Source organism: Megascapheus bottae, chromosome 1, assembly GCF_031878675.1.
Source record: "Megascapheus bottae isolate mThoBot1 chromosome 1, mThoBot2.hap1, whole genome shotgun sequence".
Classification (NCBI taxonomy): domain Eukaryota; kingdom Metazoa; phylum Chordata; class Mammalia; order Rodentia; family Geomyidae; genus Megascapheus; species Megascapheus bottae.
The window spans coordinates 4,100,343-4,172,431 of record NC_143509.1 but is presented as its reverse complement, the minus strand read 5'-3'; the positions used below and the strand labels follow the sequence as shown (position 1 = coordinate 4,172,431).

The 72,089-nt window shown below is 41.9% G+C and overlaps 4 protein-coding genes and 2 pseudogenes across 4 annotated transcripts; 4 read left to right on the top strand and 2 right to left on the bottom strand.

Moving 5' to 3' along the window:
* Nucleotides 1-3,010: 3,010 nt before the first annotated feature.
* Nucleotides 3,011-3,958, bottom strand: LOC150068053 (olfactory receptor 7E178-like; the record flags this gene model as incomplete). The annotated part of the gene is made up of 1 exon (XM_090329145.1): nucleotides 3,011-3,958. A coding segment is annotated over one exon (948 nt), but the record flags the coding sequence as incomplete, so codon positions are not given.
* Nucleotides 3,959-11,538: 7,580 nt separating this feature from the next.
* Nucleotides 11,539-12,513, bottom strand: LOC150068052 (olfactory receptor 7E178-like). Its single transcript, XM_090336672.1, has one exon. The coding sequence runs from the start codon at nucleotides 12,394-12,396 to the stop codon at nucleotides 11,539-11,541; it is 858 nt and encodes a 285-aa protein (XP_090192798.1). The 5' UTR covers nucleotides 12,397-12,513.
* A 28,190-nt stretch (nucleotides 12,514-40,703) lies between these two features.
* LOC150068051 (L-lactate dehydrogenase A chain pseudogene) lies at nucleotides 40,704-41,546 on the top strand (annotated as a pseudogene).
* An 8,960-nt stretch (nucleotides 41,547-50,506) lies between these two features.
* On the top strand, nucleotides 50,507-51,487 carry LOC150068050 (L-lactate dehydrogenase A chain pseudogene; annotated as a pseudogene).
* Nucleotides 51,488-55,356: 3,869 nt separating this feature from the next.
* Nucleotides 55,357-56,304, top strand: LOC150068049 (olfactory receptor 7D4-like). Its single transcript, XM_090336542.1, has one exon. The coding sequence runs from the start codon at nucleotides 55,357-55,359 to the stop codon at nucleotides 56,302-56,304; it is 948 nt and encodes a 315-aa protein (XP_090192668.1).
* A 12,483-nt stretch (nucleotides 56,305-68,787) lies between these two features.
* LOC150068048 (olfactory receptor 7D4-like) lies at nucleotides 68,788-69,693 on the top strand. The gene has a single exon (XM_090336424.1). It carries the CDS (start codon nucleotides 68,788-68,790, stop codon nucleotides 69,691-69,693), a length of 906 nt encoding a protein of 301 aa, XP_090192550.1.
* The last annotated feature ends 2,396 nt before the right edge of the window (nucleotides 69,694-72,089 follow it).

Below are 72,089 nucleotides of genomic sequence, written 5' to 3'. Positions count from 1 at the left end.
GACATAGCTAGTAAATTAATTAGGGAGCCTACAGAGTGGGAGAAGATCTTCACCAACCAAACAATGGACAAAGGCCTCATATCTAAAATATATCAACAACTCAAAAAATTGAATCACTCCAAAACTAACCTCCAAAGTAACAACCATCCCATTAAAAAATGGGCCAAAGACTTAGAGAGTCTTCTCTGAAGAAGAAACAAAAATGGCCTATAGACACATGAAGAAATGCTCAACATCTCTGGTCATAAAAGAAATGCAAATCAAAACAACTCTAAGATTCCACCTCACTCCAGCTAGAATGGCCAGGATTAGGAAAACAATTGACAACAGATGCTGGAGGGGATGTGGCCAGGAGGGATCACTACTACACTGTTGGTGGGAGTGCAAACTCGTTCAACCACTATGGAAAGCAGTGTGGCAGTGCCTCAAAAGGCTAAACATAGAACTCCCCTATGACCCAGCAATTCCACTACTTGGCATTTACCCAACCATCCAGAAACAAGGACATACTAAATCCACTAGCACAACAATGTTCACTGCTGCACTATTCACCATAGCAAAGATATGGAAGCAACCCAGATGTCTCTCAGTTGATGAGTGGATCGACACGTTGTATTTGTACACAATGGAATTCTATGCTGCTGTCAGAAAGAATGACATCGCCCCATTTATTAGGAAATGGAAAGACTTAGAAAAAGTCATATTAAGTGAAGTAAGGCAGACTCAAGGGTACTTAGGCTCAATGGTTTCCCTCATTGGTCATAATCAGTAGAAACCTTGGGCTCTACTAGCAGAGATCTGCAATAGAGCAAAATCTTGATACATAAGGCCATATAATGTGAAGCTATTTGAAAGGGCCTCCAGGATATTGAAACAAAAGCCATATAATGAATGATTGTTGTACTTAATGTACTATGTTGTCTCTCATATGAGAGACATGAGATATGTTGTATCTCACTTTGTTATCTGATATATTGAATTTATTTGTATTTGGATATTTGAAATTTGATAGGGAAGGGGGGAAAACCAAGATGGGTGGGGGGAGTGGGGGGGAGGGAAATGGGTACCAAGACATGTGAAAGGGTATCAATGTATGTAAATTAATGCACCTTCTATCTGGCAAATATCATGTAACCCTTTTGCTAATTACAGTAAAAAAAAAAAAAGAAAATGATGCTTAAAAATATAAGAGTAAAAATTTAGTTAGGCGCCTGTGTTTCACACCTCTAATTCTAGCTACTCGGGAGGCTGAGATCTCAAGATCATTATCTGAAGCCGGGCTAGACATCTCTCAGTGTAAATCAAGATACCATGAAAATATTACAGGGAGAGGTAGGGAAAGCACTAGGATTCTTAGGCACAGGTCAAAGCTTGTTAAGAAAAGATCCAGTATGACAAGAAACCAAAGATTGCATCAAAGTGAAGAGTTTTTGCGTGGCCAACATGGCTAACAAGATATATAGGAAGCACACAGAATAGGAGATTTTTACCAGCTATGCTTCAGACAAGAAGGGTCTCATATCTAACATTTACCTAGTGCTCAAAAAATTAAACCCTCAAAAAAATCTTCAAATAAACAACTACCAATTTAATAAGGAGGTAAAAGAATTAAAAAGAGGCCCGGAGTTTGTCCTAGTGTTAAAATGCTTGCCTAATATGCACAAAGACACAGATTTGATTCCTCAGTGCCACATACATGGAAAAAGCCAGAAGTGGTGCTGTGGCTCAAGTGGTAGAGCTCTAGCTTTGAGAAAGCCCAAAGTCAGTGCCCAAGGCCCCGAGGGCAAAGGCCAGGTCTGGCAAAAAATAAAGAATTAAAGAGAGACTTCTCAGAAGAAGTAAGAATGGCCAATAGACACATGAAGAAATGTTCAACATCTCTTGCCATAAAAGAAATGCAAATAAAGACAACATTGAGATTCCACCTCACCCTAGTTAGATGGTTATTATCAAGAAATAACAATAACAGATTCTGGTGGGAATGTAACCAAAATGAAACTGTGCTACACAGTTGGTGGGGATGTAAACTTGTTCAACCACTCTAGACAGCAGTATGGAGGTTCCTCAAAATAATATGACCCAGCAGTCCTACTCCTGGTCATCTATCCAACTGGCCACATACAAATCCACCCTAAGGCTACCAGGGCAACCATACTGGTTCCAACATTGTTTGCCATAGCCAAGATATGGAATCAACCCAGATGCCCTTCAATGGAGAAATGGATCAAGAAAATATGGTGTTTATATATACGCAGTGGCATTCTATGCTTCCATCAGAAAGAATGACTTTGTGCCATTCATAATAAAATGGAAAGGCTTGTAACAAATTATATTAAGTGAAGTAAGCCAGATCCAGTGAAACATGGGTTGCATGGTTTCCACCATTTTTAATCATTAAAATGTGCCTATAAGTCTACAAGTAAACACACTGGATGATAAAAGACAAAGACACATTTGAACATGATAAATTTACAGGACTATACACATTCACACAGTGAAACTAAAGAAGGATATTCTTAGGAGAGGATCTCAAAGGCTCAATAGCTCTGTGCATACGGTCATATAAAATATTTATAGACATGAACTCCAAGAAATGGAGACGAAAGGGGTTTTTTGTCTTTGTTTTCTATCTGTTGCTATTTTTGTTTTCTGTGCCTTTTGTCTTGCTTATAAGTTTACCTGTTTGCAAAGGGTAAGCAGGAAGCACTAAAATGGTATGACAAAAGATGAACTAATTCAGCAGTGATACTCACTACACACTATGCTGAAAATGAACTCTACAACTTGTGGAGGGTAAGGAGGAAAGGGAAGGGTTTACGTTGTCCAAAAAGAAACGTGTTCATTACCTGACTTACCTAACTGTAACCTCTCCATACATGACCTTTACAATAACAATTTTTTAAACATGAACGACATGGTCAGCGACGGGAGATGTTTGTTGTTGTTGTTTTCTGAGTCTCAATGTGGGCTTGCTGCTTTCTCCAGAAGGAAGACTCTGATCCCACTGAGATTAGACTTTCCTCAGCAGTCTCCCTATGGCCCGTTTGATGTCCCTGTTCCTGAGGCTGTAAATGAAGGGGTTCAGCATGGGCGTGACCACTGTGTATGCCACAGAAGCCACTGCCCCCATCCTGGGACACACTGACACCGCTGAACTGAGGTACACCCCAAGTCCTGTGCCATAAAACAAGCACACCACACACAGGTGAGACCCACAGGTGGAGAAAGCTTTCCACCTCCCACATGGCGATGACACACTGAGTATGGAAGAAACTATTCTAGAGTAGGAAAAAAGGACTCCCGAAATAGGGAGGAAACCAGACATGGCACCCACAAAATACATGACAAGGTCATCGGTGAAGGGGTCAGAGCAGGCAAGGCTGAGGAGCTGGGAAGGATCACAGAAGAAATGAGAAATGGCCACACTCCTGAAGAAAGTGAGCTGTAAGACCATAGAGTTATGTAACTGGGACACCAGCAGGCTGATGACAACAGACACCACAACCAGTGAGCCACAACGTCGAGGGTCCATCATGACCTTGTAATGCAGGGGGTGACAGATGGCCACAAAGCGGTCATAAGCCATGACGGTCAGAAGCAGACTGTCCAGACAACCAAAAAGCATAAAAAAGGACATCTGAGTCAGGCACCCACTAGAGGAGATGGCTCTGCTGTGACTCCATGTGTCCACCAGCATCTTGGGGACCGTGGTGGAGGTGAAGCCAATGTCAGCCAAGGAGAGGATGGAGAGGAAGAAGTACATGGGGGTGTGGAGGTGGGGGTCAGAGGTGACAGCCAGGATGATGAGCAGATTTCCGAGCACGGTGATCAGGTACATGGACAGGAAGAGCCCAAAGAGGACGGGCTGTAGCTCAGTGTCATCTGAGAGGCCCAGGAGATGAAACTCAGTGACTGGAGTTAGGTTGTGGGCATCTATGTTGCCTGGGCACCTTTTGAAAATGAAAAAAATGTGTCAAAAGAAATAAATGTAAGTATACCAGAGTGTGACACTAAAACTACATTCAGATTAAATCAATCCAACAGGGAAGTTCTCAAGGGAGAGGAAAATCTCGTCCAAAATATTAATTTCTGACAAATCCCATCGTCCGTCATTTGTTCTTTCATGCACTCCATTTATTTTAGAGATACACCCAAGTGATGTGTATTTGAGCAATCCAGGTAAAACTTTGAGTACAATAAAATATCTAGTGACTCCCACCTATAATCCCAGCTACTCAGGGGACTGGCATCTGAGTATCATTGTTCCAAGCCAGTTGGACAGAAAAGTCCATGAGACTCTTATCTCCAAATAACCAGCAAAAGGCCAAAAATGGAGATCTGACTCAAGTAGTAGAGTGCCAGCCTTGAGTACAAAAGCTAAAGAACAATGTCCAGAATGCTCAGAATTCAAGTCCCAGGACCGGAAAAATAAAACTAAATACAATAGAAATAAATGACTTCAACACAGTGTTTTCATCATTGGGTAGACCACTAAATAAAATAAAATCACAAAGATAACTCAAAGAGTTAAACAGCACCATAGATAAAATAAGCTTAACAGATAGATACCTCCACAGTACTCTATTAGCCTCCTGAGTAGCTCAGATTGTAGGGGTGAGTCACCAGCCCTTCTCAGTGACCCGTTGAACTTTCTGTAAGTTAGATCACATTTCAGGCCATAAAGCAAGTCTTAACAAATACCAAAGTGAAAGAAAAGAATTCTCTATATCTTCAAGGATCCTAAAGGGGAAAAAATGAGAAATTAATTGAAATATACAGACACATGGATAGCATGACAAAGTTTTGCATGATCTCTGGGCCGATGAAGAAATCAGAGAGGAAATTGAAAATGATTTCATATCAAATGAAAATGATCCAGGCACCAGTGGCGATGGAGGGCCACTGGGGGAAAGAGGGTGGAAGACTCTGCATTTGGGACACAGCTTTTAGCTAGCTGCTCCATCTTTGCATCTTTTTTTTCCAATTTTAAATCAATTTTTATAAATCCTTCAAAGGCAATCCAAGGGCTCGGTTAATCACACCCGTGTGAGAGATGCTTCTCTGGCAGGCATAGCAGGGGGAGCCCTCTGCCAAGTACGCCCATCCCGCTGCAGACCCCAAAGGCTCACTGCTGGCCTCACCAGGGACCAGCTTCCTTCCACTGCAGATGGACCCGATGGACTTGGCATCCCTCAGCCCACCCCGCCCCCTCACACCTCCCTGTCTCCTGATACACTTGATCTCCCAACTTAGTGTCTTCTCCCAAGGCCCAGACTACAACCACATGAAGCCTGCAGCTGCCTGGCCCCTCTCGGCATGAACTCAGTGTGATGGTGCTAGAGCAAGGGCAGGATGGGGGCCTGGGCCTGAGCAGGTGGAGAGGGGCGCAGGCAAGCAGCATACCCACACATGACGTCATGTGTCCACAGGTGACACACACAGAGCTCTGAGAAGCCAGAGAGGCACATGTGTGGTGTATAAACACAGACACGCAGGAATACAGAGGCCACAGGACATGGAGGCAATACACAGACATGGAGACAGTCTCACAAATATAACCTGAAAAGAATGGCTATGTGACACCTCCAAATAGGCACATAGCCACATCCACACAGCATACAGAAAGCCAGATGTGAACCCCAGAGATGGATGGGCACCCCATCCACCCATGCACACATAGGCATAAACACACAGGCAAGGAAGCCCACAGTCAACCCACACATTCCAGGTCTGATGGTCCACCAAGAAGTCTTAATGAAGAGGCTGCGTTACAACTGCTCTACCTCAGACCAGCCAGTCCCTGCCCAAGGGCTGGGCCCAGATCATTTGGTTGCCTCTGGGTCATCCAGCCCCGGCCTGGAGACGTCTGTCAGGGAGAAGACCATGCTAAGAAGGCTGGACACTGTTCCCTGCTGCTTCTTGGCACTTGGCTCCCATCTGAAGCTACATGCCAAGAGAACAAGTGATGCCTGGCAATGACAACCTGCTGATGCCAGGGCCCGTAGGGCCAGAGTTAACCACTGGCAACTGACCAGGGTCTGCCCACCTCCACCTCTGTCTGTATAGACAGGACCATCTGCACACCTCAGGGTTTCGGCTCAGGTGGAACTCATAGCCATGTACCTCTCCAGGAGTTCCCTTCCTGTTACCATCGGTTACTCCTGCAGTGGCCACAGGGGTAAAACTGCAAGCAGCTGACTAGTTCGAGACAGTTTTTTTTGTTTGGTTGAGCTACCCAAATCCAGCCTGCCAGGCTCACCCACAGCACTCACCAGACTATGCCACCATTACCAGGGAGAATGAGAAAGGAACGACCACCCATCCCCTCCGGGATCAGTGGTGCGTGATGGAGAGGAAAGCTCTGTCCTCAGGACCCACAGAATACCAGAATCCTGTGTGGACTCCTGACACAAGCCTCAAGTCTGGATAGAGATGAAGCAAGACAACTGGACTTGAATCAGTAAACTTCAAAACTGGAGAACACAAGCTAGTTATTTACAATCATCTAGGTTTGAGAGCTCAAGGCTGAACACTGATCATCAGGCAAATTAGCTCATGGTATCTCTGTCTCTGAGGACTTGTTAATGTTGATGAAATAGGAACAAAAAAAACCTAGTATTTTTGGTAAGGCTTGAGACCTTTCACTCCTCAAGGGGGCTATGTCACCTGGATTCCTTTCTTCTCACCTTTAAGATATATAAATCTTTATTTTCCTCTTTCTTTGCTCAAATTTATCTTTAAGTAGTTATGCAGAGGAGTTGCCATTTAACAAAACAGCTTATGAATACAATGCATCTTGACCAGTGTCACCCCTGTCAATATTTTCTAATTCCCATGAATCTTAAGAAAAATAAATTGTACACACAAAGGCAAGGTACTCATGCCTCTAATCTCAGAACTTCAAATACTGATGCAGGAGAATGAAAAGTTCAAAGCTTGGCTACCTACCAAGACCCTACCTCAAAAATAATAAAATAGAATCCTGGAGTTTGGCCTAGTGGAAAAGTACTTGCCTAGCATGCACGAAGACCCAGGTTCAATTCCTCAGTACCACATACATAGAAAAGTGGTGCTGTGGCCCAAGTGGTAGAGCAGTAGCCTTGAGGAAAGCCCAAGGACAGTGCTCAGACCCTGAGTTCAGTCCCCAGGACTGGTATAATAATAATAATAATAATAATAATAATAATAATAATAATAATAATAACAATAAATAAAATCCAGCACATTTTTTAAAAAATTGTTAATGACACTAACAGCACACAAATTACATATAAATTTGGAGAGTTAGATATATATGAAGAATCAAACATCATTTTCTATATTCTTAGTAGTTTTATCTCTAAGTAAAATTTCTTTTTCGTGGTTGGGATTTTTTTGTGTATGTGAATGACAGCCCTGGGGATTAAACTTGGGGTCTGGGCACTGTCCCCAGTCTTTTACTCAAGGCTAGTAGTCTACCATGTGAGTTATAGCTCCACTTCTGGATTTTCTGGTGGTAAACTGGGGACAAGAGTCTCACAGACATTCCCACTCTGGCTGGCTTTGAACCACAATTCTGACATCTCAGACTCCTGAATAACTAGATTACAGGTGTGAGCCACCAGTGCCTGAATCACAGTATCATTCTTAAATTTTTGTTTTATCCTATGAAAGTATTTACACACAGGTTTTATATTTCCATACAGTTATATAACCAGTTTAAATGAAATTCACACCCAGCATTACTCTTTCTTTCCCTCCTCCCTTATCCTTCCTTCTAGAATCTTCATGGTTTCAATTGTGTTATTTTCATAGCTACAATCTGTTTCAATACTATTCACATGTGCATGTATATAGCATCTGCATGTGCCATAGTAGACAAATCTTGATACTTGTCTTTCTTCTTTTTATCTGTGTCTTTCTACCAGACTTTGTTAACTTTCTTAGTAGCATCAATGAGTCATGTATATACAAGGCTGTTTCATTTTTACACACTTATTGGTGAACACAATGCATCTTGATATCTGTCCTTGTTTCACTGAACAAGATAGTCTTTAGTTCTATTCACGAAATAATGATATCCTTCATATAACTCAGTAGTTCTGCATTGTGTATATGTACCACAATTTTTATATCCATTGATAGGCACCTGCACAGATTCACAGCTTAACTATTGTGAACAGGGCCCTGATAAACTTGGGTGTGCCTGCATCTATATGCCAAGTTACATTCCTTTGCATGTATTCTCAGGAGTGGTAAATAAGATTGTGATCTGAGGTTTGTGTTTGCTTTTCCTGCAGTACTAGAGATTGGACTCCGAGCCTGGTACTTATTCAGCAAGTGATCTGCCATGAAAAGCTATGTCTCTGTCCTGTGGCTTTTAGCAGGTAGGGTCTCATGTTTTTGCCTGGGGTACACATTTTTCCCTCTGGGTATGGTTTACTTTGCTTTTACTGCAGAGGTAATGTACAGGGGAGTTATATATGTTATGCATTGAGTACATTTCTTTCTGAACAGTGTCATCTCTTCCCTCATTTTCTCCTGTTTTTGTCCCTTTTGACCACAAGTTTTATAGTTCATTTCCAACATTGTGCTAGCAAGTATCACTACTGAATTAGTTCACTCTTTGTCCCATCATCTCTGTGCTTCCCCTTTCCCTCCCCAAAGCAGATAAACTTATAATCAAGATAAAAGTATAGAAATCAAAAACAGTGAGAAAAGAGGAAAAACAGGAGGAGGGAAAAGCCCACAAAAAGTAAAAAATTAAAAAAACTTCATTTTGGCTAGGAGTTTGGCCTAGTGGTAGAATGCTTGCCTAGCATGAACAAAGGCGCAGGTTTAATTCTTCAGTACCAGATACACAGAAAAAAAGCCAAAATTGTGCCAAGGCTCAAGTGTCAGAGTGCTAGCCTTGAGAAAGCCCAAGGGCAGTGCTCAGGCTCTGAGTCTCAGATCCAGGACTGGCAAAAAAAAAAAAACAAACTTCATTTCTGTTTCTTGGAGTTCATTTTGATAAACATGAAATGATATGATTATATGTGCCTAAATATTGAGCCCTTGTGATTCTCTCCTAAGAATATCCTCAATTTGTTCCCACTGTGTGGATGTTTAGAGTCCTATTTAATTAATCATGTGCAAGCATAATTTTTTTGTTTTTTTCCTATCCATTGGGTTTACTTCTAAATTTACAGGCATATTCTGATATTACAAATGAGGGAAAACATCAGGCATGGTGGCTCATGCCTGTAATCCTAGCTATTCAGGAGACTGAGATCTGAAAATCAACGTTCAAAGCCAGCCTGAGCACAAAAGGAACAGAGACTCTTATCTCCAATTAACCGCTAGAAAATGGGAAGTGGGGCTTGGCTCAAGTGTAGGGTGGTAGCCTTGAGTTGAAGAGCTCAGTGAAAATGCCCAGGCTCAGGGATAAAGTGATGGCCTTGAGTTGAAGAGCTCAGGGACAGCACCTAGGCTGAGTTCAAGCCCCATGACCCACAACAAAAAAGAAAAAGAATCCATGAAGCCTATGCTTCTTTGGGTCTGGCTTACTTTGTTTAATATAATTTTCCCTAGTCTTTCCATTTCCTTACAAATGGGGCAATGTCATCCTTTCTAATTGAAGCATAGAATTCCATTGTGTATATACACATATACCATATTTTCTTGATCCATTCATCCACTGAGGGGCATCTGGATTGATTCTATATCTTGGCTATAGTAAACCTTAACATGGTTGTGCTGGTGGCTTTAGTACAGCCTGGTTATAGTCATTTGGGTAAAATATCCAGGAATGAGATTGCTGGGTCATAAGGAAGTTTTATGTTTAGTCTTTTGAGGAATCTCCATATTGCTTTCTCAAGTGGCTGAACAAGTTTACATTCCCACAGTGTGGTAATGTTTCCCTTTTGCACACATCCCCACCAATATCTGTTATAATTTGTTTTCTTGATAATGGCCATTCTAACTGGAGTGAGATAAAATCTCAATGTGGTTTTTATTGACAAATGCTTTATGGCCGAAGGTGGAGAACATTTATTTGTGTATCTATTGCCTGTTCTTACTTCTTCATCAGAGAAGTCTCTCTTTAAATGTTTAGCCCACTTATTAACCAGGTGCTTGTTGTTGTTCTTTGAAGGACTTCTTTTCATTTTTTGCCAGTCCTGGGACTAGAACTCAGGACTTGGCTTAGGACTGAGCTTCTTTCTTTTGCTCAAGGCTAGCATTCCACCACTTGAACCACAGCACCACTTCTTGGCTTTTTCTGTGTATGAGGTACTAAGGAATTGAACCCAAGCTTGGTGAGTGCTAGGCAAGCACTCTACCACTAGGCCAAACTCCTGGCCCTTTCAAGAATTTCTTTGGGGTTGGATTAATTTTTTAGCACTAAGTATATTTTAGATATGAGATTCTTGTCTAATGTATAGCTAGTAAAATCTTTTCCCATTCTCTTGGCTTTCTAGTTATCTTGCTATCACCCAATCAAGAAGATACAACTTTATCATTAATGCTCAAGAGTTAAACTTTTTTCCTATGTGGAGCTTGATCTCTTTCTTTTTGTTAACACAAGCTTTGGAAATCATAGTGATGATCCTTATACGTGTAAAAAGGATTGTGTATATAATTAATTGCAATAAAGAAAAAAGCACCCATCTCTTTTCATGAACCATTTTTAGTCTGGTAAAGTACACAGAGAAAAATAACTAACATTCTGACCCATTTAAATTTTTATTAGAGGGTGTGGGGGTGAGGGTAATGGGTACCAAGACATGCAAAAGGGTATCAATGTATGTGAATTAATGCACCTTCTATCTGGCAAATATCATGTAACCCTTTTACTAATTACAATAAAAAAATCAAAATAAAAAAATAACAAATAAATTTTTATTAGATATTAGTTACTATTATAATATGGTATGGTATACTATTACAACATGGTATGTTTATTACCCTTCATCTCAGGAAATTTTCTATCTGAAATTTCTACACCTTTCATACATTTCATAATGTGTATAAAGGAATGTACATTAAAATAGAACATTTATACATATCAAATAAATGCATCATTGAACGATGTCCTTAAGGAGTAAACATGATCAGCAATTATAACCAAAACATGATTTTTTTGAAATTATATGTGAACATATTCATCTTTTCTTTTTCCAAAACATAATTTTTACTGTCTGCCTGAATTTAGAGGTCTGCATGCACAGATAGATTCACTTTTCAAAAAACACACTGCAGGTGATGCTTTACACCTGTATTCTTTCTCACTCAAGAGGCTGAGATCTGAGGATCCCAGCTGAAATCCAGCATCAATAGGAAAATCTGTGAGACGCTTATCACCAATTAATCACCAAAGTTTAGAAAGTGGAGGAACGGTTCAAGTGGTAGAGGGACAACCACGAGCATTAAAGCTCAGGAACAGTGCTTAGGTGCTGAGGACAAGTCCCAGGAACAACACACACACACACACACACACACACACACACACACACACACACACACACACACAATGAACAGCAAGAAAACCAACAACATAACCATATGTAACCTATCTTGTCACCAGCTTGCTGCCTTGTAGAGTCTCCTCAGGGCTCTTTTAATGTCCCTGTTCCTCAAGCTGTAGATGAAGGGGTTCAGAAGAGGAGTGACCACTGTGTACATTGCTGAGGGCACTGCAATATTCCTGGGAGAATGTGACACAGCAGATCCAATGTAGACTCCAATTCCTGTCCCAAAGAATAAGCAGACCACAGACAGGTGAGAGCCACAGGTGGAGAAGGCTTTGTACTTCCCTCCTGATGTTGGAATTCTCAGTAGTGAGGTAGTAATTTTATAATAAGAGAAAAGAGTCCCTAAGGTGGGAAAGAAACCAAATAATGTACCTATAAAATATTTAATGATGTTATCTGTGAAGCTGTGAACACAGGCAAGATCCAGGACTTGAGAAGGGTCACAGAAGAAATTCGGGATTTCCACCTCTCTAAAAGTGGTGATCTGTAATGCCATCAACACATGAAGTTGAGATTCCAAGATGCTGGCTACAAATGATATCAGAACCAAGGAGACACAGAGACGAGGGTTCATGATGAGTAGGTAATTCAGGGGGTGACAGATGGCCACAAAGCGGTCATAGGCCATCAAAGTAAGAAGCAAAACTTCCATACTGCCAAAAATGAGAAAAACAGATATCTGGGTGAGGCAGCCCACATAGGAGATGGTTCTGCTGTGACTCTGAATGTCCACCAACATCTTGGGGACCGTGGTAGAGGTGAAGCCAATGTCAACACAAGACAAGATGGAGAGGAAGAAGTACATGGGGGTGTGGAGGTGGGGGTCAGAGGTGACGGCCAGGATGATGAGCAGATTTCCAAGCACAGTGATCAGGTACATGGACAGGAAGAGCCCAAAGAGCATAGGTTGTAGCTCAAGGTCATCTGAGAGTCCCAGGAGATAAAATTCTGAGATGTGTGTTAGATTACGCAGCCCTATATTTATTGGACACCTTTGATGTAAAAAAGAGAGCAATAACTACTGAAGAACTCAGAATTCAGCAATAATTTTGAATTCAAGTGTTTTAGTTGAGGACTCTTTTGAGTCCATCAATAATAGTTTCCGTTGTCATCTACCCAGTCATCCTGGATTTCTTCTTTCTCATATACCCCTTTTATAAATGCATTTTAGATACTCAACTACATTAGAACATTACAGGAAGTGCTTTCTTATCACAGAAAATACAGCATATTCTTGTAAGATTATTACAAGACATTCCACAGTGGTCTTCTTCCTTTGTGAGATTCATTCTCATACATTCTATAAAGAAACATTCTTGCTGGACATGGTGGCTCACACCTGTAATCCTAGCTACTCAGAGGCTGAGATCTTAGAATCATGGTTCAAAGCCAGCCCGGGTGCTAAAGTCCATGAGACTCTTATCTCCAATTAACCACCAGAAGTGGCACTGTGGTTCAGGGGTAGGGCTGTAGCCTTAAGCTGAAGAGCTCAGAGACAGTGCCCAGGCCCAGAATTCAAGTCTCCCAACCAACAAAAGGAAAGAAAGAAACATTCCTACAAACTTTATTTTATCATAAAGAAATACTAAAGTCATGAATAGTGAAATTTCTAGAGATGTGCTACTTAAAACACTTCATAAAATATACAGAACTGAATTATCAAACATTAATTTCATACAAACAAATCAGTTCTAGAAAATAATGTATAGCACCTGTTATCTCCCAGGAAATTTCTTCCTCAATCTTTCATTATTAATTTCCATCTTGATATGCTGTGTGTGTGTGTCTGTGTGTGTGTAAAAGAGAGAGAGAGAGAGAGAGAGAGAGAGAGAGAGAGAGAGAAACAGAGAGACAGAGACAGAGACAGTGAGTCCTAGAATTTGAATCTTTCCTTCCTGCCCAAAGTAGTGCTCTTCCACTTGAGCCACAGCTCTACCTTTTTTGGGAGTTCAATATCTGTTGTTTAATTGAGAAATGAAAACAATGTTTTTCCATAAACATTCAGGTCTTCATTTCTTTGTAGACAGATATAATCGACATTGCTTTAGATTGGCTCTAAAGAGAGACAATCTGATGCACAGCTCTACTTTTGACTTTCAAGTGACTAAATGGAGATAAGAGCCTCTGGGGTTCTACTACCTGGGCTGTCTTTGAACTTGAATCCTCAGAACCTCTCTCAGCCTCTTCAGTAGCTAGGATTGCAGGGGTAAGCCACCAGCACTGGGAATAAAGTATACATTTTAAACTCTTTGCATTTTTCTGAACATGACTAAGTCAATACCTGATGTTATATCTACTTTTCCCTAAACCAATTTCAGGAATTTAGGAGTATGTTGATATGAGCAATGGTGGTTGACATTTAGTCCTTCCTGTTCTGCCATCAATCGAACCTTGCACTTCCTGTACTGATTTCAAGCCATGACTCCTGCTTTTCTGTTTTGTGACCAATTAGGAATCTCACAAAGAAGAAATCAGCATCCTCTTTTGGATGTCAGAGAGAAGTGAGACAGATGCTCTGGTTTCCACTGTGTGCCTATCAAAGTCTTTAACAAATCCCACTTTCCAAAATTTGATATTCTGTGTCAATAGACAAACAGAAACATGGCTTCACAGTTTTCTTTTTTTAACCTTACCATCTACCATAGCTTCTAAAAGAGTAGTGTGTTCAAGCTGGGCACGGTGGCTCCCACCTGTGATCCTAGCTACTCAGAAGGTTGAGATCTGAGGATCACGGTTCAAAGGCAGCCTAGGCTTGAAAGTCCCTGAGACTCTTAGCTTCAATTAGCCACTAAAAAAAACAAACCAGAAGTGACGCTGTGGCTTAAGGGCAGTAGCCTTGAGCTGAAGAGCTCAGGGACAACACCCAGGCCCAGAGTTCAAGCCTCATGACCGACAAAAAGAAAAAAGAAAGAATAGTATGTTCAATCATATTCTATTAGGAAACATTTACAACTACAGGAAAAACAAAACACAGTAGAAAGCTTTGAAGTCAGATTTCTGTAACCTTCAGCAGAACAAAAGTCCTAAGAAAGTTCTCATTACTGCTATTCCTCATCCTCCTCCAGTTGCATATTGCAACTGCTGGCTTGTCCTTGTTATGTAGAAATAGTTGTTCTGCTCTCTAGTTAAGGACACAAGATATAGAACTGTGTTTTTCTATATTCATGAAACCTCTGGATCACCAGGAAAGTTATACAAAGCATGCTTGCATATTTACTGTGATATCACTCTCTACTTACTGGGTTGAACTGCTACTCTGTTGGGTCATGGTCATGAAGTACAGATCAGAAGATCCCTGCGTGCCTGAAGTATAATAAAATCTCAGCCCCACTCCTCACAATCAATCTTATGTAGGTTGACACAGGAGAAATTTCAGCTGTAGAATAATATAACATTGGAGATATTTATGGAGATGTCAGAGGACAGGCTGATAATTGGCTTTCCTTTGATCTTACATGCTTAATTCCCAGAGCTCACAATTAAACAGATTGTTTCTAGGCATACAAATCTCTATGGACTCACTAAAGTGGAAAGAATGTCCAAAAGAATAGATTTGAGGCTCTTCCTCTGATAAGAAAAGCTTATGTGTTCTATACATAGATGAGAGGATGAAAAGTATGGTTCAGAATGGAAGATGCAGGAATGCAGTGGGGTATTGTAAGGCCTTAGAACAGCTCCCAGACATTTTAACCAAAGAAATACCTAGAAAACCAGACTCTTGAATGGGAGGCTGGTAGAAGAGGCTGAAATGAATGGGAAGAGGGAGCGATGAGAGAATATAGGCATAATACTGAAGGTCCATATGTGAAAAAAAATCAAGTGTGGTTCTTCATGTGTCTGATGGGAGAAGGAGTAAGAGGAAAGGGAGAGTGACGGGAGATCTGACTTGTCTTAACATGCAATGTACATCTACTGGGAGGTGTTAAGCTGAAACCTCCATCTATCAAATGTGAAGGTAAGCAATTACTAAAATCAGAATGTAACTTAATCATATTGTTAAATTATGTATTATTTAACTCTCACCAGTGACTTCTGTCAAATGCAAATTTTATATAAAAATGTGTCAGTGAATTGTGTCATTCCTCTTCAATATTGTAATTAGGATTTCTAGCCAGAGCAATAAGGCAAGAAGCAAACATAAAGAGGACCCAATTAGGGAAAGAGGAAGTGAAACTTTACTTCTTTGCAGTTGACATGATTCTGTATTTAAAGAACCCTATGGACTCCACTCCCAAGTTACTTGAGCTGATTCAAAACTTTGGTAAACCAGCAGGGTATAAAATTAACCCTCAAAATATCAGTGGCTGGTCCAGGAGTCTGGCCTAGTGGTAGAGTGCTTGCACAAAGACCCAGGTTCAGTTCCTGGAAACCACATACATAGAAAAAGGCAGAAGTGGTGCTGTGGCTCAAGTGGTAGAGTGCTTGCTTTGAGGAAAGCCCAAGGACAGTACTCAAGCCGAGTTCATACCCCAGAACTGGCAAAAAAAAAATCAATGATTTTCCTGTATACCAACAATGAGAAGAGCAAGGCAGAAATCAGGAAAGCAACTCCTTTTGCAATAGCCTCAAAAAAAATAAGAATTAACTTAGCCAAAGAAGTAAAGGACCTCTAAGATGAAAATTTTAAAAACCTGAAAAAGTAAATTAAAGCTGAATTAAGGAAGTGGAAAACCCCCGCATGCCCCTGGATTGGAAGAACTAACATAGTGAAAATAGCAATCCTGCCAAGGGCTATCTACAAATTCAATGCAATGCCCATCAATATCCCAATGTCATTCTTTAATGACATAGAATAAGCAATCCAAAAATTCATATGGAATAATAAAAGACCCCAAATAGCAAAAGCAATCCTTAGCAGAAAGAACAGCATGGGAGGAATAACAATACCAAGCTTCAGAGTCTATTACAGAGCTATAGCAATAAAATAATAGCTGGGAGCTGGGCACTGGAGGCTCATAGCTCTAATCTAGCTACTCAGGAGGCTGAGATCTGAGGATTGCAATTCAAAGCCAGCCTGGGCATGGAAGTCGTAAGTCCATGAGACTCTTATCTCCAATGAAGCACCAGAAAACCGGAAGTTGAGCTGAGACTCAAGAGGTAGAGTGCTATCCTTGATCTGAAGAGCTCAGGGACAGCCCCCAGGCCCAGATTTCAAGCCCCATGGACCAAAAAGAAAAACAGCTTGGTACTGGCAAAAGAACAAGCCTGAAGACCAATGGTCTAGAACTGAAGACCCAGAAATCAACCCACAGACCTATGGTCACCGAATCTTCAATAAGAAGACCAAAAAAAAGAGAAATAGGATGGAAGAAAGCCTCCTCAACAAATGGTGCTGACACAATTGCTTAAGCATCTGTAAACTAAAGTTGGATCCTTATATGTCACCCTGTACCAGAATAAATACCACATGGATCAAAGACCTCAAGGTAAAAGCAAACACTCTGAAAACTCTACAGGAAGGAATAGGAGATAAACTAGGGATCCTTGGTTCAGGTCAAAACTTTCTTAATAAAGGTCCAGAAATACAACAAATTAAAGAAAGTTTGGACAAATGAGATTTCATTAAACTTCAGGGCTTCTATATAGCAGAGGACATAGCTAGCAAGTTAAATAGAAAACCCACATAGCGAGAGAAGATCTTCACTTAGCCATACAACAGATATAGCTCATAGCTAAAATATACCTATGATTCAAAAACTTAAATATCTCAAAAACAAGTTCTCAAAGAAACAACTATCCCATTAAAAGGTAGCCTAAAGACTTAAAGAGAGACTGCTCTAAAAGGAAATAAGAATGGCCAATGGACACATGAAAAAATGCTCAACATCTCTGGCCATAAAAGAAATATGTAATAGAAAAAAGAAGGAAGATGGCGCCGAGACAATAGGGACGCTGCCTAGCTTTCTCTGACAAAAAGAGAGAACCAGGGAGTCCCACGAGCCAACTATCTAAAGAAATCCACAACAACAAACTCAAAAAGCAATGGAGAAGGACTCAAACCGGAAAAGAAATCCAGATAAAGCTCACATCCAACTTTCTCAAAGAATTCGGAACCCGAGGACCCCTCCCCCACCTCTCGCCCAAAGCCAAGGAAAGCCGCACCAGACCAAGCTGCGAAAAGCGGCTTGAGCTGGCGCCGGTTCCACGTGGAGAAAGAGGGGGCGGGCACCGGCTCTAACCCACGAAAAGCGGTGGCAGTGGAGGGCACCAGGCTGGGAACCCAACGGCTGCAGAAACCAGCACAGAACCGGGCCAGCGAACGGCGGAAGCAGCGGAACCCAGACGCGGAACCAGACAGCAAGCAGCGGGACCCAGACGCAGAACACAGGTGGCGGCGGAGACCCGAGGGGAGTGAAAGACTCCCCACCGCCATGGAACACCCGCAGACGGACATACAGCGCGTCCCCAAACACATCGGGAAAGCGGAGCGGGTGCCAAGCAATAGAACTACCCTCAGACCCCAACACCCCGCCCCGAGAAAGACTGGCGGGAGCAGGGGGGCAAGGAATTTAGAATCCTGTCCCTCCCCTCAACAGCCCCCTCCCTCAGGCCATTGACTGGAGATTGACAGGCGGGCTTCCCATAAGACGCAGCACCCCATCAAGGGAGGCGGGGCTGTCTCAACTCCCGCCCACCCAACAGGCTCAACCCCCAGCCCTCTGACTGGAGATTGACAAGCGGGCGGACCCTAAGACTCAGCACCCCACCAGGGGAGGCGGAGCTGTCCCAGCTCCCACCCGCCCACCAGGCTCCTCACCCAGGCCAATGGATCTGGAGAGTGGAGGGCTTTGAGACCCTGCCTTACATAAGTGGTTAGGGGGTGCGGGTAAATAGGAGCCAGCATCTGCCCCCCCCTCAATTCTCGAGCGGGGCATCCTCCAGCTGGAAACCCTGAGCAAGACACCACCGGGGGCCGCCCCCACAGTCACAGACTCTGACAAAGCAGTGGAAACACAGCAGGGATCTGAAGGGCCGACCAGCAGCCAAGCTCCCCTTCTGAGAACCAAAAAGGCATGGCTCCGCCCTTGGAGCCCACGCCCCCAGCTGGGCCCCGCCCCTGGGAACAGAGGGGCCTCCTGCTGGTCCTGCTGAGAGGTCCTGAAACTCTCAATCCCCAGACCCTTGGCTTGGGGCCGCCCCTGGAAGCAGCACAGGAAAACCTCCGCCAACCTCGCTCAGACAGAAGCTCGCAGATCCATCCCATTGTCCACAGTAAGGCCACTGGTTGGGCTAAGAGCTAGTCGCACAGCAACACATAAGTTTTATTCTAATACTTTCCAAATACTCTACCTACTTACCCCCTGACCTCTCTCATTCTATTTTTCTATCTCTGGACCTCTGCTCCTCTTTCAACCCTTATACTGCATGGATCTACACTTGATGGCTGTTGAGCAACACTGTATATCTAGGTGTTTAATTATCCTCTAGGCTCAGAGGGACTTAAAGACAATAGAGATTGGATTGAGAGGCTTATTGTTCTGAATATAAATTGCTTATCAGTGAAAAATTAGACTAGTCGGTAACTGCACGAAAAGAAAGAGTGATAACACCAATCAAAACTCGTGAACATCTAGAGTCTGCCAGCTACAGAGGTCTAGGTTGGTTATATATGAAAAACTATAATCATGTTTAGTATTAATCTTGCTCCCATTTTCAAATGGGCAGAACAAGAAACTCAAGAAAAATGTCAAATCAAGAAACAACACCTCCCACCTCCCCCACCCAATGTAAACAGCCAATGGAACAGTCACTGGCAAGCCTAGAGGAGAGTCTTCCAAGTGCTGTACAAATGCAATTGATAAACATCATTAATGAAAAATGTGAAAATATAAAGAAAGAGATAAGGGAGGAAGCCATAGCTGAACAAGAGGAAACCATAAACAAGGTGATAAGTGAAAAAGAAGGAGCCATAAAGGAAGCCATAATAAAGGCTGCTCAAAGAAAGATGGATGAATTCATAGAATCCACAAATAAAAAGGTGACCGAACTCCTGCAAATGTTCAAAGAAAATAAAGCTACTGAGCTAACCACGCAAATGGAAATCAAGGAGCTAAAGAAATCCATACATGATCTAAAAGAAGAGATGCAAGGCATCAAAAATGAGCAATTAGTAGCAAGGGAGATGAAAAATAAAGTAGATAGCTTTGATAGCAGGTTAGACAATGCAGAGGAGAGAATTTCCGGGGCTGAAGATAATTTAGTTATTATAGAGAAAGAACAGAAAATGAGTCAATCCAAATCTAGGAAAAATGAGAGAGCGCTTCAGGAGGTCCAAGATACAATTAGGAAGCCTAATTTAAGGCTAATTGGTATTGAGGATGGTCTGGAGAAAGAGGTCAATGGTATTGGAAATATACTTCAGGGAATCATCTCAGAGAATTTCCCAAATATCCAGAAGGGCAGACCCATCCAGATACAAGAAGCTTTTAGAACCCCAAACAGACCTGATCAGAAAAGAACATCTCACCGCCACATCGTAATCCGAACTGGATCAGTAGAAACCAAAAAAAGGGTCCTAAAGGCAGCCAGGGAAAAGGGTTCAGTAACCTATAAAGTAAAACCAATCAGAATCACCCCAGATTACTCAGCAGAGACCATGCAAGCAAGAAGTGACTGGAAGCATATATGTCATGCCCTTAAGTCAAACAACTACCAACCAAGCTAAGCTCTCATTCATAACTGAGGGAACAATAAAAACATTCCATTTCAGGGAAAAGCTGCAACAATATGTCGCAACAAAACCAACACTACAGAGAATTCTGCAAGATGTTCTATACACAGAAAACCAAAATAAAGGCAATATAGGGAAAGAAATGGCACCTAAACAGCATACCACCTAAGGACCACAAGAACTGTCAAGACACAGGCCCAAATAAAAGCTTTTAAAAATGGTAGGACCTAATAAATATCTCTCAATCCTAACTCTCAATATCAATGGACTCAACTCTCCAATTAAACGGCATAGGCTGTCTAGTTGGATCAAAAAGCAAGAGCCATCGTTCTGCTGTCTTCAAGAGACACATCTTACCCAAAAAAACAATCATCTTTTGAAAGTGAGAGGTTGGAATAAACTCTATCAAGCTAACGGCCCCCATAAACAGGCTGGAGTTGCCATCCTCATATCAGATAAAATAGACTTCAAACCAAAATTAGTAACAATAGACAAAGAAGGTTACTACATACTACTAAAGGGATCTTTCCTCCAGGAAGACATAACGATCCTAAATATTTACACACCCAATCCCGGAGCTCCAAACTTCATCAAGCAAACTTTACTTACACTGAAATCATACATAGATCGAAATACAGTGATTGTCGGTGACTTTAACACACCACTTTCACCTATGGACAGATCAACAAGGCAAAAACTCAACAGAGAAACCTTAGAACTGAACAGCTATATAGACCAACTAGATCTAACAGACATCTGTAGAATATTCCACCCAGCAACAACACAATATACGTTTTTCTCAGCAGCACATGGAACATTTTCCAAAATAGATCACATCTTAGGCCATAAAACAAACCTGGACAGATTCAGAAACACTGAAATTATTCCATGCACACTCTCAGACCACAAAGGCATCAAACTTGAACTGAACACACACCTCCACCAACGAAAACCCTGTAACTCATGGAGACTGAACAACACATTGTTGAATCACCAATGGGTCATTGAAGAGATCAGAACAGAAATCCAACAGTTTATGAAATTTAACAGTAAGGAGCACACAAAATACCAACTCCTTTGGGACACAGCAAAGGCAGTACTCAGAGGAAAATTTATAGCGCTGAGTGCCTACAACAACAAGTTGGAAAAATTGCAAACCAACAAGTTAATGTCCCACCTTAAGCTCCTGGAAAAAGAGCAACAAACCAACCCTAATCACAGTAGAAGAAAGCAAATAATTAAAATCAAAGCAGAATTAAATGATTTGGAATCCAAAAAAACTATAGAAAGAATCAACAAAACAAGGAGTTGGTTCTTTGAAAGAATTAACAAAATTGACAAGCCCTTAGCAAATCTTACCAAAAAAAGAAGAGAGCATATCGAAATAAACAAAATCGCAGATGAAAATGGTAATATCACGACAGAAATTACCAAGATCCAGAATATCATGAGGGAATACTTCTCAAACCTTTATGCCAACAAATTTGAGAACCTAGATGAAATGGATGAATTCCTAGCCAATATTAACATACCCACAGTGAACCAAGAAGAACTAAGCCAACTCAACAGGCCTATTTCAAGCTCTGAAATAGAAATGGCAATTAGAGAACTTCCACCTATGAAAAGCCCAGGGCCAGATGGATTCACAGCTGAATTCTATAAGGTCTTCAAAGCAGAGCTCACACCAATACTCCTCAAGCTCTTCAACAAAATTGAAAATGAAGGTCCCTTACCAAACTCATTCTATGAAGCCAGTATAACCCTCAGCCCCAAATCAGACAGAGATTCATCAAAGAAGGAGAACTATAGACCTATTTCTTTGATGAACATCAATGCAAAACTTCTCAACAAAATACTGGCCAACCGTCTACAACAACTCATCAAAAAAATTATACACTATGATCAAACTGGATTCATCACAGGGAGGCAAAGCTGGTTCAACATACGCAAATCAATTAATATAATTCAACACATCAACAGGAGCAAAACAAAAATCACATGATTGTCTCAATAGACGCGGAAAAGGCATTTGACAAGATCCAACACCCCTTCATGTTAAAAGCTCTGGAGAAACTAGGAATCCATGGAACATTCCTCAATGTAATAAAGGCTGTGTATGAGAAACCTACTGCTAGTATTACACTTAATGGTGAAAATCTAAAGCCATTCCCTCTAAAATCAGGAACGAGACAAGGATGCCCACTCTCTCCACTACTCTTTAACATAGTACTAGAATTCCTAGCCAGTGCAATAAGGCAAGAAGCAAGCATAAAGGGGATCCAAGTAGGGAAAGATGAAATAAAACTATCCCTCTTTGCAGATGACATGATTCTGTATTTAAAGAATCCTATAGACTCTACTCCCAAGCTCCTTGAGCTGATCCAAAGCTTTGGAAGAGTAGCAGGCTATAAAATCAACCCTCAAAAATCAACTGCCTTCCTTTATGCCAACAGTGAGAGGAACGAGGCAATAATCAGGAAAGAAACTCCTTTCACAATAGCCTCAAAGAAAATAAAGTACCTAGGAATTAGCTTAACTAAGAATGTAAAGGACCTTTTTGACGAAAACTTCAAAACCCTAAAAAAAGGAAATTAAAGCAGAACTAAGGAAATGGAAAAACCTCCCATGCTCCTGGATTGGAAGAATCAACATTGTGAAAATGACAATCTTGCCAAGAGCTATCTACAAATTCAATGCAATACCCATCAATATCCCAATGTCATTCTTTAAAGAAATAGAAGAGGCAATCCAAAATTTCATATGGAATAATAAAAGACCCCGTATAGCAAAAACACTTCTTAGCAGAAAGAACATCGCTGGAGGAATTTCAATTCCAAACTTTAGACTCTATTACAGAGCTATAATACTCAAAACAGCTTGGTACTGGCACAGGAACAGGCCTGAATAACAATGGAATAGAGCTGAGGACCCAGATATTAAACCACAGACCTATGGCCACCTAATCTTTGACAAGGGAGCCAAAAAAATAGAATGGAAGAAAGACAGCCTCTTCAACAAGTTGTGCTGGCAGAACTGGTTAAGCACCTGCAGAAAACTAAAGCTGGATCCTTCTTTGTCACCTTGCACTAGAATTAACTCCAAATGGATCAAAGACCTGGAGGTAAAAGCTGACACACTGAAAACTCTACAGGAAGGAATAGGAGATACACTATGCCTCCTTGGCACAGGTAGAAACTTTCTTAATAAGGACCAAGAATCACAACAAAATAGACAAAGGCTGGATAAGTGGGACTGCATTAAACTGCAGAGCTTTTGTATGGCAAAGGACATAGCTAGTAAACTAATCAGGAAGGCTACAGAGTGGGAGAAGATCTTCACCAACCAAACAACGGACAAAGGCCTCATATCTAAAATATATCAACAACTCAAAAAATTGAATCACTCCAAAACTAACCTCCAAAGTAACAACCATCCCATTAAAAAATGGGCCAAAGACTTAAAGAGAGTCTTCTCTGAAGAAGAAACAAAAATGGCCTATAGACACATGAAGAAATGCTCAACATCTCTGGTCATAAAAGAAATGCAAATCAAAACAACTCTAAGATTCCACCTCACTCCAGCTAGAATGGCCAGAATCAGGAAAACGAATGACAACAGATGCTGGAGGGGATGTGGCCAGGAGGGATCACTACTACACTGTTGGTGGCAATGCAAACTCGTCCAACCACTATGGAAAGCAGTGTGGAAGTGCCTCAAAAGACTAAACATAGAACTCCCCTATGACCCAGCAATTCCACTACTTGGCATTTACCCAACCATCCAGAAACAAGAACATACTAAATCCACTAGCACTATTCACCATAGCAAAGATATGGATCCAACCTAGATGTCCCTCAGTTGATGAGTGGATCAACAAGTTGCGGTATTTGTACACAACGGAATTCTATGCTGCTGTCAGAAAGAATGACATCACCTCATTTGTTAGGAAATGGAAAGACTTAGAAAAAATCATATTAAGTGAAGTAAGCCAGACTCAAAGGAACTTAGGCTCTATGGTTTCCCTCATTTTTCATAATCAGTAGAAACCTTGGGCTCTACTAGCAGAGATCTGCAATAGAGCAAAATCTTGATACATAGGGCATATAATGTGAAGTTAATTGAAAGGACCTCCAGGATAGTGAAACAAAAGACATATAATGAATGATTGTTGTCCTTAATGTACTGTTGTCTCTCATCTCCTTTGCTGTCCCTTGGTTATCTCATATTGGTATAGTATCTCACTTTGTTATCTGATATATTGAACTTATTTGTATTTGGACATTTGAAATTTAATAGGGAAGGGGGGAAAACCAAGACGGGTGGGGGGTGTGGGGGGGAGGGAAATGGGTACCAAGACATGTGAAAGGGTATCAATGTATGTGAATTAATGCACCTTCTATCTGGCAAATATCATGTAACCCTTTTACTAATTACAATAAAAAAGACACTAAACAGAAAAAAAAGAAATTTAATAGGGAATGGGGAAAATCAAGACGGGTGGGGGGTGTGGGGGGGGAGGGAAATGGGTACCAAGACATGTGAAAGGGTATCAATGTATGTGAATTAATGCACCTTCTATCTGGTAAATATCATGTAACCCTTTTACTAATTACAATAAAAACATAATCAGGAAAGCAACTCCTTTCACAATAGCCTCAAAGAAAATAAAGTAACTAGGAATTAGCTTAACTAAGAATGTAAAGGACCTTTTTTAAACAAAATATATATATATATATTGTAATTAATAGAAGGGTTACATGATATTTGCCAGATAAATGGTGCCTTAATTCCCACACATTGAAACCCTTTCACACGTCATGGTCCCCATTTCCCTTCCCCCCCCCACCCCTCATCTTGTTTTCCCCAGTTCCCTATCCAATTTCAAATAACCAAATACAAATATATCCAATATATCAGATAACAAAGTGAGATAATGTAACAATATGAGATAACCAAGGGACAGTAGAAGTGATGAGAGATAACATAGTACCTTAAGAACAACAATGATAAATTATATGGCTTATGTTTACATCATATTTTAAATGACAATTTTAACAAACAATGTTCAAGGAAGAAATCTCTAATTACATTCTCAGGGACTTAGTCTTTAGAACTTAATCCAAATTAGGCTAACGGTTTGTATGTCATAGGAACATATCAGGTTATGAAATAAAATATTAATTATAGAGTCATAGGTTTTTTTGTCTATATAGTTGTGTTTGTATTTCCATTACCATGTCCATTCTTTTGGGTATGCAGTTATTGAGTCCTCTTTCTTGTACACTTTGGATTTAATAACCGCATATTAAGGATACCATGCACCTTTTGTTCCTTAGGTCTTGACTTGTCTCACTCAGCATGATTCACTCTAGATTCATCCACTTCCCTGTGAATGCCATTATTTTATCTTGTCTGTTGGCTATGTAGAATTCCATTGTGTATATATACCACATTTTCTGTATCCATTCATCTGCAGTAGGGCATCTGGGTTGTTTTCATCGCCTGGCTATTGTGAATAGTGCAGAGATGAACATAGCTGAGCAGGTGTCTTTATAATATCCTGGGTCATGATGTTCAGGATAGATGCCCAGAAGTGGTATGGCGGGATCATAGGGAAGGTCTATTTTCAGTTCTTTAAGGAACCTCCACACTGCTTTCCCGAGTGGCTGAACTAGTTTACAATCCCACCAGCAGTGCAGTAGGGTTCCTTTTTCTCCACAACCCCGCCAGCAACTGTCATTGTCTGAGTTCGAAATCTTGGCCATTCTTGTTGGGGTAAGGTGGTATCTTAGGGTTGTTCTTATTTGCATTTCCTTTATGACCATAGATGATGAACATTTTCTCATATGTTTTTCTGCCATTTTAATCTCTTCTTCTGATAGATCTCTCTATAGTTCCCTTACCCATTTAGTGAATGGTTTATTGGGTTTTGGGGGGATTAGTCTCTTGAGTTCTCTGTAGATACTGGATATTAAGCATTTGTCAGATGTGTTGTTGATGAATATCTTTTCCCAGTTGGATGGCTGTCTCTCTACTTTTGCAACTATGTTTTTATCTGTACAGAAACTTTTTACTTTTAGGTAGTCCCATTTATCGAGTCTCTCTCCACTCTGTTGTCACCCTGGGATTCTGTTCAGGAATCTGTTGCCTGTGCCTATGAGTTCCAGTGTCTCTCCTAAATTATCATGTAGCAATTTCACGGTTTCCGGTCTGACGTTGAGGTCTTTGATCCACTTTGAGTTAATGCTTGTGCGTGGCGAAAGGCTAGTGTCAATTTTCAGTTTTCTGCATGTGGCTGCCCAGTTTTGCCAGCACCAATAATTGAATAGACTGTGTTTGTTACATTGTACATCTTTGGCTCCTTTGTCAAATACAAGTTGCCTATACGTATATGGTTCTATTTCTGGGTCTTCTATTCTGTTCCACTGATCTTCTGGTCTTTCTGGTCTGCTTTTGATGAAAACTTTAAAACCCTAAAAAAGAAAATTAAAGCAGAACTAAGGAAATAGAAAAACCTCCCATGCTCCTGGATTGCAAGAATCAACATTGTAAAAATGACAATCTTGTCAAGGGCTATCTACAAATTCAATGCAATACCCATCAATATCCCAATGGTATTCTTTAAAGAACTAGAAAAGGCAATCCAAAATTTCATATGGAATAATAAAAGACCCCCGTATAGCAAAAACACTTCTTAGCAGAAAGAACAGCGCTGGAGGAATTTCAATTGCAAACTTTAGACTCTATTACAGAACTATAATTATCAAAACAGGTTGGTTAGCAAAAGAACAGGCCTGAAGACCAATGGAATAGAACTGAGGACCCAGATATTAAACCACAGACCTATGGCCACCTAATCTTTCACAAGGGAGCCAAAAAATAGAATGGAAGAAAGACAGCCTCTTCAACAAGTTGTGCTGGCAGAACTGGTTAAGCACGTGCAGAAAACTAAAGTTGGATCCTTCTTTGTCACCCTGCACTAGAATTAATTCCAAATGCATCAAAGACCTGGAGGTAAAAGCTAACACACTGAAAACTTTACAAGAAGGAATAGGAGATACACTAGGCCTCCTTGGCACAGGTCAAAACTTTCTTAATAAGGACCAAGAATCACAACAAATCAGAGAAAGGCTGGATAAGTGGGACTGCATTAAACTGCAGAGCTTTTGTATGGCAAAGGACATAGCTAGTAAACTAATCAGGAAGCCTACAGAGTGGGAGAAGATCTTCACCAACCAAACAACGGACAAAGGCCTCATATCTAAAATATATCAACAACTCAAAAAATTGAATCACTCCAAAACTAACCTCCAAAGTAACAACCATCCCATTAAAAAATAGGCCAAAGACTTAAAGAGAGTCTTCTCTGAAGAAGAAACAAAAATGGCCTATAGACACATGAAGAAATGCTCAACATCTCTGGTCATAAAAGAAATGCAAATCAAAACAACTCTAAGATTCCACCTCACTCCACCTAGAATGGCCAGGATTAGGAAAACGAATGACAACAGATGCTGGAGGGGATGTGGCCAGGAGGGATCACTACTACACTGTTGGTGGGAGTGCAAACTCGTCCAACCACTATGGAAAGCAGTGTGGCAGTGCCTCAAAAGGCTAAACATAGAACTCCCCTATGACCCAGCAATTCCACTACTTGGCATTTACCCAACCATCCAGAAACAAGGACATACTAAACACACTAGCACAACAATGTTCATTGCAGCACTATTTACAATAGCAAAGATATGGAACCAACCTAGATGTCCCTCAGTTGATGAGTGGATCAACAAGTTGTGGTATTTGTACACAATGGAATTCTATGCTGCTGTCAGAAAGAATGACATCGCCCCATTTGTTAGGAAATGGAAAGACTTAGAAAAAATCATATTAAGTGAAGTAAGCCAGACTCAAAGGAACTTAGGCTCAATGGTTTCCCTCATTCGTCATCATCAGTAGAAACCTTGGGCTCTACTAGCAGAGATTTGCAATAGAGCAAAATCTTGATACATAAGGACATATAATGTGAAGCTAATTAAAAGGACCTCCAGGATAGTGAAACAAAAGACATATAATGAATGATTGTTGTCCTTAATGTACTATGCTGTCTCTCATCTCCTTTGCTGTCCCTTGTTATCTCATATTGGTATAGTATCTCACTTTGTTATCTAATATATTGAATTTATTTGTATTTGGATATTTGAAATTTGATAGGGAAGGGGGGAAAACCAAGACGGGTGGGAGGTGTGGGGGGGGGGGGGGAAATGGGTACCAAGACATGTGAAACTGTATCAAAGTATGTGAATTAACGCACCTTCTATCTGGCAAATATCATGTAACCCTTTTACTAATTACAATAAAAAATAAAAAAAAGAAAGACAGCCTCTTCAACAAGTTGTGCTGCCAGAACTGTTTAAGCACGTGCAGAAAACTAAAGTTGGATCCTTCTTTGTCACCCTGCACTAGAATTAATTCCAAATGCATCAAAGACCTGGAGGTAAAAGCTAACACACTGAAAACTTTACAAGAAGGAATAGGAGATACACTAGGCCTCATTGGCACAGGTCGAAACTTTCTTAATAAGGACCAAGAATCACAACAAATCAGACAAAGGCTAGATAAGTAGGACTGCATTAAACTGCGGAGCTTTTGTATGGCAAAGGACATAGCTAGTAAATTAATTAGGAAGCCTACAGAGAGGGAGAAGATCTTCACCAACCAAACAACCGACAAAGGCCTCATATCTAAAATATATCAACAACTCAAAAAATTGAATCCCTCCAAAACGAATCTCCACAGTAACAACCATCCCATTAAAAAATGGGCGAAAAACTTAAAGAGAGTCTTCTCTGAAGAAGAAACAAAAATGGCCTATAGACACATGAAGAAATGCTCAACATCTCTGGTCATAAAAGAAATGCAAATCGAAACAACTCTAAGATTCCAACTCACTCTAGTTAGAATGGCCAGGATCAGGAAAACGAATAATAACAGATGCTGGAGGGGATGTGGCCAGAAGGGATCACTACTACACTGTTGGTGGGAGTGCAAACTCATTCAACCACTATGGAAAGCAGTGTGGCAGTGCCTCAAAAGGCTAAACATAGAACTCCCCTATGACCCAGCAATTCTACTACTTGACATTTACCCAACCATCCAGAATCTAGGGCATACTAAATCCACTAGCACAACAATGTTCATTGCAGCATTATTCACCACAGCAAAGATATGGAACCAACCTAGATGTCCCTCAGTTGATGAATGGTATTTGTACACAATGGAATTCTATGCTGCTGTCAGAAAAAATGACATCTCCCCATTTGTTAGGAAATGGAAAGTCTTAGAAAAAATCATATTAAGTGAAGTAACCCAGACTCAAAGGAACTTAGGCTCAATGGTTTCCCTCATTTATCATAATCAGTAGAAACCGTGGGTTCTCCTAGTGGAGATCTGCGATAGAGCAAAAACTTGATACATAAGGCCATATAGTATGAAGCTAATTGAATGGACCTCCAGGATATTGAAACAAAAGCCATATAACAAATGATTGTTGTCCTTAATGTACTATGTTATCTCTCATCTCCTTTGCTGTCCCTTGGTTATCTCATATTGTTACAGTATCTCACTTTGTTATCTGATATATTGAATTTATTTGTATTGGGTTATTTGAAATTTGATAGGGAAGGGGGGAAAACCAAGACGGGGCGATGGGGGGGGAGGGTAATGGGTACCAAGGCATGTGAAAGGGTATCAATATATGTAAATTAATGCACCTTCTATCTGGCAAATATCATGTAACCCTTTTATTAATTACAACAAAAAATATAAAAAAAGAAATCCATCAATTGGGCTGAGAGGGATGATAACAGAAGGTAAGGAACTTGGGGCTGATATGGGAGAAATGAGGATCAGAAAATACAAATGTCCAGTTAGCCAGGGAGGATACATTCATTAAATAATAATAATTAAATGATCATACATTTATGCAATCCACTGAACGGGGCACTGAGCTATTCTTGTGATATTCTGAATGGATACTAAGGGTAACACATATGAGGTAACAAATATAATTTTATAGATGGAAACATTTGGTAGTGTGCTCAGTTTCGCTGTGTCCATATTAAACATGTGATTTCTATAATTTTAAAACATGACATAGTTTTAAAATAATGAATAAAAACCAAGAAATTGTTTTTCCCTATAGAGATCATGTGATCTATTACATGTCCAAATATTCTTCAAGACAGTGAAGAGACCTGTCTCCAGAGATTTAGTCCCTATTTAAATTAACAGTTCCTTTAAGGATTCCTTCTTATTTTCTTCAATCAAAACAAAAGGGAAAAAAAACAAAAAGAACTATGTTCCCCTTGGAATAAATTAATTCCTCTCTCCCTGTAACAGCTACAATAGTGCAAGAAATTAACCTAAATCTGTTTATCTATGATGTCATCTTCACTTTAACTCATGGGAACAAAATGGTTTGGAGACTAGAAAGATATTTTATTCCATGAAGACAATTATTTCATGAAATACAATTCATTTGTTGAGATCTTAGTAGATTCATCGATTGTCTTGCAAGAAACTGCACAAGCTTCTGATTCCCTTCTCTGAATCCAGTCTCCGTGAAAACTCTAGCTGAAAAAGTTCTAAGAAGGAGTTGGGGAATAAGAAATCTTCAGTGGTAAAAAAAAGAAGAAGACAGAGCCAAGGTAGCCTGATAAAGATAGGCGAAATGTAAATTTATGTCCAGTAAGGAGAAACCAGAGAAAAAGGACCAGAAGTGGGCTCACGTCTGCAGGTGAGGTCCCAGATCTCCAGGTAACTTATCATCCTCATGGAGCTCATGCTTTGGAAACTCTGATTTCCCTTCTTTCTCCAGCCTACAGCACCTTTCTCATGAAGTTCCTTTCTGGAAAGTCTCTTGCTCTTCTCCAACAATCAGCGTTATCTGTCAGCTTTGCTTTATCCAATTATGTATTTATTAATCACCTGCTTAAAGATCCATGTGCACCAGGTATTGTCTGTTGGGTTCCATGCCACTGGGCTTCTTTGTTCTCTAGGCCTGAGCCTTGAACTTGGCACTGTCCTAATCTCCTTTTACTCAAGGCTAGCACTCTACTACTTGAGCTACAGCTCCACTTCCAGCTTTTTCTGTCATTATTTGGAAATAAGGGTCTCGTGGACTTTCCTTTCCCATTAGTGTCCATAACAAAATCTAGCCAACAATGGAATTATTGATAAAGAAGAATTCCCCTTCATGTGTGTCTGTGTGTGTTGTATGTGTATGTGTTGTGTGTGTGTGTGTGCTTGCATGTGCATTGCCAGCCATGGGGCTTGAACTGTGGGTCTTGGCACTGTCCCTGAGCCATACCAAGTGAACTACAGCTCACTTGTGGCTTTTTGGTAATTAATCAGGAATGATAATCTCATGATTTCCCTGTCTGAGCTGGCTTCACACCCTGATCCTTCAATTGCAGCCTCATAGTAGCTAGAATGCCAGCTTGAGCCACTGGCACCTAACTTCCCTCACTTAATTTTGCACATGCACACTGGCTTCAATGTGCACAGAATGGTTTTCTATGTATTCCAACTGGAAAAGGGGGTATTTCCACAAAGGCATATATTGTGTTTTGATCACACTAAACCCCTCTGTAGCTCTTTCTTTGGTCCATAGTCCCTTCTTCTGATTTCAACAGGGTTTAGTGGATTTTATCTTCATCTTCACACATATTCTGTATTAATCCCACCATTACTTCCCTCTCTCTCTGGCTTGTCCCCACAAACAACTACATTCCTGATATATTTACAAATAGATAGATAATATGTAGATTGATCATAGATAATAGAAATTAGATGCTAAGAAAAATTATAATTCTAAGAGTGATATTTTCCTTAACTTTAATGATTCCAATAGAGTAACAATTGTCTCCCTGTATAGAATCCTGAAAAGATTAGATTTCTTTAATGGGTAAACAAGATTGAGATAAGCCTACTATTTATTATCTTTTTTGATATTTCATTCTAATTAATAGAAGGGTTACATTATATTCACCAGATAGAAGGTGCATTACTTCACAAACACTGATACCCTTTCTCATGTTTTGATCCCCATTACATTTGCCTCACCCCTGCCCCTCATCTTGTTATCCCCCCTTCCCTATTTATTTTTACATCTCACTGTATAAATATCAAGTGTCTAGGTAGGAAACGACAACTTAAAACTACACATATTTCAGAGTTAACTGTCAGTATGCCCATTGAGTTAGACATAAAATTTAAGATTTCATTGTAATTCATAAAACTTTGTAAGAGAAGATAGCATTAAAGATAAATGAAAAAGAAAAAAACAAAGATAAAAACTAACAAAGATACAGTTCAGTAGGTAATGGACCAACAGACAGACAGATAGATACACAGATAATAGATGGGCAATTACATAGATATATCAGAAGGTAATACAAAACACACAGATAGATATATAACTAACCAAGAGACAGACAGGTAAGTACAAAGGTAGATAGATATTACACAGATAGATATACACAGGCATACATACATAGATAACAGTACACACATACACAGAAAATGAGATATCACAGTAGCCTGGTACGTACATGATAGACAGACACATACATACATAAATAATAGACATACAGTGGGTTGGAAGGTGGGTAAGAAGATAGCTAGCTGAGTAGGCAGACAAATAGATACAAAGATACAAAACTGTGAAGAAGAGAACACATGTACCATTTGTCTTTCTGAACCTGGATTATTTTGCTTCCAGTCATTTTCCTCCACAGGATGGAATCCAGTGTTCTTAACGGCTGAATACTATTCCATTATATGTCTGTTTCTGTTCTCCTTTCATCCACAGGACAGCGGGGCTGATTTCATTCATTGTCTCAGCCTAAAAGGCCTGTGCCTTCCTTTCCTACTCCATCTTTCCTCCCCCCAGCACAAATGATTTCCATTTCCCAGAAGATTTTCCTCCCGAATGCTGTCATTCTGATTTACACAGCTTCCATTGCATGAGCATAAAAGATGTTGACACTTGTAATTGTTCTGGAGAAGACAAACACTAGTGTTCAAACCTTAAGATTTCTTTGTAAATATTCCAGACAAACTGCTCTTTCAGAGCCTTCAGCATATGAATCATCTTCATCCAGTTTACTATTGCATGATCCATTAATTCTGCTGATTTCCGCACAATATGTTCCTGCTCCAGAGCATGAAATCCCATGCAAGTGATGGATGGTGTGTGTGTGAGACTACTTACTCAAGGCTACTACGAGATCCACTGTCATCCTTTTAGTGCTACAAAAAGGAGATAAGACTCTGATGCCGGGGCCAGACGGCAGCAAACCAGGGTTCTCGGATTGGGATTCCTGAAATAGGGGCACGGACTAGGAAAAAATAGAAGAGAGACAAACAGATGGAGTTCGGGAGGACAACAGCCCAAGTCAGCAGTCCAAGAAGACTGTGAGCTCCAGACTGCCGCCTAAGACTCTCGTTTATTTTAAGTTCTGACCTTAAATACTCTTCTTAAAACTAGGGAGTTGCCAGAGGCTACATTCATACAAAATAGTAAACAAGTCACATATAGGATAAATGAGAAAGGATTAACATTGCTTAAAGTCATCCTGATAAGAACTGATTAACATTGCTTAAAGTTATCCAGATAAGAACTGATTGACATTGCTTAAAGTTATCCAGATAAGAACTGATTGACATTGCTTAAAGTTATCCTGATAAGAGCTGATTGACATTGCTTAAAGTTATCCTGATAAGAGTTACTTCCTTGTGTATACAGTTGTGTAGGTCCAAGGTCAGGTCCAAGGTCATTGACCCCACAGTCGGTCCCCAACATCTCCCCCGTCTTTCTTTTAAAAGATGAGGACTCGCTTGTCTTAGGTTGGGTGGATCGCTGACTCTGCCTTACCCGTCATGGGGAACTTCTTCAGATCAAGCTGAAGGCCCTGTCTTAGGTTGGTCAGAGAGCGTCCCCTCTTATCCCATCCTTGACTGCGATTCCTCTCGGGGGGGGGGGGAATTCATCCATCTAGGGCTTAGATCTGCGGAGTTGTTCAATTGGTGACTGTTGCAGATGTGACCATTGGACGAGTACTGGCCATAGGTGTTGATTTGTTCCCAACCATAGCTTCAGTTGTCACTTTACTTGGAGTAGAAACAACAGGAGTTGGCTTGATATTGGCTGTTGGTGGATCTGAAGTGCTGGCAATTCCTCGTTCTTCAGAAGCTGCAGTAGTTTTCAACGTGATCTGTCTCTGGTGTTCTGGGACCTGACTAGTAGGTTCTTGAGGCTCTTTTCTCTGCTTTAAGTGCCTCCCTTGATGCTCTCAGAGTTCTCTCTCCAATCTACTGATTCGACCTTCTTAATGGGTCTTAAGAGCTGTCATACGAACATCAAGTTCATTTTTTTTTGCTGATCTAATGTTCCATTCTCCCCCTTCTTTAAAACAATGCAATAATTCAAACCTAAACGATTTTCTTGATTAAACCTTGAACATGTTCACTCACTCATTCACACACATTCATACTCAAAGATTTTAAAGTGCACAAAATTAATATTGGCCATTCATTTTCCGGAAGTTTGTGTCAAGAGAGCTTTGCCAATTTTACTCTTGCAGGTGAGAACCAGGTTCAAAACAAAACTTTAGAAAAACCTTAAGGATCCATATTTAAAACTGGTACCAATTTCAAAGACAAAACTGGACAAGAAAAAATATGTAACACGAACAAGACAAAGAAACAGAGACTTTTACACTTAACACAAAAACATGAATTCAGGTCTTTTCCCCATTACTGGATGCAATACTGGAGGGTTGGGGATGAAGGTCCAGTGAGTCGCTGCTTGGATGACCACTGTCACTCTCCACAATCCGAACATAGCGTTCGGGCAGCCAACGGGCATCATTTTCTTCCTGTGAGAAAACACATACATGCCCTCTACCCCAGGTTAGAACAGGATCTGGTCCGTGCCATGCACCAGTTAGGGGATCCTTCCATTTTACTAAGGCAAAAGCACGCTGCTCTCTTTTTTCCCAGAATCGCTGAGCAGCAGATAAATTATTTGAATGCAGATTCAAAAAATTTAAAACAAATAAAGCATGATTAAGTATATTCACAGGGGTAGCGGGATACGACTCTCCTTTCTGGATTTTAGCAATTTGATGCTTTAATAATCCATTAGCTCTCTCCACGATGCCTTGACCTTGAGGATTGTAAGGAATGCCTGTAATATGAGTGATATTATAGGAATGGCAGAAGGATTGAAATGCTCGGCCTGCATAGCCAGGGCCATTATCTGTTTTTATTTGCGAGGGAATCCCCATCACAGCAAAGCATTGAATGCAGTGAGAAATACAATGTTTAGTGGCTTCCCCAGCAAGGGGGGTGGCCAAGATAAAATTAGAATAAGTATTTACAGTGACATGAACATATTTTAATCAGCCAAATGATGGAACATGCATGACATCCATCTGCCAAATGTGATTAGAAAGCAGTCCTCGTGGATTTATACCTAAATGGGGGGCTGGTGAAAAAGGGACACAGTTGGAGCAAGTTTTAACTATTTGTCGTGCTGCTTCTCTAGATAATTTAAACTGTCGGCTCAAGGCTCGACTGTTTTGATGGTGGATGGCATGTGACTGCTTAGCAAGTTCAACCTGAGTTCAAGGCTCAGGACTAGCAAAACACAAAACTTCACAGTCAGTGAATACAAGACAGGGATATTTACCCACATATTACAATATGAAAGTGAGTGGAGCCAATCTTGGCTGTGCAGGTCAACCTAGGAAACAAAAAAGGCATCTGGCATGACCACCTAAGCTGGCAGTGGGCATTGATTGAACTTTTCCTTACTTGCCCCAAGGAAAACAGCTAGGGCTATAACAGCACAAAACCACACAGGGGAATCACCATTCCTCCTGCTGGGCCTCTCAGATGACCCTCAACTCCAGCCCATCCTCTTTGGGCTCTTCCTGTCCATGTACCTGATCACTGTGCTTGGAAATCTGCTCATCATCCTGGCCGTCATCTCTGACCCCCATCTCCACACGCCCATGTACTTCTTCCTCTCCAACATGTCTTTTGTGGACATCTGTTTTACTACTACTACCATCCCCAAGATGCTGGTGAACATCCAGACCCAGAGGAAAGACATCTCCTACCCAGAGTGCCTCACTCAGGTGTATTTATTCATGATTTTTGGTGGAATGGAAAATTTCCTATTGACCGTGATGGCTTATGACCGCTTTGTGGCCATCTGTCACCCACTGAACTACCCAGTTATCATGAACCCTCACTTCTGTGATCTCCTGGTTCCGGTGTCCTGGTTTCTCATCAATGACATCTGTGTGTACCTGGCTTTTGTGTTGTTTGGTTTGTTTGCTGCCTTAGGAATCTTCTTCTCTTACTCTCAGATCCTCTCCTCTTTAATGAAGCTTCCCAACACGGCTAGCAAGCACAAAGCCTTCTCCACCTGTGGCTCTCACCTCTGCGTGGTCTCCTTGTTCTACGGGACAGGACTTGGGGTGTACCTCAGCTCTGCGGTGTCCTCCTCCGCCCACAGAAGCAAGGTGGCCTCGGTGATGTACACAGTGGTCACTCCCATGCTGAACCCCTTCATCTACAGCCTGAGGAACCAGGACGTGATGGGGGCTCTGGGGAGATTGCCAGGCAGAGTGGTCTCCTGTATTGATGGATTGTGAAGCACAGAACAAAGTAGTCCACTGCAAGAGGGAAGACTAATTGGCTGAATATCAGCATCATTGATTCTTTTTCTTCATTGTAGGACTCAGTATTTATATATATATACATATCCATCTAGAAAATATATATGAATTCCAGAATACCCTGCAAAGCCCCTATGGCTTTGTCTGTCTATATGTGGACATCTGTCTTTGAAAAAAATTTACTTGCTATACTTCAGAAAAACAACTTTCTTGTCCGTGTGAATTTTCCTTAATATTCCCATTTGGCGAGGTGTTATACAAATTCTTCTGGTCATTTCTAATTGAGCATAGAAACCACCTATCACAATCTGAGGTTACAGAGCATCCCCTTAAGTTATCCCCTTCTATATTAAATCTTCGTCCTAAAACAAAAATCTTCTTCTTCCTCCTCCGCCTCCTTTTTCCTCCTCCTCCTCCTGTTCCTCTTGTACTTCTGCTTGTGTTTCTGCTGCTACTTCTGCTGCTGCTTCAGTGTCTGGTGCTGTTTGTGAGCATTTTTGATCAGGGTTATTCCTCTGCTATTTGAGACACATCTACACAATCCCCATATCAGGGAACTATTCAGAGGTAAGACCCTCATAGACTTTTGCCTGTGCTGGCTTTAAACGCCAATCCTCAGATCCCAGTCTCCTGTGTAGCTGGGATAACAGATGTCAGTCTCCGCCATTTGGCAAGACAAAATAACTTCATTTTTTACTTAGCAGAAACAGAATAAACACATACAAGAATCCAAATAAAATCTCAACACTTTCAGAACAGCAGTTATGGCCTTACATGTGAGATTTTGTTTAAGTTTGAGGGAATATTTTTTTTACTAATTTCTCTTTCCACTCAGGTATGAACTTGTTTCCATGATAGCTATACTAACTGGCATCCTCAGACAACAGTGTCTGAGCACGCCTGTTTCTTCTCAACCTCACCAGAATTGGTGTTGTAGATTTCCTTCAGCATTGACATAATACAGAATCACACTGTTTTGTTGATTTGCATATCCTATGTAGTCAAGGGGTTGAATATTTCTTTGTGGATTTCTTCATGGCCATTTTTACCTCCTTTAATGATTGTCTTGCTTGTGAGCATTGGCTCACACCTGTAATCCTAGCTACTCAGGAAGATGAGATCTGAGGATCACAGTTCAAAGTCAGCTTAGGCACTAAAGTCTGTGAGACTCTTATCGGCAATTAACCACTAGAATACCAAAAGTGGTGCTGTGACTCAAGGGGTAGGGCAGTAGCCTTGAGCTGAAGAGCTCAAGAACAGCAATCAAGCCCTGAGAGCAAGCCCATGACCAAACAAAAAAAAATACATGAATAAATAAAGAAATAAACATTATCTTATCCATCTTTTTCCTCATTGTGAAGTCAACTTAATTGTAAACCGTTAATATTTGGTGTTGAGTAGCTGAGAGGCTTTCCTTCTATCTCCTGGGACTAGGGCTCTTTATAAGTGAATACCCCACACACATCTCTCATTCTTATCAGCCTTTCCCATGCTATGAATAAAGATTTGATTTCTGCAATACCTTTTGTCAATTTTTCCTCCTATTTAATGAAATACTACAGAACTTTCCAGAAAGTACTTGTCTAGGCTATATCTCCAGTTATGTTCTCTATGGTTTCCTGTTGTAATTTCACCTTCAGGTCTTACAGGCTGAGATGTAGGATGGTGCCTCCAAGCCAGGTTGGGCAGGAAAGTCTGTGACAATCTTATCTCTACCCATAAAACTGCTGGAAGTAAACGGGGCAACCTGTGCTCACACCTGAATCCTAGCTCCTCGGAAGCCTGAGATCTGAGGATCACAGATCAAACCCAGCCTGGACATGAAAGTCCATCAGACTCTTACCTCCAATTAACCACCAGAAAACTGAAAGTGGTGCTGTGGCTCAAACAAGGAGAGTGTTAGCCTTGAGAGCTCAGAGATAGTGCCCAGGCCTATAGTTCAAGCCCCACAAGAAAGAGAGAGAGAGAGAAAGAGAGAGAGAGAGAGAGAGAGAGAGAGAGAGAGAGAGAGAGAGAGAGAGAGAGAGAAAGAGAGAGAGAGAGAGAGAGAGAGAGAGGCGGGGGGTGGGGGAGAGAGAGGAGTGAGCTCGCTCTCTCTCTCTGGTAAGAGAACAACACACAATGTACTGAATGGAGAAACCTGGGAGGTTCTCTCACAGATCTAAATTACACAGGTGCCTGCATTCACCCCTGTCACTCAGCACTATGTCCCAGCCAGCAATCCTTCAAGAGAAAGAAAAACATGCACTCAAATTTGAAAAAATAATACATCCCAGAGTGTCACTGTGTGTACAAGATATGACCTCCACTAAAGTAACTCCAAAAATCAGTTCTGGTGCTGGTCGCTCATGCCCGAACCCCCAGCTACTGCACAGGCTGAGATCTGAGGATGGAAACTCACAGTCATAATAGGCCTGAAGTCCTCCAGGACCTTTTTTCCAGTTCAGTAGGAACAAGACAGAAGTGCAGTTGTGGCAGAAGTGATAGAGCACCAACCTTCAGCACAAAAGGTTAGGGAGAATTCTCCAATCCAGAACTCCAGGCCGAGAACCAACACACACACACACACACACACACACACACACACACACACACACACACACACACACACCATCCATCTTTCAACAGGATCAGGAGGAAATCCTATGTTTCCAGTTTTATTTAGGGGGTGTCATTTCTTTTCCTGTATGTCTGTCTGTGTGTGTGTGTGCATGTGTGTGTGTGTTGCTCTTGGAGCTTGAACTCAGAGCCTGGGCATTGTCCATGACTCTTTTTGCTCAAGGATTCTGCTCTTCTGCTTGAGCCACAGCTCCATTCTGCCTTTTTAGTGGTTCATTGAAGAGAAGACTCTACAGACTTTTCTGCCCCACTGGCTTCTAACTCTAAATCCTCACATCTCAGCCTCCTAAGTATTTCGAATTACAGGCCTGAGCCAGCAGCACCTAACTGAGATTGTTTTCTTTTTCCTTTTTCTCTTTCTTTAGATTTTTTTGTCCGTTCTTGGACTTAAACTCTGAGCCTGGATGCTGTCCCTGAGCTCTTCAGCTCAACACTACCTCCCTACTCCTTGAGCCACCGCCACACTTCTGCTTTTCTGGTGGTTAACTGGAGATAAGAGTCTCATGGATTTGAATGCCTGGGCTGGTTTTGAACCAAGATCCTCAGATCTCAGCCTCCTGAGTAGCTAGCATGACAGGAGTGAGCCACCATGCCTGGTGGGTGTTTTCTAAGCTGACTTCATAGAAATCCAGCAATTGGGCCAAGGGGAGCAGTAACAGAGGGTAAGGAATTAGGGGCTGATATGAGAGATAAGAAGATCAGAAAATCAAACGTCCAGTTAACCAAGGAGGATACATTCATTAAATAATAATTAAATAATCATACATTGATTAAATCCACTGAACAGGGCACTGAGCTATTCTTGTGATATTCTGAATGGATACTAAGGGTAACATATATGAGGTACCAAATTTAATTTTATAGGGGTCTGGGTGTCTCAGTGTGCTGCTGACCAAATAAAACGTGGTATTTTTATCTATAACTTCAAAGTATAAGACACTGCCAGATCTGCCCACCGTGCACCTCCGACTCCCGCCCATAGTGCACCCTGGAGTTCCAGTCCTTCCCAGTCCAGAAGGGAAGGTCTCAAGGATCAGCTGATTGTGAACCTTCTTAAGGAGGATCATGTTCCCCAGCACAGATTACAGTTGTTGGGGATGGTGCTGTTGGCATGGCCTGTGCCATCAGGAATTGGCAGATGAGCCTGCTCATGTTGATGTCATGGAAGACAAACTGAAGGGAGAAATGATGGACCTCCAGCTCAGCAGCCTTTTCCACAAAACACGAAAAATTGTCTCTGGCAAAGACTACTCTGTGACTGCAAATTCCAACCTGGTTATTGTCACAGCTGGGGCCCGTCAGCAAGAGGGTGAAAGCTGTCTTAATTTGGTCCAGCGCAATGTAAACATCTTTAAGTTCATCATTCCTAATGTAGTGAAGTACAGCCTAAATTGCAAGTTGCTTACTGTTTCCAATCCAGTGGATATTCTGACCTAGGTCCCTTGGAAGATAAATGGCTTCCCCAAAAACTGTGTCATTGGAAGTGGCTGTAAGCTGGGTTCAGCCCGGTTCCATTACCTGATGGGAGAGAGGCTAGGAATTCACCCCGTAAGCTTTCATGGATGGGTTCTCATGGAGACTCTAGTGTGCCAGTGTGGAGTGGAGTAAATGTTGCTGGTGTCTCCTTCAAGAATCTGAATCCTGATTTAGGCACTGATGCAGACAAGGAACAGTGGAAACAGGTTCATAAACAAGTTGTTGACAGTGCCTATGAGGTGATCAAACTGAAGGCTATACATCCTGGGCCATTGGACTGTCTGTGGCAGATTTAGCAGAAAGTATTATGAAGACTCTTCGAAGAGTTCATCCAATTTCAACCATGATTAAGGGTTTCTATGGAATAAAGGAAGATGTCTTCCTTAGTGTTCTTTGCATTGTGGGACAGAATGGAATTTCAGATGTGGTGAAGGTCACTCTGACTCCCGAGGAAGAGGCTCACTTGAAGAAAAGTGCAGATACGCTTTGGGGAATCCAAAAGGAGCTGCAGTTTTGAAGTCTTCTATGTACCACTTCACTGTCGAGGCTATAAAAGAATTTGAGTCGGGGATTATGCATGTTGTCCCATACTGATCTGTGACTAAAGCAGTAGCATTACAAAAAGACCTGGGAAAAATATCCATTTCCTGAAATTAGGACTAGGACTGGTCCAGGAAAACATGCCGCTGTATTCTGATGGTGGATGGGTCCTGTGTAACTGTAAAAACTGGTAACTGTAAACAATTTCACCCTCTCTGAGACACCACTGCCAATGCATAGTACATAGCCCCTAATTACACTCGAATCAGATATGTTACTGTGTGCTTTGTAAATCACCAAAATACCTAGTTCCAAATTCTTTTCCCAATCACACTTCCTGGGATGGGTTGTATAAATCCATTTTCGCATGTCACATGCATCACTGTTTTAAAGGATATTTTATGTATTATATTTCAATAGTGTGCATTGCATGTTATGTAAAAAGCTACATATGAACAGTGCAAAAACTATCCAAATGTCATAGGAAAACACCAAATAAACCTTGAACAGTGAAAAAAATCAAGAAATTGTTTTTCCCTCTAGACATCAAGTGATCTATTACATGTCCAAAGATTCTCCAAGGCAGATGCCAAATTGACATGGCTCCAGAGATTTCGTGCCTATAGAAATTAATAGGTCCTTTGAGAATCCATTGGTATCCTTTTTATCAAAACAAAAGAAACTGTGTTCCCCTTGGAATAAATTAATTCCTCTCACCCTTTTACAGTCTACAATAATGCAAGAAATTAACCTAAATCTGTTTATCCATGTTGTCATCTTCACTTTAACTCATGGGAACAAAATGGTTTGGAGACAGGAAAGACATTTCATTTCATAAAGACAATTATTTCATGAAAGGCAATTCATTTCATGAGATCTTAGTGCATTCTTCGATTGACTTGCAAGAAACTGCACAAGCTTCTGACTCCCTTCTCTGAATCCAGTCTCCATCAAAACCCCAGCCAACAAACTTCTAAGGAGGAGTTGGGGAGATAAGAAATCTTCAGTAATAACCAAAATACAGAACCATGTTAGCTTGGTAAAGATGGGAAATATAAATTTATGATCAGTGAGGGAAAACAAGAGAAAAAGAAAATGGGGTGTGTAGCAGGCAATCCTCTGGAATAGTGAGGCTGGGAAGGGCCAGAAGGGAGCTCATCATCTGCAGATGATGTCCCAAAACTCTGAGGCACTTGGAGTTCAGGCTTTGTGAACTCTGATTTCCCTTCTTTCTCTCACTTTCTGCAACCTAGAGCGCATTCTTCATGAAGTTCCCTTCTGAAAGGTCTCTCGCTTTTCTTCACTGTTTTCCAATAATCAGCGTCATCTGTCAGCTTTGCTACATCCAGTTATGTATTTGTTAATCACCCACTAACGCTCCAATGTGCACCAGGTATTGTCTTTGGGTTCCAGGCCAGGGACGTGTGTGTGTGTGTGTGTGTGTGTGTGTGTGTGTGTGTGTGTGTGTGTGTGCCTAGACCTGGGCCTTGAACTCTAACCATGGCACTGTCCCTCAGCTCCTTTAGCTCAAGGCTAGCACTCTACTATTGGAGCTGCATCTCCACTTCCAGCTTTTTCTGTCATTATTTGGAAATAAGGGTCTCATAGACTTTCCTGCCGAGGCTGGCTTTCAACTGCCATTGTCAGATCTAAGACTCATGAGCAATGATGATTACAGAGATGAAACACCAGTGCCAGATTTGATTGGAATTTTTTTCTTATCCTCTCCAATATTTTGCTGGCATATTTGACTGACAATGTATGGTTTGTTTCCCATTAGTGTCCATAACAAAATCTAGCCAACAAAAGAATTATTAATAAGGAAGAATTCCCCTTCATGTGTGTGTCTGTGTGTGCGTGTGTGTCTGTGTGTGCATGTGTGTCTGTGTGTGGGTGTGTGTTTGTGTGTCTGTGTCTGTGTGTGTGTGCCTGCATGTACATGTGCCAGTCATGGGTCTTGAACTGTGCACCTGGGCACTGTCCCTGAGCTTCTGAGCCATACCAAGTGAACTAGAGCTCACATGTGGCTTTTTAGCAATTAATCAGGAATAAGAATGTCATGGATTTCCCTGCGTGAGCTGGCTTCACTCCCTGATATGTCAATTGGAGCGTCTTAGTAGCTAGAATGCCAGCTGTGACCACCTTCCCTTCCTTAGTTTTGCACATGTACACTGGCTTCTGTGTGCACAGAATGGATTTCTATGTATACCAACTGGAAAAGGGGTTTTGCTGTGGTATTTCCACATGGGCATATATTGTGGTTTAATCAAAATAAACCCCTGTGTAACTCTTTTTTGGCACATAGTCCAGCCCCGATTTCAAGGTTCAGTGGATTTTCATCTTCATCTTCACATATATTCTGCATTATTCAACCCCACCATTCCTTCCCTGTCCCTCAGGCTTGTCCCCATAAACATTTACATTCATTAAATATAGAGATAGATAGATAGATAGATAGATAGATAGATAGATAGATAGATAGAGCATTGAGCATATGAATCAAATTCATTCAGTTTATTATTGCATGATCCATTAATTCTGCTGATTTCCATACAATATGTTCCTGCTCCAGAGCATGAAATTTCACACATGTGTTGTATATTGTGTGTGTGTTTGTGTGAGTGTGTGTGTGTGAGTGTGTGTGTGTGTGTGCCAGTCCTCAGATTTAAACTCAGAGTTTCTGAGACTTCTTACTCAAGGCCATTGCTAGACCCACTGTCATCTTTTTAGTGCTAAAAATATAGATAAGAATCTGACAGACTTTTCTTACCCAGAATGACTTAGAACCCCAAACCTTAACTCTGCATTTCTTGAGTAGCTGGGATTATAAGCATGAACTAAATGCACTAAGCACACTGTTATTTTAATGATATTGTGTTCCTTTCTTCTCAATTCTATGTAGCTGGTAGTCTCTTTTTTACCCTCTCTCATATTTTAGAAGAAATCACATAGAAGGAATTCTCTGTCGGGAGGCATCCACAGCCATATTGACCAGCCATGCTATATTCCATCCACATCCAGGAACTCCATGTACTGAGATCTTCCCCACAAATGCTCCCATCCCTGAGACAGATGCTCACTCCATGGACTGCACACAACAGGAGGACAACTCGATCCTATTACATGGTGAACATTCCCTGCACCAGGAAAATAGGTAAAAGAATTAATTGTGCCTGAGAGTTGAAAGCGCTTCCTAAAATGTTAAGGCAGTGGAAAAGGTGGACAGACAAATGGAGAGAGGAAAGTTGGGCAAAATCATTCGTAATATTCAGTGTACAAATGTGAAGCTGGAACTGGGAGAACTGTGGGAGGGGTTGAACTGGGAGGGGTCGGGGAGATAATGGAAGAAGTGACATGGATGAAATGGCCTTGTACTCACAAATTGATCATTGAATTATAGACCCATATGCCACTACTTAAAAGCAAGGTTTAGAAAAATACATTTAATAGGGACTAGAGCAAAGCCTAGTGGTAGAGTGCTTGCCTAACATGCAAGAATACCCGAGTTTGATTCCGCAGTAATACATATATAGAAAAAGCCGAAGTGGTGCTGTGGCTCAAGTACTAGTGCTCTAACTTTGACAGGCCAACGGACAGTGCCCAAGAATTGAGTTCAAGCCGCAGGACGAGTGAAACACAAAATCTCTGAGTAAATGAATACAAGACAGGGATATTTACACACATATTACAATATGAAATTAAGTGGAGGCAAACTTGGCTGTGCAGGTATACCCCGGGGGAGCCATTAGGAAGCAAAAAAGGCATCTGGCACGGGAAGGGCATGACCACTTCAGTTGGCAGTGGGCATTGATTGAACTTTTCCTTACTTGCCCCAAGGAAAACAGCCAGGGCTATGGCAGCACAAAATCACACAGGAGAATCACAATTCCTCCTCCTGGGCCTCTCAGATGACCCTCAACTCCAGCCCCTGCTCTTTGGGATCTTCCTGTCCATGTACCTGATCACCGTGCTCGGAAATCTGCTCATCATCCTGGCCGTCACCTCTGACCCCCACCTCCACACCCCCATGTACTTCTTCCTCTCCAACCTGTCCTTTGTAGACATCTGCTTCACCTCCACCACAGTCCCCAAGATGCTGGTGGACATTCAGACCCAGAGGAAAGACATCTCCTACCCAGAGTGCCTCACTCAAGTGTATTTCTTCATGATTTTTGTTGGAATGGAAAATTTCCTATTGACTGTGATGGCTTATGACCGCTTTGTGGCCATCTGTCACCCACTGAACTACCCAGTTATCATGAACCCTCACTTCTGTGGCCTCCTTGTCCTCGTCTCTTGGCTTTTCATTTTCTGCATCTCACTACATCATATTCTACTGATGAGGAAATTAACCTTCTCCCCGGGAACCACCATCCCCCATTTCTTCTGTGAACTAGCTCAGGTTCTCCAGGTGGCCAGTTCTGACACCCTCATCAATGACATCTGGATGTACCTGGATTTTGTGCTTTTCTGTGTGTTTCCTGCCTTAGGAATCTTCTTCTCTTACCATCAGATACTCTCCTCTTTAATGAAGCTGCCCAACACGGCTAGCAAGCACAAAGCCTTCTCCACCTGTGGCTCTCACCTCTGCGTGGTCTCCTTGTTCTACGGGACAGGACTTGGGGTGTACCTCAGCTCTGCGGTGTCCGCCTCTGCCCACAGAAGCAAGGTGGCCTCGGTGATGTACACAGTGGTCACTCCCATGCTGAACCCCTTCATCTACAGCCTGAGGAACCAGGACGTGATGGGGGCTCTGGGGAGACTGCCAGGCAGAGTGGTCTCCTGTCTTGATGGATTGTGAAGCACAGAACAAAGTAGTCCACTGCAAGAGGGAAGACTAATTGGCTGAATATCAGCATCATTGATTCTTTTTCTTCATTATAGGACTCAGTATTTATATGTATATATATATATATTTATATATCCATCTAGAAAATACATATGAATTCAAGAATACCCTGCAAAGGCCCTAAGGCTTTGTCTGTCTATATGTGGACATTTGTCTTTGAAAGAAATTTACTTGCTATACTTCAGAAAAACAACTTTCTTGTCCGTGTGAATTTTCCTTAATATTCGCATTTGGCGAGATGTTATACAAATTCTTCTGGTCATTTCTAATTGAGCATAGAAACCACATATCACAGTCCGAGGTTACACAGTATCCCCTTAAGTTATCCCCTTCTATATCAAATCTTCCTCCTAAACCAAAAACTTCTTCTTCCTCCGCGTTTTTCCTCCTCCTCCTCCTGCTCCTCTGGTACTTCTGCTTCTGCTTCTGCTGCTACTTCTGCTGCTGCTTCTTCCTCTTCCTCTTCCTCTTCTACATCCCTGGGACTGAATTCAGTGTCTGGTGCTGTTTGTGAGCATTTTTGATCAGGGTTATTCCTCTGCTATTTGAGATACATCTACACAATCCCCATATCAGGGAGCTATTCAAAGATAAGACCCTCATAGACCTTTGCCTGTGCTGGCTTTAAACACCCGTCCTCAGATCCCAGTCTCCTGTGTAGCTGGGATAACAGATGTCAATCTCCGCCATTTGGCAAGACAAAATAACTTGATTTTTTACTTAGCAGAAACAGAATAAACACATACAAGAATCCAAATAAAATCTCAACACTTTCAGAACAGCAGTTATGGCCTTACATGTGAGATTTTGTTTAAGTTTGAGGGAATATTTTTTTTACTAATTTCTCTTTCCACTCAGGTATGAACTTGTTTCCATGATAGCTATACTAAGTGGCATCCTCAGACAACAGTGTCTGAGCGTAAGACCCCCGACTCAACGGGACGTCTACAGAAGGAGACCCTTCCCAAGGAACAATGAGACCACGCAGTCGGATGCAAACAGCAAGAGGTTTATTCGGGTACACGGGCGCCCGGGGCGACAAAGTCTCCTAGAAGACTTGCGCGCCGAGGCTGGGGAGAGGGGAGTATTTATGGGTAGCTGAAGCATGGTTACAGAAGCAGAAGCATAGTTACAGGGTAGGGATTGGTCCATTCAAATAAGGCTGGGGGTTTACTCTGGGCAGAAGTGGAATTTTCCTTTTTGGCTAGAGAAGGGCTTACGTGTCCTTCTTCTGGTCACAACATGTTTTTCTCATGCTCCTTATCCTACTCCTTATCCTGGAATTTCCTTGTTTATACAATTCCAGTTCTCGGTCACCCTGACCGTGAGCATCTTGCTGGTTATTTTTCAATTTCTTGTTATAGCTAAACACCAGCTGCTACACAAAATGGAGGCACTTCTGCTATCCTGGGAATTACAGTTAAGGCTATACATTTCTCATGAGCATGCCTGTTTCTTCTCAACCTCACCAGAATTGGTGTTGTAGATATCCTTCAGCATTGAAATAATACAGAATCACACTGTTTTGTTGATTTGCATATCCTATGTAGTCAAGGGGTTGAATATTTCTTTGTGGATTTCTTCATGGCCATTTTTACCTCCTTTAATGATTGTCTTGGTTGTGAGCATTGGCTCACACCTGCAATCCTAGCTACTCAGGAAGATGAGATCTGAGGATCATAGTTCAAAGTCAGCTTAGGCACTAAAGTCTGTGAGACTCTTATCGGCAATTAACCACTAGAATACCAAAAGTGGTGCTGTGACTCAAGGGGTAGGGCAGTAGCCTTGAGCTGAAGAGCTCAAGAACAGCAATCAAGCCCTAAGATCAAGCCCCATGACCAAACAAAAAAAATACATGAATAAATAAAGAAATAAACATTATCTTATCCATCTTTTTCCTCATTGTGAAGTCAACTTAATTGTAAACTCTTAATTTTTGGTGTTGAGTATCTGAGAGGCTTTCCTTCTAACTCCTGGGACTGGGGCTCTTTATAAGTGAATACCCCCCACACATCTCTCATTCTTATCAGCCTTTCCCATGCTCTGAATAAAGATTTGATTTCTGCAATACCTTTTGTCAATTTTTCCTCCTATTTAATGAAATACTACAGAACTTTCCAGAAAGCACTAGTCTTGGCGATATCTCCAGTTATGTTCTCTATAGTTTCCTGTTGTAATTTCAGCTTCAGGTCTTACAGGCTGAGATGTAGGATGGCGCCTCCAAGCCAAGTTCGAGAGGAATGTCTGTGACATCTCTACCCACAAAACTGCTGGAAGTAAACGGGTCAACCTGTGCTCACACCTGGATCCTAGCTCCTCGGGAGCCTGAGATCTGAGGATCACAGATCAAACCCAGCCTGGACATGAAAGTCCATCAGACTCTTACCTCCAATTAACCACCAGAAAACTGAAAGTGGCTCAAACAAGGAGAGCTCAGAGATAGCGCCCAGGCCTACAGTTCAAGCCCCACAAGAAAGAGAGACAGAGAGGAAGAGAGAGAGAGAGAGAGAGAGGCAGGGGGGTGGAGGAGAGAGAGGGGTGAGCTCTCTCTATCTCTGGTAAGGGAACAACACACAATGTATTGAATGGAGAAACCTGGAAGGTTCTCTCAAAGATCTAGGTTACACAGGAGCCTGCATTCACCCCTGTCACTCAGCACTGTGTCCCAGCCAGAGCAATCCATCAAGAGAAAGAAAAACATGCACTCAAATTTGAAAAATAATACATCCCAGAGTGTCACTGTGTGTACAAGATATGACCTCCACTAAAGTAACTCCAAAAATCAGTTCTGGTGCCAGTGGCTCAAGCCCAAACCCACAGCTACTGCACAGGCTGAGATCTGAGGATGGAAACTCACAGTCATAATAGGCCTGAAGTCCTCCAGGACCTTTTTTCCAGTTCAGTAGGAACAAGACAGAAGTGCAGTTGTGGCAGAAGTGATAGAGCACCAACCTTCAGCACAAAAGGTTAGGGAGAATTCTCCAATCCAGAACTCCAGGCCGAGAACCAACACAAACACATACACACACACACACCATCCATCTTTCAACAGGATCAGGAGGAAATCCTATGTTTCCAGTTTTATTTAGGGGGTGTCATTTCTTTTCCTGTATGTCTGTCTGTGTGTGTGTGTGCATGTGTGTGTGTGTTGCTCTTGGAGCTTGAACTCAGAGCCTGGGCATTGTCCATGACTCTTTTTGCTCAAGGATTCTGCTCTTCTGCTTGAGCCACAGCTCCATTCTGCCTTTTTAGTGGTTCATTGAAGAGAAGACTCTACAGACTTTTCTGCCCCACTGGCTTCTAACTCTAAATCCTCACATCTCAGCCTCCTAAGTATTTCGAATTACAGGCCTGAGCCAGCAGCACCTAACTGAGATTGTTTTCTTTTTCCTTTTTCTCTTTCTTTAGATTTTTTTGTCCGTTCTTGGACTTGAACTCTGAGCCTGGATGCTGTCCCTGAGCTCTTCAGCTCAACACTACCTCCGTACTCCTTGAGCCACCACCACACTTCTGCTTTTCTGGTGGTTAACTGGAGATAAGAGTCTCATGGATTTGAATGCCTGGGCTGGTTTTGAACCAAGATCCTCAGATCTCAGCCTCCTGAGTAGCTAGCATGACAGGAGTGAGCCACCATGCCTGGTGGGTGTTTTCTAAGCTGACTTCATAGAAATCCAGCAATTGGGCCAAGGGTAGCAGTAACAGAAGGTAAGGAATTAGGCGCTGATATGAGAGAAATGAAGATCAGAAAATACAAATGTCCAGTTAACCAGGGAGGATACATGCATTAAATAATAATTAAATGATCATACATTGATTAAATCTACTGAACAGGGCACTGAGCTATTCTTGTGATATTCTGAATGGATACTAACGGTAACATATATGAGGTACCAAATATAATTTTATAGGGTTCTGGGTGTCTCAGTGTGCTGCTGACCAAATAAAACGTGGTATTTTTACCTATAACTTCCAAGTATAAGACACTATTAAATAATGAATGAAAATCAAGAAATTGGATGGAGCGGCTCTTGCTGAGTCCAGATCTGCCCACCGTGCACCTCCGACTCCTGCCCATCATGCACCCTGGAGTTCCAGTCCTTTCAAGTCCAGAATGGAAGGTCTCAAGGATCAGCTGATTGTGAATCTTCTTAAAGAGGATCATGTCCGCCAGAACAAGATTACAGTTGTTGCGGTTGGTGCTGTTGGCATAGCCTGTGCCATCAGGAATTGGCAGATGAGCCTGCTCATGTTGATGTCATGGAAGACAAATTGAAGGGAGAAATGATGGACCTCCAGCTCAGCAGCCTTTTCCACAAAACACGAAAAATTGTCTCTGACAAAAACTACTCTGTGACTGCAAATTCCAACCAGGTTATTGTCACAGCTGGGGCCCATCAGCAAGAGGGTGAAAGCTGTCTTAATTTGGTCCAGCGCAATGTAAACATCTTTAAGTTCATCATTCCTAATGTAGTGACAGACAGCCCAAACTGCAAGTTGCTTACTGTTTCCAATCCAGTGGATATTCTGACCTAGGTGGCTTGGAAGATAAATGGCTTCCCCAAAAACTGTGTCATTGGAAGTGGCTGCAATCTGGATTCAGCTCGGTTCCATTACTTGATGGGAGAGAGGCTGGGAATTCACCCCTTAAGCTGTCATGGATGGGTTCTCATGGAGACTCTAGTTTGCCAGTGTGGAGTGGAGTGAATGTTGCTGGTGTCTCCTTCAAGAATCTGAATCCTGATTTAGGCACTGATGCAGACAAGGAACAGTGGAAACAGGTTCATAAACAAGTTGTTGACAGTGCCTATGAGGTGATCAAACTGAAGGCTATACATCCTGGGCCATTGGACTGTCTGTGGCAGATTTAGCAGAAAGTATTATGAAGACTCTTCGAAGAGTTCATCCAATTTCAACCATGATTATGGGTCTCTATGGAATAAAGGAAGATGTCTTCCTTAGTGTTCTTTGCATTCTGGGACAGAACGGAATTTCAGATGTGGTGAAGGTCACTCTGACTCCCGAGGAAGAGGCTCACTTGAAGAAAAGTGCAGATACGCTTTGGGGAATCCCAACGGAGCTACAGTTTTGAAGTTTTCTATGTACCACTTCACTGTTGAGGCTATAAGAGAATTTTAGTTGGGGATTATGCATGTTGTCCCATACTGATCTGTGACTAAAGCAGTAGCATTATAAAAAGACCTGGGAAAAATATCCATTTCCTGAAATTAGGACTAGGACTGCTCCAGGAAAACATGCCGCTGTATTCTGATGGTGGATGGGTCCTGTGTAACTGTAAAAACTGGTAAGTGTAAACAATTTTACCCTCTCTGAGACACCACTGCCAATGAATGGTGCATAGTCCCTAATTACACGTCGAACCAGATATGTTACTGTGTGCTTTGTAAATCAACAAAACACCTAGTTCCAACTTCTTTTCCCTATCACACTTCCTGGGATGGGTTGTATAAATCCATTTTCGCATGTCACATGCATCACTGATTTAAAGGATATTTTAGGTGGTATATATCAATAGTGTGCATTGCATGTTATGTAAAAAGCTACATATGAACAGTGCAAAAACTATCCAAATGTCATAGGAAAACACCAAATAAACCTTGAACAGTGAAAAAAATCAAGAAATTGTTTTTCCCTCTAGAGATCAAGTGATCTATTACATGTCCAAAGATTCTCCAAGGCAGATGCCAAATCGACATGGTTCCAGAGATTTCGTGCCTATAGAAATTAATAGGTCCTTTGAGAATTCATTGGTATCGTTTTTATCAAAACAAAAGAAACTGTGTTCCCCTTGGAATAAATTAATTCCTCTCACCCTTTTACAGTCTATAATAATGCAAGAAATAAACCTAAATCTGTTTATCCATGATGTCACCTTCACTTTAACTCATGGGAACAAAATGGTTTGGAGACAGGAAAGACATTTCATTTCATAAAGACAATTATTTCATGAAAGGCAGTTCATTTCCTGAAGAGATCTTAGTAGATACATCGATTGAGTTGCAAGAAACTGCACAAGCTTCTGACTCCCTTCTCTGAATCCAGTCTCCGTCAAAACCCCAGCCAACAAACTTCTAAGGAGGAGTTGGGGAAATAAGAATTCTTCAGTGATAACCAAAATACAGAACCATGTTAGCCTGGTAAAGCCGGGAAATGTAAATTTATGATCAGTGAGGGAAAACAAGAGAAAAAGAAAATGTGGTGTGTAGCAGGCAATCCTCTGGAATAATGAGGCTGGGAAGGGCCAGAAGGGAGCTCGTCATCTGCAGATGTGGTCCCAGAACTCTAAGGCACTTGGAGTTCAGGCTTTGTGAACTCTGATTTCCCTTCTTTCTCTCACTTTCTGCAACCTAGAGCGCATTCTTCATGAAGTTCCCTTCTGAAAGGTCTCTCGCTTTTCTTCACTGTTTTCCAATAATCAGCGTCATCTGTCAGCTTTGCTACATCCAATTATGTATTTGTTTATCACCCCTAAAGCTCCAATGTGCACCAGGTATTGTCTTTTGGGTTCCAGGCCACGGACGTGTGTGTGTGTGTGTGTGTGTGTGTGTGTGTGTGTGTGTGTGTGTGTGCCTAGACCTGGGCCTTGAACTCTAACCATGGCACTGTCCCTCAGCTCCTTTTGCTCAAGGCTAGCACTCCACTATTGGAGTTGCATCTTCACTTTCAGCTTTTTCTGTCATTATTTGGAAATAAGGGTCTCATAGACTTTCCTGCCGAGGCTGGCTTTCAACTGCCATTGTCAGATCTAAGACTCATGAGCAATGATGATTACAGAGATGAAACACCAGTGCCAGATTTGATTGGAATTTTTTTCTTATCCTCTCCAATATTTTGCTGGCATATTTGACTGACAATGTATGGTTTGTTTCCCATTAGTGTCCATAACAAAATCTAGCCAACAAAAGAATTATTAATAAGGAAGAATTCCTCTTCATGTGTGTGTCTGTGTGTGCGTGTGTGTCTGTGTGTGCATGTGTGTCTGTGTGTGGGTGTGTGTTTGTGTGTCTGTGTCTGTGTGTGTGTGCCTGCATGTACATGTGCCAGTCATGGGTCTTGAACTGTGCACCTGGGCACTGTCCCTGAGCTTCTGAGCCATACCAAGTGAACTAGAGCTCACATGTGGCTTTTTAGTAATTAATCAGGAATGAGAATGTCATGGATTTCCCTGCGTGAGCTGGCTTCACACCTTGATAAGTCAATTGCAGCCTCTTAGTAGCTAGAATGCCAGCTGTAGGCCACCTTCCCTCACTTAGTTTTGCACATGCACACTGGCTTCTGTGTGCACAGAATGGATTTCTATGTATACCAACTGGAAAAGGGGTTTTGCTGTGGTATTTCCACATGGGCATATATTGTGGTTTGATCAAAATAAACTCCTCTGTAACTTCTTTGGCACATAGTCCTGCCCGATTTCAAGGTTTAGTGGGTTTTCATCTTCATCTTCACATATATTCTGCATTATTCAACCCCACCATTCCTTCCCTGTCCCTCAGGCTTGTCCCCATAAACATTTACATTCATTATATATATATATATATATATGTGGAGAGATAGATAGATACATAAATAGATAGATAGATAGATAGATAGATACAGCACTGAGCATATGAATCAAATTCATTCAGTTTATTATTGCATGATCCATTAATTCTGCTGATTTCCATACAATAGGTTCCTGCTCCAGAGCATGAAATCTCACACATGGATTGTATATTGTGTGTGAGTGTGTGTGTGCGTGCCAGTCCTCAGGTTTAAACTCAGAGTTTCTGAGACTTCTTACTCAAGGCCATTGCTAGACCCACTGTCATCTTTTTAGTGCTAAAAATATAGATAAGAGTCTGACCGACTTTTCTTGCCCAGAACGACTTAGAACCCCAAGCCTTAGCTCTCCACTTCCTGAGTAGCTGGGATTACAGGCATGAACTAAATGCGCTAAGCACATTATGTTATTTTAATGATATTGTGTTCCTTTCTCCTCAATTCTATGTAGCTGGTAGTCTCTTTTTTACCCTCTCTCATATTTTAGAAGAAATCACATAGAAGGAATTCTCTGTCGGGAGGCATCCACAGCCATGTTGACCAGCCATGCTATATTCCATCCACATCCAGGAACTCCATGTACTGAGAACTTCCCCACAAATGCTCCCATTCCTGAGACACATGCTCGCTCCATGGGCTGCACACAATGGGAGGACAACTCCATCCTATTATATGGAGAACAATACCTCCACCAGGAAAATAGGTAAAAGATTAATTGTGCCTGAGAGTTGAAAGCGCTTCCTGAAAGGTGAAGGCAGGGGAAAAGGTGGACAGAGAAATGGAGAGAGGAAAGGTGGGCAAAATCATTCCTAATATTCAGTGTACAAATGTGAAGCTGGAACTGGGAGAACTGAGGGAGGGGTTTAACTGGGAGGGGTCGGGGAGAGCATGGAAGGAGTGACATGGATGAAATGGCCTTGTACTCACAAACTGATCATTGAATTATAGCCCCATAGTGCCACTACTTAAAAGCAAGGTTTAGAAAAATACATTTAATAGGGACTAGAGCAAAGCCTAGTGGTAGAGTGCTTGCCTAGCATGCAAGAATACCCGAGTTTGATTCCTCAGTACCACATATATAGAAAAAGCCGAAGTGGTGCCGTGGCTCAAGTACTAGTGCTCTAACTTTGACAGGCCCACGGACAGTGCCCAGGCCTTGGGATCAAGCCGCAGAACTAGCAAAACACAAAATCTCTGAGTAAATGAACACAAGATAGGGATATTTACCCACATATTACAATATGAAAGTGAGTGGAGGCAAATTTGGCTGTGCAGGTAAACCCCGGGGAGCCATTAGGAAACAAAAAAGGCACCTGGCTGGGGAAGGGCATGACCACTTGAGCTGGCAGTGGGCATTGATTGAACTTTTCCTTACTTGCCCCAAGGAAAACACCTAGGGCTATGACAGCACAAAACCACACAGGGGAATCACCATTCCTCCTCCTGGGCCTCTCAGATGACCCTCAACTCCAGCCCATTCTCTTTGGGCTCTTCCTGTCCATGTACCTGATCACCATACTCGGAAATCTGCTCATCATCCTGGCAGTCACCTCTGACCCCCACCTCCACACGCCCATGTACTTCTTCCTCTCCAACCTGTCCTTTGTGGACATCTGCTTCACCTCCACCACAATCCCCAAGATGCTGGTGAACATCCAGACCCAGAGGAAAGACATCTCCTACCCAGAGTGCCTCACTCAGGTGTATTTCTTCATGATTTTTGGTGGAATGGATAATTTCCTATTGACTGTGATGGCTTATGATCGCTTTGTGGCCATCTGTCACCCACTGAACTACCCACTTATCATGAACCCTCACTTCTGTGGCCTCCTGGTGCTCGTGTCTTGGCTTCTCATTTTCTGCATCTCACTAAGCCATGTTGTACTGATGAGGAAATTAACCTTCTCCCCAGGAACCACCATCCCCCATTTCTTCTGTGAACTAGCTCAGGTTCTCCAGGTGGCCAGCTCTGACACCCTCATCAATGACATCTGGATGTACCTGGCTATTGTGCTCTTCGGTGTGTTTCCTGCCTTAGGAATCTTCTTCTCTTACCATCAGATCCTCTCCTCTTTAATGAAGATGTCCAACACAGCTACCAAGCACAAAGCCTTCTCCACCTGTGGCTCTCACCTCTGCGTGATCTCCTTGTTCTACGGGACAGGACTTGGGGTGTACCTCAGCTCTGCGGTGTCCTCCTCTGCCCACAGAAGCAAGGTGGCCTCGGTGATGTACACAGTGGTCACTCCCATGCTGAACCCCTTCATCTACAGCCTGAGGAACCAGGACGTGATGGGGGCCCTGGAGAGACTGCCAGGCAGAGTGGTCTCCTGTCTTGATGGATTGTGAAGCACAGAACAAAGTAATCCATTGGAAGTGGGAAGACAAGTTGGTTGAATATCAGATCAGTGATACTTTTCCTCCATTATAGGATTCAGTGTATATGTATGTATAGACTCTTCCATCTAGAAAAGACGTACTTATTCACGTGTGCCACCAAAGCCCCTATGGCTTTGTCTGTCCATGTTTAGATATCTATCTTTCAAGGAAATTTACTTGCTATCCATCAGAAGAACAACTTCTGTTTTCAGTGTGAATTTTTCTTAATAGTCCTATTTGGGTTACTGTTGCACAACTTTCGTGGGCATTTCCAATTGAACATAGAAAGAACCTATCACAATCCAAGTTTACACAGTATCCCTGTAAGTTATCCTCTTCTATATTAATTATTCCTCCTCAAACACAAAACTACTTCTTCTTCTCCTCCTTCTCATCCTTCTTTACCTCCTCCCCTTCTTCCTCCTCCACCTCCTCCTCCAAGAATCCAAATAAAATCCCAACACATTCAGAACAGCAATTGTGTCCTTACATGCGAGATTTTGTTTTAAGTTTGAGGGCAATTCTTTTTTTTCTTTACTAATTTCTCTTTCCCACTCAGATATGAACGTGTTTCCATGATAGCTATACTAAGAGACATCCTCAGACAACAGACAAGAGTCTGAGGATGCCTGTTTCTTCTCATACTCACCAGAATTGTTGTTGTAGATTTTCTTCACGATTGACATAATACAGAATCACAGTGTTTTATTGATTTGCATGTCCTATGTAGTGCAAAGGTTGAATATTTATCTGTGGATTTCTTTATGGCCATTTTACCTCTCTTAAAGATTGTCTTGGCTGGGACCAGTGTCTCACATCTATAATCCTAGCTACTCAGGAGCTTCAAATTTGAGGATCACAATGGAAAGCCAGCCTGGGCATTTATCTACAATTGACTGCTAGAAATCCAGAAGTGGTTCTGTGACTCAACGGGTAGAGCAGTAGCCTTGAGCTGAAGAGCTCAAGAACAGCAACCAGGCCCAGAGATCAAGCCCTATCACCAACCAAAAAAAAATGAATGTGTAAATAAATCAACATTATTTTGTCAATATTTTTCCTCATTGTGAAATCAACTTAATTGTGGACAATTAATTTTTGGTGTTGAGTATCTGAGAGGCTTTCCTTCTACCTCCTGGGACTGGGGCTCTTTGTAAGTGAATACCCCACACACTTCTCTCATTCTCATCAGCCTTTCCTATGTGCCGGGGCCAACCTGCAGCAAACCAGGGTTCGCAGATTGGGGTTCCTGAAATAGGGGGCAAGGACTAGGAAGAAATAGAAGAGAGACAGACACACCGGGTCCGCGTTTATTTTTCACTCCTGCTTCTTCCCTCCTCCAGACGCAGGGAACCTCCAGGTGTTACATTCATATGGTAAATCTCAGGTCATAGAATAGGGCCAGAAAACAATAAGACAATAAAGCCATTGTCTGATGCAAGTCAAGGTACAGTTTGATGCCACTCTGGCTCCCAACATATCCCCCATTTTTTATTTTAAAAGAAACACAAGTGCAATTTTTACTCTTTTCTATACCCCTAATTTATCCTGTCACATTTTCCAAAAATGACTTTGGTCCCTTGGTCTAACAAGGATTGATGGGTGGAGATTCAACTTCTGTGACTTCTTCAAGCTGACTCAGGGGTGTTGTCTCTGTGCTTGACCAGGGACCTAAGAAGCCTAGCCTGTTTTATCAAGGGGTTGCAAGGATTAGATATTAGGAACAATAATTTACTCCAAACTAGAGATCATATTTGACATTTAACAACTGCACAAACCATCTTTGGCTACAATAGTGTAGCTTACATAGCACCCATTTGCAAAGGCTTTTTCTTGATTGTCTGGGGAACTAAATTTCTGCAACCTTAACAATGCTTCAGTTGTCAGATCTAAACAGATTAATAGAGACACAAGCCTCAGATCTACAAACTTTTCCTGAATTTGTGGCTGGTGTCAAAAATAAAAAATAAAAATTTCGCTCAATTAGGACTTTAAACTACCCACTATCACAGAAGATTGACAAGTTCCTGCCCAGTTATGAAAGGCACGGGCATTAGTAAGGCATGCTTACAAACTATTCTATGACCTCCCGGCTCTGATTAATTTGATGGGCCAAGCACAAGTGACTAAGATCTGACACCATCTCTGCCATCCAAGCAGAGGCTTTCGTGTCCCAGTAGTGTCTCTCCACACAGGGATAAACATGCCATTGGCATTTCACTTTATTGGTTGCTGTACTTGAACTCGGGGCCTGGGTACTGTCTCTCAGCTCTCCAGCTCAAGGCTAGCACCCTACCACTATGAGTCCCGAGCTTGGTGCTTGAGTGCTTCCCCCCAGCTTTTCAGCTCAGAGCTAGCACTCTGCCACTTCAAGCTCCAAAGCAACTCTGTCCCAGCATCCTGCTGGCAGATTAGACACCATAGTCTCACAGGGACTTTGCTTTGCCCGGGCAGGCTCAGAGCTGCGGCTTTCAGATCAATGAGTCCTACGAAAGGCCACGTTACTCCAATTAAAGCAACAAGGTGGTCAACACAGAAATAGTCTCTAAGCATGAGCTCACCTAGAACCTGGTAAAAGCCAAAGTTGCATCTGAATAAGGATTGCTGTCCTTCTCCATGGGCTAGCTGGAAGTTGCTATAAGGTAACTTACAAGAGCAAGCTGAAATAGCAATTAAGCAATTACTTTGGTAGTCCTAATTTTCCTTTTTTCTCTTTCTTTAAACATTTAAGACAACTTCACTTTCAAATATTGTTTAGAAACCCATTTCCAATGTTCTTAATAACTTTTACTGATACTGGCTTAAACAATTAACACCTTAGCCTTTATTTGCAATTGAAAAACCTTTAAGGGCACAAAGAACTCCTTCTGCCTTCAGGCCCCCTAAGGCCCAAGGCACTCCTCTTGCCTTTTAGAAAAAAGGGCTCTTTTGCAGTTTAGATTACTGTCTAGAACTCCAGCAAGAGTTTAAACTCAAATAACAGTTTTTCCCTAATTCAAGAACTATAGACATCAGTGCACCAAAAGTCTAAGTCTGGACTTAGTTTCCTCTCCTTTTTAAAATACACCCAATTGCATGGAGATAAACCTTTAAACATTCCTTTAAAATACTAATCACATTATCCACATTTTACCATCAGATTTCTAGTGTCAGTTTGCAAGAAAGGACAGGCAAAGTTTCTGACATTAATGAACAATTTTACATTCAGATCTCTAATACATGTTTCCAAACTTTAACTTAAAGTAATAAATCCCAAATTCCCTAACACCTCTGTGCTGAACAGGATACAATGTTTACAATGTAAACAGCTGTATGCCCTGCAATAAAATGCAGATTTCAGGATCTAAAAAATATTTTCCAGTTTTTCTTTAAGACAACACAATAATTCTTTGAGACATTGTAAAATATTCAAACCTAATATTTTTGTTGAAGGTTTAAGCTTAGATTTACCCAATTGTCTTTGTGTTTAAGTATAAATTTATCCATTGTTTTATACAGCATGCTGACAATTTAACCTTGAATATGTTCACTCACTCATTCACACACATTCATACTCAAAGATCATAAAGCGCGCAAAATTAATATCGGCCGTTCATGTTCCGGAAGTTTGTGTCAAGAGAGTTTTGCGACTTTTACTCTTACAGGTGTGAACCAGGTTCAAAACAAAACTTTTTGCAAGGCAACTTAGCTGGAATTTATTTTTTCCAGGGCTTGTTACAACTGCAGACATGGGGGAGCGGCCATGCTAGGCCCAGAAATGTTCAAATAAGTAACAAGGATGTGTGCTTGAGTACGCACAGAAAAACCATAAGGATCCATACTTAGAAATGGTACCAATTTTAAAGACAAAACTGGACAAGGAAAAATATGTAACACGAACAAGACAGAGAAACGGAGACTTTTAAATAATCAGACATTGATATATAACAAGAAAATTGGACTCAATCAGATACACTTAACACAAAAAAACATGAGCTCAAATGAATGTTTTCACCAAACAGTTATTTTTAGATTTAGACATGTCTTCCTGGTGGGACTCTCAGGTATGCCTTGTTATCGACAAGAAACTCAGAAGGGGAGGGAGGGTCAAGGCGTCCCTTGACCACCAGGCCTCTGTTTTAGGCCCACAGTGCACCTTTTCAAACAAACAAACAAAAATAAAATAAAATAAAATAAAATAAAACGCAGACATACAGGGGGTCGGCCGACTTCTACTTACCTCTGGAGGCCTTTGCTTTTCACCTGGGCATCTTTTACAAAAAAGGGTATTAAGAAGAAGGATAGTAAAGACAAAATAATGTCACATATTAAATTGTGTAGAGTCAATGAATATGTTAAAAGGTGCCTACATAATAGTAAAAGGAAGAGAAACACAGCTCATATGAATGTGTGGAAGAAGTGGATCAGTAGCAGTCCCAATTGACATGCACAAATAACTCAGGTCCTTCCCACGTCGCAGGATGCACCACTGGAGGGTTGGGGGTGTAGGCCCAGTGAGTCGCTGCTTGGATGGCCACTGTCACTCTCCACGATCCAAACGCAGCGTTCAGGCAGCCAGCGGGCATCATTTTCTCCTTGTGAAAAAACACATACATGCCCTCGACCCCAGGTTAGAACAGGATCGGGTCCATGCCAAGCACCAGTTAGGGGATCCTTCCACTTTTCTAAGGCAAAAACACGCTGCTCTCTTTTTTCCCAGAATCGCTGAGCAGCAGATAAATTATTTGAATCCAAATTCAAAAAATTTAAAACAAATAAGGCATGATTAAGTATATTCACAGGGGTAGCGGGATATGACTCTCCTTTCTGTATTTTAGCAATTTGATGTTTTAATAATCCATTAGCTCTCTCCACGATGCCTTGACCTTGAGGATTGTAAGGAATGCCTGTAATATGAGTGATATTATAGGAATGGCAGAAGGATTGAAATGCTCGGCCTGCATAGCCAGGGCCATTATCTGTTTTTATTTGTGAGGGAATCCCCATCACAGCAAAGCATCGAATGCAGTGAGAAATACAATGTTTAGTGGCTTCCCCAGCAAGAGGGGTGGCCAAGATAAAATTAGAATAAGTATCTACAGTAACATGAACATATTTTAATCGGTCAAATGATGGAACATGTGTGACATCCATCTGACAAATGTGATTAGAAAGCAGTCCCCGTGGATTTATACCTAAATGGGGGGCTGGTGAAAAAGGGACACAGTTGGAGCAAGTCTTAACTATTTGTCGTGCTGCTTCTCTAGATAATTTAAACTGTCGGCGCAAGGATCGACTGTTTTGATGGTGGATGGCATGTGACTGCTTAGCAAGTTCAAACTCAGTTAAGTAAACTCTGGTGGCAGAGTCAGTAACTACATTGCCCTCACTTAAAGGGCCAGGAAGATTAGTGTGAACTCGAACAAAGCCAAAAAAAACAAGGGTGGTTGTGAGAACAAAGCAAAGTTTGTACTTGGCGAAATTGGGTCTGAATATTGGAGTTAGTAGTTCCAATAAAGAGAACAGTTTCTATGACTTGAAGAGCACGAATTACATATTGACTGTCTGAGTATAAGTTAAAGGGCTCGTCTTGTAACAGGACGAGTGCTTGTAAAACAGCCTCTAATTCTACCTCTTGGGTGGAGAAAAAACCCGTAACCCAAGATTGAGTTTTCCCATTAATGGTCAAAGCAGCCGTTCCATTAGAGGATCCATCTGTAAATACCAAAGCGGCAGAAGATAAAGGCGAGGCCTGTACTATGGAAGGAAATAGAAACGTATGACACGCAGCAAACTGGAAAAGTTTGTTAGACGGGTAGTGATGCAAAATTTTTCCCATATAATTGGCCCAAGCACTGGCCCAAGGATCGCATCGGCGAATAGCCAATCTTGTTGTTGTAGATTATATGGAACACATATAAAATGAGGTTCCTCAACCTAGATGTCCCTCAGTTGATGAGTGGAACAACAAATTGTGGTATTTGTACACAATGGAATTCTATGCTGCTGTCAGAAAGAATGACATCGCCCCATTTGTTAGGAAATGGAAAGACTTAGAAAAAATCATATTAAGTAAAGTAAGCCAGACTCAAAGGAACTTAGGCTCAATGGTTCCCCTCATTCGTCATAATCAGTAGAAACCTTGGGCTCTACTAGCAAAGATTTGCAATAGAGCAAAATCTTGATACATAAGGACATATAATGTGAAGCTAATTAAAAGGACCTCCAGGATAGTGAAACAAAAGCCATATAATGAATGATTGGTGTCCTTAATGTACTATGTGGTCTCTCATCTCCTTTGCTGTCCCTTGTTATCTCATATTGGTATAGTATCTCACTTTGTTATCTAATATATTGAATTTATTTGTATTTGGATATTTGGAATTTGATAGGGAAGGGGGGAAAACCAAGACGGGTGGGGGATGTGGGGGGGAAGGGAAATGGGTACCAAGACATGTGAAAGGGTATCAATGTATGTGAATTAACGCACCTTCTATCTGGCAAATATCATGTAACCCTTTTACTAATTACAATAAAAAATAATAAATAAATAAATAAACAAATAAATAAATATTAAGGAAAAAAAATAAATAAATAAATAAAATGAGGTTCCTGACCTAAATATTTACGGGAATCCACTCGGCACATATGCATCAGATTAGCTACCAATTCGTAGTAGGGGGTCACCACTTTGCCGGGTGTTGATGGTAGATAAAGCCATAAAAGTGGGCCATCCTGCCACAATACAGCAGTTGGGGAGTGAGAAGTAGCTAAAATGTAAACTCCCCATGGTTTAGAGTAGTCACAATAGGTCACTTGTTGCTGGGAAATTGCCTTTTCTACAATTTGGATGGCCCTCCTGGCGTCAGGATTTAATTCGCGCAAGGATGTAGGGTTGGTATCTTCTTTTAAGAGATCAAAGAGGGGTTTTAACTCTCCTGTGGAGAGCTTTAGATAAGGCCGAAGCCAATTTATATCTCCTAAGAATTGCTGAAAATCATGAAGAGTTCTCAACTGTGAAGTTTTTAATTGTATTTTTTGGCTTTTAAAATAGTGTGGGCCTATTATATGGCCTAAAGACGTAAAAGGGGGGTGTTCCTGAACCTTTTCAGCTGCTATTATAAGGCCAAAGAGGCTCAGATCTTGCTTTAGTTGTCCAAAGGCTTGTCGTACGACGATAGGGTCAGAACAAGCCAACAAGATGTCATCCATATAAGGAACAATATAAACAGAAGACAATTTTTCACGAGTGGAAGAAATGGCTCTAGCTACAAAACTTTGACATAAAGTAAGGCTATTTGCCATGCCCTGTGGAAGCACAAGCCAGTGATATCGCTTCATGGGTTCTTTAAAATTAACAGAGGGGACGCTGAAGGCAAAGCGCTTACAGTCTTGAGGTGCCAGGGGTATAGTATAGAAACAATCCTTCAAATCTATAATAATCTTATAAGTATCCTTTGGGATTGCCATGGGTGAAGGCAAGCTGGGCTGTAGGGCCCCCATCAGTTCCATAGTTGCATTTACCTTTCTCAGATCCTGTAACAGCCTCCATTTACCTGAATTTTTCTTTATAACAAAAATTGGAGAATTCCATGGAGAGTTAGAAGGGGCCACATGTCCCAAGTCCAGCTGTTCCTCTACCAGCTGCTGAACTGCAATGATCTTTTCTAGTGAAAGAGGCCACTGTTCGACCCATACCGGTTCTTCAGAGAGCAAATTTATGGGATCAGCATGAGGGGCAGGACAAACTACAGCCCCCGTTAAAGAATACCCTAATCCTTGTCTCGTAGGGTGAGACTGGGGTTGGAGTGGCTCTAGCTCCCCCTGTGCTGCTCGGCCTAGTCCCCTAAAGGGGAGGAGGCCTTGATCAAGTAACTGCTTAGTGACCGCAGCACTAGGACTAAACATATACACTCCCATTTTTTCCATGATATCACGACCCCATAAATTAATTGGCAGATGATCCAGGACAAATGGCTGAAAATGAACAGAGTGCCCTTCCTTATCTCTCCAAACAAGGATCGCACTGCTCTGCTGTGGGTCAGTTGCTTGCCCAACCCCCTGTAGGGAAGTCATAGAGGTTGTCAGGGGCCATTGGGCTGGCCAATGTTTTTTAGATATCACAGACACATCTGCTCCAGTGTCTAATATTCCTTTAAAGGGCTTTTCTTGTATAAATATAGTCATCTCAGGCCTCTCTTGTTTTATGCTTTGTACCCAATAGATATCAGAAGATCTAAATCCTCTCTGTCCACATGGGGAATTAGCAGTCTCCCCGGGAGGTAAAGGCTAATTTTTGACCGGCTGGGATCGATACCACGTGTTTCGGGACAGAGGCCATAACTTTGATTTCTCCAGTAAAATCCTGGTCAATTTTGCCAGGTGTAATCTGTATCCGTTTAAGTGCTGAGCTACTTCGCCCTAACAGCAATCCAGCCACTCCCGGGGGAAGGGGGCCGAAGACCCCCGTGGGGAGAGCTTGTGTCCCCATCTCTGGGGTCAATACTGAGCAGGTGGAGGAACAGAGGTTCAATCCTGCACTGCCTGCGGTGGCACGGAGGAGGCTGGAGACTGATCTTGGGGGGTTGTTAGAAGATGCACTTGTGGCTGAGAAGAGGGAGGGACTGCCCCACGGTTTTGCGGGGCCAGGGGCTGGCCCCTTCTCCAGTTTCCCAAAAACAGACGGCCATTGCGATTTGTTGCTGACTTGCAATCTTTAGCCCAGTGCTTCCCTTTACCACAGCGTGGACATGTGCCAGGTGATTTTTCTCTCTTTAACCTGGCCTGGCGTGGGCATTGCGTCATCCAATGTCCTATTTGTCCACAAGAAAAGCAACGCCCTGGGGGTCTAGCATCCAGAGAATGCCGCTGACCTCTATATTTTAGAAACTCAGTAACAGTCTTTCCTTGAGGAGCGGCGGCTAAAGTAAGGCCTTGTACATGGGAGGGTCCAATATCAGCACACAGTGAAATAAAGTCCGTGATTCCTCCCTTATTCCTATGGGGTCTGATAGCCGCCTGACAGGCGGCGTTGGCATTTTCATCTGCTAAGTGCTAACTATAATCTTCCTTGCATTCTCATCTTGTACTAGGCGGTCTGCAGTTTCCATTAATCGAGACAAAAATTCTAGATAAGGTTCATTCCGTCCCTGTTTAACTTCTACTAGATTTTTTTGTACGATTGGAATTGTGTAACCTTTTCCAAGCCTCTCTCGCCGCAGCATTTATTTGTAAATAGGCCTCCTACGCATAACCCAATTTATCTTCGGTGTTTTTATAGGTTCCCTCTCCTAACAACTGATCAACAGTGTAAGGCAGGTTCTTAGACCTATTTGTTTCAATTTTAGCCCGACACTGTGCAGTGAACTCTGTCTCCCATAAGAAGTACTCTCCTGCACTAAGGCATGCTCTGGCAAGCCGCTTCCAGTCATTTGGGCATGCAATACCAGCACACGCGGCCTCCAATATTACTTGAGTAAAAGGGGCAGTTGGCCCATATTGGGAGCAGGCACTCTTTAAATCCTGTAATAGTTTACCAGGAACAGGTTGATGGTATACTTGTTCATCATGATCAACTAAACTAGGGAAGCATCGAGGCCCTGAAATATCTTCCCTCTCTCTAGCAGCCTGAGTCAGGTTTAATTGCGATGCACTGTGTCTGGTTGTAGTGCCTGTTAAAAGGGACTTGTTGCTAGGGCCTTTAGGCTTGCCTAAAGGTTGAAAAAGGGATTGAGGCCGTAAGGCTGCAGCCAGAGGCGGTGGGTGTGAGGGGTAAGGTTTAGAATCAGACACCATAGTGTCCTGAGGGTCATATTTCTTTCCTACTTCTGGGGGGGCTCTCTGCTCCATCCCCATTTTAGATAGAAAATGTAGCATTTCTTCTAACTTCTTCTCCATCGTAGCCATCTGGCCCTCCATTGACTCATCATAACTTTCCTCCTTGATATTCAAATCTGAACTCTGATACTCAATTTCTACTGGTTGTTGTTCCCTTTTCAAGATCTCACTTAGACTCTCTTGGGCTGCGGCATATGGCTCAGCCTCAGGTTTTTCAGAAGGGTCCTTTAACTCATAAATTTCCCTTAATTCAAGATTAAGTTCAGCATTCTCATGTTGAGGATCTATGCATTCACTTACTAAATTCCATACATCAATAGCCTCTACTGGGGTCTTTTCGGGGCCATATACATTATAATATTCTTGAATTCTTTTTCCTATCCGCTGCCAGGTTTTTTGGAATTCCTCCTCTATAAACCTCGGGCATGCCTCCTCGACAAACTGTAGGAAGCTCTGAAGCACCCCTTTTTCCACCCACGTTCTCTGAGTTAGTCTCCGTGAAAAGCCCTGCCAATAAAGTTCTAAGGAGGAGTTGGAGAGATAAGAAATCTTCAGTAATAACCAAAACAGAGAGCCATGAAAACCTGGTAAAGACAGGGGAAATGTAAATTTATGGACAACAAGAGAAAAAAATGGGGTGAGTAGCAGGCAATCCTCTGGAATAGTGAGGATGAGAAGGGCCAGAAGTGAGCTCATCTGCAGGTGTGGTCCCAGAATGGCAAGGAAGTTGGAGTTCAGGCTTTGTGAACTCTGGCTTCCCTTCTTTCTCTCACTTTCTGCAACCTAGAGCCCCTTCCACATGAAGTTCCCTTCTGAAAGGTCTCTCACTTTTCTTCACTCTTTCCCAATAATCAGCGTTAACTGTCAGCATGCAACATCCGCTTATGTATTTGTTAATCACCCGTTAAGGTTCCTCTGTACACCAGGTATTGTCTTTTGGGTTCCAGGCCAGGGACGTGTGTGTGTGTGTGTGTGTGTGTGTGTGTGTGTGTGTGTGTGTGTGTCTTTCTGCCTTTCTGTGTGCCTGCATGTACATGTGCCAGTCATGGGTCTTGAACTGTGGGTCTGTGCACTGTCCCTGAAATTCTGAGCCATACCAAGTGTACTACAGCACACATGTGGCTATTTGGTAATAATCAAGAATGAGAATCTCATGGATTTCCCTGCCTGAGCTGGCTTCACACCCTGATATGTCAATTGCAGCCTCATAGTAGCTCGAATGGCAGCTGTGAGCCACTGGCACCCAACTTCCCTCACCTGGTTTTGCACATGCACACTGGCTTTTGTGTGCAAAGAATGGTTTTCTATGTATACCAACTGGAAAAGGGGGTTTTGCTGGGGTATTTCCATACAGGCATATATGGTGTTTTGATCACACTAAACCCCTCTGTAGCTCTTTCTTTGGTCCATAGTCTCTGCCTCTGATTGCAACAGAGTTTAGTGGATTTTATCTTCATCTTCACACATATTCTCTATTATTCAATCCCACCATTCCTTCCCTGTCCCTCAGGCTTGTGCCCATAAACATTTACATTCTAGATACATAGACAGATAAAAAGATAGATAGATAGATAGATAGATAGATAGATAGATAGATAGATAGATAGATAGAGCATTGAGCATATGAACCAAATTCATCCAGTTTATTATTGTATGATCCATTAATTCTGCTAATTTCTGCATAATAATTTCCAGCTCCAGAGCATAAACACATATGTTGTGTATTGTATGTATGTGTGTGTGTTTGTGTGTATGTGCCAGTCCAGGGATTTAAACTCAGTATCCCTGAGACTTGTTAGTCAAGGCTACCACTAATGCCACAGCACTTCCACTTTCATATTTTTGGTGCTTCAAATTGGAGTTGAGAGTTTCACTGACTTTCATGCCTAGGCTGGCATTGAACCATGAACCTCAGATCTCAGCCTCCTGAGCTGCTAGCATGACAGGCATAAGCCAAAGGGCATTTCCTCAATGTGTTCTGTATTTGTGATATGATGTTCCTGTCTCAGTTGTTCTTTGTGGCTGGTATTCTTTTTTTCAATTACTCATATTTTAGAAGGAATTCTCTGTCAGGAGGCATCCACAGCCATGTTGACCAGCCATGCTGTCTTCCATCCACACAGGTAACAGATGTGTCATGTTGAGAACAGTTCAGTCCAGGATCGCTGCCTGGACTCCAGGCGATGTTGCTGAATGCATCCAGGAACTCCATGTACTGAGAATTGCCCCACAAATGCTCCCATTCCTGAGATAAATGCTCGCTCCGTGGCCTGCAGACACAGTAGGACGACTACCAGGTGTTGGCCTTTGATGTCTCTTCACATTAACCCAGCTCCACAAGAATTAACACAATTATACCTGTGAGTTGAAAGCGTTTTCTGAATGGGGAGGTGAGGGGAAGACATGGGCAGATGAATGAAGTATCCTAATACTCAGTGTACAAACATGAAGCTAGAACTGGGTAAACTGAGGGATGGGCGGGGCTGGGAGTCATAGACCATGATGGGATGACAATATACTCACAAGTTCTATGTTAAATTGAAAGCCCTTACTACAACTACTTAAAACTAACTTCAAATACAACCATGTGAGCGTTCAAGGAACATTTGCTTTCTTGCCCCAATGAGAACAGCCAAGACTATGAGAGCACAAAACCACACAGGGGAATCACCATTCCTCCTCCTGGGCCTCTCGGATGACCCTCAACTCCAGCCCCTGTTCTTTGAGATCTTCCTGTCCATGTACCTGATCACCGTGCTCGGAAATCTGCTCATCATCCTGGCCGTCACCTCTGACCCCCACCTCCACACCTCCATGTACTTCTTCCTCTCCAACCTGTCCTTTGTAGACATCTGCTTCACCTCCACCACAGTCCCCAAGATGCTGGTGGACATCCAGACCCAGAGGAAAGACATCTCCTACCCAGAGTGCCTCACTCAGGTGTATTTCTTTCTGGTTTTTGTTGGAATGGATAATTTCCTATTGACCGTGATGGTCTATGATCGCTTTGTGGCCATCTGTCACCCACTGAACTACCCAGTTATCATGAACCCTCACTTCTGTGGCCTCCTGGTCCTCATGTGTTGGCTTCTCATTTTCTGCATCTCACTAATCCATGTTGTACTGATGAGGAAATTAACCTTCTCCCCAGGAACCACCATCCCCCATTTCTTCTGTGAACTAGCTCAGGTTCTCCAGGTGGCCAGCTCTGACACCCTCATCAATGACATCTGGATGTACCTGGCTACTGTGCTGTTCTGTGTGTTTCCTGCCTTAGGAATCTTCTTCTCTTACCATCAGATACTCTCCTCTTTAATGAAGATGTCCAACACAGCTAGCATGCACAAAGCCTTCTCCACCTGTGGCTCTCACCTCTGCGTGGTCTCCTTGTTCTACGGGACAGGACTTGGGGTGTACCTCAGCTCTGCAGTGTCCTCCTCTGCCCACAGAAGCAAGGTGGCCTCGGTGATGTACACAGTGGTCACTCCCATGCTGAACCTGGGGAGACTGCCAGGCAGAGTGGTCTCCTGTCTTGATGGATTGTGAAGCACAGAACAAAGTAGTCCATTGGAAGTGGGAAGACAAATCGGCTGAATTCCAGCATGGTCAAAGTTTTTCCTACATTTTTGGACTCAGTATATATTTTCCGTCTACAAAAGAGATATTAGGTCATGTCTACTCTGCAAAGCCCTATGGCTTTGTTTGTCAATGTGTGGCCATGTCTTACAAAGAATTCTACGTGCTATCTTTTTAAAATCTTTCTTTCTTTTCAATGTGAATTGTCCTTAATATACCCATTCAGGCATATTAAGGCATTTCTAAATTGAACATAGAAAGCACTTATCACAAGCCAAGCTTACACAGTATCCCCCTAAGTTATCCTCTTCAATGTCAATTTTTCCTCTCAACATTCTGAACAACTTCTTATCCTCTTCCTCCTCATTCTCTTTTTCCTTCTCCTTCTCCTCCTCCTCCTCCTTCTCTTACTCCTTCTTCTGTGATAGCCCTGGAACTTGAATTCAGCCCCTGGGTGCTCTCCATTACATTCTTGGTCAGGGTTATCCCTCTACCATTTGAGACACATCTACACAATCCCCTTTTGGGGGAGCTATTCAGAGATGGAACTCTCATAGACTTTTGTCTGTGCTGCCTTTAAACCACTATCCTCAGATGTCAGCCTCACACCCTCACAGCTGGGATTACAGATATCACTCTCTGCCACCTGGCAAGATGAATTTTATTTTTGACTTTGCAGAACCGGAATAAACACATACAAGAATCCAAGTAGAATTCCTACACTTTCTGAACAGCAATTATGGCAATACATATGAGATTTTAAGTCAAGGGTTTTATTTTTTTCTTTGTTTTTTACTAATTTCTCTTTCCCACTCAGGTATGACCTTGTTTCCATGGTAACTGTATAGGTGACATCCACACCAACAGTGTCTGAGGATGCCTGTTTCTTCTCAGCCTCACCAGAACTAGTTGTAGATTTCCTTCATGATTGACATAATACAAAATCACAGTGTTTTATTGATTTCCACACCGTGTGTAGCTAAAGAGGTTCAATATTTCTTCATGGATTTCTTCATAGCCAATTTTACCTCTCTTAAAGACTGTGTTAACGATCCTTTACTTCACTGTAAAATCAATTTAATTGTGGATACTTAATATTTGGTGTGGAATATCTAAGAGGCTTTCCTTCTCTCCTGGGCCTGGGGGTCTTTGAAAGTGAATATCCACAAAGCACTTCTCTCATTCTCATCAGCATTTCCTGTGCTCTGAATAAAGTTTCGATTTACTGAAATCCCTTTTGTCAATTTTTCCTCCTATTTAATAAAATATTACAGAACTTTCCAAAAAGTACTAGTCTCGGCAATATCTCTCCTTACATTCTCTATGATTTCCTGTTTAATTTGAGCTTCAGGTCCTACAGGCTGAGATGTGAGGATGGTTTTTCAAAACCAGGTTGGGCAGGAAAGTCTGTGGCACTCTTATCTCTACCCATAAAACTGTTGGAAGTAAATGGGGCAACCTGTGCTCACACCTGAATTCTGGTTATTCGGGAGCCAGACATCTGAGGATCACAGATCAAACCCAGCCTGGACATGAAAGTCCATCAGACTCTTACCTCCAATTAACCACCAGAAAACTAACAGTGGTGCTGTGGCTCAAACAAGGAGAGTGTTAGCCTTGAGAGCTCAGAGATAGTGCCCAGACCTAGAGTTCAAGGCCCACAAGAGAGAGGGGGGGGAGGTGCGCCCTCACTTGTAAGGGAACAACAAACAATGAGAAACCTGGAAGGTCCTAAGATCTAGATTAGACAGGAGCTTGCATTCACCCCTGTCACTCAGCAGAGCAATCCATCAAGAGAAAGAAAAAGCTGCATACAAATTTGAAAAACAAATCTCAGAATGTCACTGTGTGTATAGGATGTGACCTCCACTAAAGGAACACCAAAAATCAGTTCTGATGCCACTGGCTCAGGCCTGAACCCCCAGCTACTCCACAGGCTGAGATCTGAGGATGAAAGCTCACAGTCGTCCTGGGCAGGAAGTCCTCCAAGACCTTATTTGCAGTTAAATAGGAACAAGTGAGAAGTAGAGTCATGGTAAAAGTGGCACCAACCTTGAGCACAAAAGGTTAGAGAGAATTCCCAGGCCCTGAATTACAGGCCAGGAACCAACACACACACACACACACACACACACACACACACACACACACACACACACGCATACACAATATCCGCCTTCAATAGGATCGTAGGTGATCATATGTTCCTGGTTTTATTTGGGGGGGTTCGTTTCTTTTCCGGTGTGTGTGTGTATGTGTGTGTGTGTGTGTGTGTGTCTGTGTGTGTGTGTGTGTGTGTGTGTTGCTCTTGGAGCTTGAACTCAGAGCCTGGGCCTTGTCCCTGACTTTTTTTGCTCAAGGAAACT

Excerpts from the sequence above, each read along its gene's own strand:
- LOC150068052 (XM_090336672.1), bottom strand. The coding sequence starts at position 12,396 with ATGCTCTTTGGGCTCTTCCTGTCCATGTACCTGATCACTGTGCTTGGA.
- LOC150068049 (XM_090336542.1), top strand. The coding sequence starts at position 55,357 with ATGACAGCACAAAACCACACAGGGGAATCACCATTCCTCCTCCTGGGC.
- LOC150068048 (XM_090336424.1), top strand. The coding sequence starts at position 68,788 with ATGAGAGCACAAAACCACACAGGGGAATCACCATTCCTCCTCCTGGGC.